The following is a 72,089-nucleotide window of genomic DNA, read 5'->3' as shown; positions in this document are numbered from 1 at the left end:
GATAAAACATCACTGAGACAAAAAATTCCAATAATAAATTCGAAGTTGCACAGTACTGCGACTAAATTCGACGCTTTTACTGCAGTCGTTCTATTCTTCCATTCGCTTATTTTTGTCAGTATTTGAACGATTTCTGGAAGGGTGACTGTGAATTGATGAACGGCATCATTTCTTTGTACCCAGCTTGTCTCACAAAGCTGCACAATTTTTCTACCCAAGAATCGAGCTAAAGCGGTGTTAAGTTTCGGTCTTGAAACTTGGAAAAATGTTGTAACTTCTCTGAATATTTCAGAAATCTTTCCAATCAAAGCAATTTGTTCAGTTTATGTGAAAAATATGGTATCATCTCAGCTTTTGTAGCTTCTTTTTGTATTTACTTTACAGCTCCGCGATCTCGCAACATAACAATACAACCATCAGTGCCTATTGCAACGCATTTCTGAACATCCAGCCCTATATCTTTCATGTCTTTTAAAACTAACAGTCCCGTTAGTGAAATCTTCTCGTAGTTATTTCCTTCAATACTTATATATACATATACTTTATATATACATATATATACTTCAACACTTATATACTTCAATACTTTTACTACTGTGATCAAATTGAAAGGTGAATTTTTAGTTTATACTTCGGGTGTTTTTCGAATCGGTAAATTTTCAATTTTCTTGTAAGTTGGTAGTACTGTTAGTGACATCTATGCTAAATTTCACGGCAAAATATTCATAAGTATTTGAGATATGGGTTGCTTTGTGAGGCTCTAAAAGCCTCTTCGATATTTACTATGTCTGAACTTATTGAACAAAGAAGTGCAATAATGAACCATCTCATACTGCATGGGTTATTTGTGATCATTTCGCCACATTTTCAACTAATATCGTTAAGCAACCACTGCATTCGCCTGATCGCCTTCGTGTAACTTCTGGCTATTCAGCAAATTTACATGACCACTCCGAGGACACCGTTTTGACTCAACTGAGGAAATAGTAAAAGCTGAATGGAAGAAGACTCTCATGGTCATCACGACGGAAGACTTTTCCAAGTGCTATGATGACTGGAAAATTCGTTGGCCTAAGGGCTTAGCAGAGGGAGGGGATTACTTGGATGGAGATGAAATGGACAAAATTGACCTTTCAATTCGTTCACAGTATTATTTCCTTATAAATATTTGTACATACATATGTACATGTGTGGCTCGCATTTGCTTTTGTTAGTATACAGACAAATATGCCAAAGAAAGATTATGTGTGTATATTAGGGTGCTTCAAAAAAAATTTTTGAATTTTTTTTTCAACTCTTACCCCCTCAAATGTTAGTGACTGACAAACAAAAAATCCTCCCTCAAGCCATGCGCTGTAGTTTAACTCTAAGAGGTCGCTATTTTTTTTTAGGTTTCCATAAATTCAGTGGCGCAGCTAGGGGGGGGGTCGAAGGGGACCGTCGCCCCGGGCGCAAAATCTTTGGGGGCGGCAAAACGATCTTCGGTGTTTTTTAAAATTCCAATTCGGGCAAAAATTCCTGCAAATTGTGTCAAAAGTGTACAAGATATAGGGCGAAAATGGGTTCTTTTATGGCTTTTTATAAGATGTCTTGTAAATTTACTATCAATTTCCTCAAAAACCGTTTTGAGAGAATTTTGGAACTTCAGAATTTGCGTGGCCTTCCTAAATTTTATATACTTAATATCGCAGATATTTTATAAAAATTCACTTTTGTTCGAACCACCTCAAGAAACTTGTAGGTAGGGAGATAAAGGGGGGCGGCAGAACATCCTTCGCCCCGGGCGCCCGAAGTTGTAGCTACGCCACTGCATACATTTAACATAGGAATTTTCGTTTTTTCATTCAAACTAAGATTTCACCAACTAATTTTCGTTTCTCAAAAATAACCATCACATATTCATAAAGTTGCCATCACAGCCGAGAAGGTGGAGTAATGGTATGGGGTGCCGTCACGTTTTATGGAACGATTGACTTGGTTTTTATCGATCAGAAGATGAACGGCTCTCGCTTCAAAACATTGTTGGAGTCCGTATTTCCACAATTAAGAGATCTCTTCTGACCAATTCCTTGGATTCTTCAAAAAGACAATGCTCTCATTCATAGCGCCCGGGTAGTAAAGTCGTTTATTTCGAGTCAAAACGTTAACGTCATGACTTGGCCACCATATTCTCCTGATCTTAACATGATTGAAAATGTTTGGGGCTGGCTAACACGGAAGGTATATGAAGGAGGAAAGCAATACGCAGATAAGGAAAAATTATGATCGGATATATGAAGTTATTACTAACAATGGAGGAAGTACTCATTACTGAAATTATTAATGACCAAGAAAAAGGCACCTTTTTTTTCAATAGCTTTAAGAAAATGTTTGAAAAACACAATTTTGTTAAGTTTTAATAAATATTTGAATATTATATTTAAATTATCAATAATTTATCCATGTTTTTGCATTTCAACTTTTTTTCAATCATCATTAAAATAATAAATATTTAAACAATTGTAATGCAAGTAAACGTGCGTCTAACCTATTGACCAGCAGCGTATCTTCTCTCTTCATTCACATTTCTAAACGTGTGTCTGGTTGTCGTGGCATTTCCTTTCAATTAATGGAATCAATGAAATTGAAACATTTATGCTTATTACTTATTGGTGTTTCATATTGTGCATTGTTTCCCCTCACTTTGTGTTTATTCAGCATTATAAGTAAATCTACTAGCAGGCAAGGTCAAAGAGCTTAATATACGAAATGCCCAACATCTGTTGTCACTAGTAATTTGAACATAAATCACTTTGATTGTTTTGATTTTATGCGTTGTAACGTTACGCTCACTTTATTTTGTTTTACGACCTTTATTGCTATTGTGTGTTAGGGCAATAAGTATACTGCTTAAGCGGGGCTGGGTTAGTTTCAGCTGATGAGGTTTACTGTCCTCAATTAATATTAACAACGTTTTTTATAACGACATGAGGTCCCGCTGATATGGACATTTGTTCCGTCAGGAACTATCAAATAGATATCATATCATGGTATGCTTCTCATTTAAGTTCGTTGATGACTTGAATCTTTGCTGGATCTGAAGAATTTTAGTTGCAGCTGCGCCACAAATGCAACATTGGACAATATTCAGATTTTAATGAAGGAAGCGAAGGTTTAGAAAACAGAAGGATCTGCAGGAAATGAATTCGAAAATATGGTTCACTAATCTTTAATAAGAAATATTCTTGGAATTTTCTTGGAGAGAGAGGGCCGAATACATTACAACAAAGTCGATTTGATGATATACCAGAATACAAACTGGACATTGTAGAGAGAAATCAAATAATTAAAATATGTTTGTCTGGTGTGCACCGTGCGGCCACCTTACGTTTGTGACAATTTTTGAAGCTAGGTATGGTTATGCAAATGGGTTTCACCGTTATAATGACATTTTATTTTATAGAACGTCAATGCACTCAACCGTATCAAATGTAGTATGTGTGTGCAAGTGTATGCGTAAACAGATATGCATATATACATACATTCCCAGATGTATACAATAAAAGAGCGCATCTACATACATATGTACCTATACGCTTCACAGCATGTTACGTATACGCCATGGAAGCAGGTAAAATGCTAAAAGTCGTAGCAGTGAGAATTTAGCTGGCGTTTAAATACACTTCTTGGTCGAATATAGTATTCATATGTGTGAGTATGCCAAGGTACAAATATACATAGGCATGCAAATTTTTGTGTGTGTGGCCTGTTTGCCTTCCTATACCTATGTTTTACGCACCTTCATTAACGCCTATGTTTTAGTTTTGCTTATTATTAGCTGTTCTGCACAGACTTGAAGTGGTTGGAGCTACTATGTTGTGTGAGTTTATTTGTTTTACTTCACATTCTGCAATTTGTCGCTCAAACCGACGGCTGCTGTGTGGATTGCGAAATATTTTTATTGTTCTGTGGGCATGCAGATACCGTGGTCTGCTCAGTGAAAACTCTCTTTTGTCTTGATAGCATTTTAAATGTGACTATGACTGTGCCTATGGCTGCTGTGATCTCTTGACTCTTGCTAAGGGTTTAAATATTACTGTTTATGAAATCAGAATTCTTGTTGATGATTTTTGTGAAATTTTTGGTGAAATTAAAATTTTAGGCAAAAATAAATATTAAAATAAATTATGATACTTGTACTTGAATTTATTGGATCAGACTACAGATCAGGTGATATCAAATACAAAGCGAACTCGCTCCAGAATGTGTTTTTTCCAATCATTTATAGAAGAAGTGGATTTACAAAAATCTATGAAAGGTTCAGAACTTAGAGTTTTTTAAACGAATGCAATAATTATCCACTAACCAAGTTCTTTTAAACAAATGTTAACAACAACAATACATCTGTGTTAACGTCTTATATCTTGTTTCCTTCTGCTTCAATAAAACTTCGGGTCCGCCTACAATGTTATTTTCGAAAACAAATTTAAGTATTCGCTCTAAGCGAAGTAAGAAATGTAGTCTGCTAAATGTGTGTTAAAAGATGAAAATTATATTAAGGCTTTACCTTCCCAGATATATTTGTAAGCTTTCTACACCGAATTTTACGCGGCGGGGCTCAAACCATATTATGTGTTTTTTAATGTTTTGAAATCCTCTTTTCTTTAACTGGTTCCGAAAAGAGACTTTCCCTGGTTGTAGGGGTTCTAACAAGACATATCAAATTTTATTACACGAGTTCTATTTATTTGCAAAGGACTTTGACATATATTAGTTCAAGTGCGATCTCCATCTAGAAGATTAACCTATCCTAAGCTAATACTTAAATAATACAGCCAAATATTTGTTTATCTGAGTACAGCTTCTGTATTCATTTTCAATACTATTGCTCGAGCATAGTAACAATTATATATCGTTTGTCAGATAAATGTCTTTTATTGACAAAAGATTTTTCTTTTCCAAATTTTATGATCTCAGAATAAAGTTTCATGTAGGATATGGACGTCTTCAAGCCCAAAAGATTGAGTCGAACCGAACTTGTGAAACCTGTTAGTCCGTCTGTGCTGTCGTTTACCAAAATCCAAATCCAAAAAACACAAACCAACAACAATAACAGTGCAGCTTACAGTGAATTTATTGAGACAAAGGAGTTGGTTCAAGGTACGAATGTCATGTTCACAGTCACGTGCGCGACTCGTTATGCCATTAAGACGTGTGCTATTTCACGTGTAGCTATGATTAGCGTGACCTATTAAAAGCTGTCTTCCGACTGGATCGAAGGTTATTGAAATTCGCGTTTCGCACACCAAATATAATGCAGGTTTGTTGTTTTTATTGTTGTTGTCGGGCAAATCGATTTGTTTTCATTGTGCCTGTGTGTATTGATGGGATGTATGTCCACAAAGGGAACGTATCGAGTTATGTCACTAATGCTTCTCGTTGTTTGTTTTCCTTCAGGCTGTTGTCATTGTTGCTTCTGCTCAGAGACATAGATAATAAATAGCTATGTGCAGTGGCTTTCTGTGACAATATGGTGTTTGAATAATTAACGTGTGAATATGTCTGCATATATATTTTTATACGCTGAACAGTTTGTAACACTCAGAAGAAAGCGTCGGAGACCCTATAAAGTATATATATAAATGATCAGTATGTCGAGCTGAGTCGATTTAGCCATGCCCGTCTATCTGTCTGTCTGTATATATACGAACTAGTCCCTCAGTTTTTAAGATATCGTTTTGACATTTTGCAAACGTCATTTTCTCTTCAAGAAGCTGCTCATTTGTCGGGCGGCCGATATCGGACCATTATAACATATAGCTGCCATACAAACTAAACGATCGTAATCAAGTTCTTGTATGGTAAGCTTTCACATTCGACAATGTAATCTGCGAAGAAACTGTTCAGATCGGCTTACTATAGCATATAGCTGCCATATAAACTGAACGATCGGAAAAAAGTTCTTGTATGGAAAACTTTTGCATTTGATAAGATATATGCACGAAATTTGGTATATATTATTTCTTAAAGCAACAATGTAACCTCCGAAGAAATTGATACGATCGGTTGACTATAACATATAGCTTCCATACAAACTGAACACATAGTTACTAACAGAAATGCATCTGTGAAGGGTATTTAGCTTCGGTGCAACCGAAGTTAACGTTGTTTCTTGTTATTTTATTAAATTTAATAATAGAAATAAACTCTTAAATCAACAAGCAGAAATATTTGGAGTTAAGGAACCTGTCGTTAAACAGGAAGAGATATATACCTCAGCATCTAAAGCTTGATAGTTACTATGCTTACCGTTTGGTGATATCTAGAGTGAGGTTAAGCGTATTGTTTATTTTGAAGTATTTTTATTCAAAAGTAATACATTCTAATATTTTCTTGTATAAATATTTATACATATGTATATACTCAGCTCTGTCATAAGTTCTGTTACAAGTGAAGTCCGTTATAGAAATTAAACTATAAAACAATACTTAATTAAAGCAAATTTACTTAACAATTCGTATTTAGATGAACGCTGTACAAAATCAGCTTTTCCTTTAACACAAGGCCCAGATGATTCGCTAATTATACAATATCAGCACGCACAGTTTCAATTGGTATTGACCACGCTGCTCGAACCAAAGATTTTTTGAGGCTCACAAAATTTCTGTGGGGTAATCAATAGTCCATGTTTCCTAGTTTTAGTCACAAACTACAATCTAACAGCTTAAAGTCTGGACTTCCCGGCAGCCAATCATCAGCACCAATTAAACTAGGAGTATTGCTTTTCAGCTATTGTTGGGTGGTTTTTGAACTGTGTGCTGCAGTAAAAATTTGCTGGAAGATCTAATACCCGTGACAGACATGTAGTTACAATACCATAGTAAAGGTATCATGGTATTCTGTTTACTACGTTGGTGACACACATGGCAATGTAGTAAACTCCAATACTACCTTTGTTTCATAAGGTTGGTACGCAGCTCTCAAGTAATTGCTCAAGAAAAAAAATACATTATCTCTCAAGTAATTTTGGCAGCTGGTTACGCATTGTGAATGATCTACATTAGAAGAGCAAGAGAGAATAAACAAAGAAAACAAACTTTGTGCGTAATATGTATGTGTGTATGTATATGGTAACATAAATATTTTCATTGAGATTTAAGAAATGTTGTTGATGATTGGTAGGTTTTATACAACATTTCAAAATGGAATATACTTCATAATAATGGTTTCAACTAATTTAGGATGAATTTGACGATTACTTCGAATTTCCTTCAAGAAACAATTGTTGATTTGATGTTTCTTCGCAAAACAAGGTTTGCCATATTCACATTTTGCTGAAAAAAGGTATCAAAAATTGGTACTAGATTTCTTGAGAGCTGCGTACTAGCACAAGTAAGTTTGTCGCAGGAAGGTATCTTGACCGTTTCTTAAGCGTTTTTTTATATGAAGTTTTTACGTTTCTTGAGAGCTGCGTACTAAGCTATAGACATTAAATATTTCAAAAAAATTGTAAACATGTTTCACTGTCCCAACTAAATTTTTACTTCTTAGCTCCGTGTTTGGCTTTCTCCATACAATTTGTCGTCCATCAGATCACCAAATGTTAATTTTTGTTTCGTCAGTGAACATTACACTTTCCCAGAAACTTAAAGGTTGATCAACGTGAGCTTTCGCGAATTCAAGCCTTTTTTTCTTATTTACGATAGAGATAAATGGCTTTTTACGTGCTATCCTACCATGTAAATTATTTTTACGAAGAACACTACGAACTGTTTCAGTTGATATTTCTTTATTTATTGTTTTTGACACTTCAACCGTTAATTTGAGAACACTTATCTTTGGGTTTAATTCCACTTTACGTACAATATTTTACGCTCATCAACATCAGTCAAACATTTTTTTCTGCCTCTCCCACCGGAATTTCGCAATGTCCCTTCATATCTCCATTTATTTATAATTTTTTGGACTGCGCAATGAGGTCTACCAATAATTTGACCAATTTGTCTATACCATTTACCTTCACAGCACAATTTTATCACTAATTCCCTTATTTCAATGGTTGTCTCCTTCCTAGTACCAGCCATGGCGAAAAAGCTGCATAAAATACAATAAATTGCGTATCTAACGATAATACAACACAAAAACTTTGAAACGTATTTAACCCTTTGCGATATATCGTACAAATTTTTTCGCTAGTTTATAAATTTTTTTTTGGGGAAGTTGCGCACTGTTTTCGTGAAAAAAAGTCAGCTTATGTGTTTTTGAACTATTCGCTACCTAAGGAAATACAAAATTTTATTTCCTTCATATAAAATGTATAAGGAAAATGAATTCGTCGCAAGCTCCCTTTGGTAAATTTTCATTTTTTTAAAGTACAATCAAAAATCGATTTTTTTTTTAATTTTTGCTGAAAAAGTATGATGAAATTTAAGGCAGATTTGTTAAAGTAATATATATTGTATCATTAAGAAAACATAGTAATTAAAAATTATCCACATAAATAAAATAGATGCTTGTTCAAAAGACGTGGACGATATATCGTACAAAGTTAGGCAATTCAAATGTACAACATATCGCACATAATTTATTTGGTCGATAAATCGCACAAAAGTCACGAACGGTTGTGACTTAGCAGAAAATGCATCGTTATGTTCAACTCAATTTTAAACGCGAATTTTTCTAGGATATATGACAAGCAATCGCTCTTGTTAATGTGAAATTTTACTAATGACACAAATTTTAAATCATTCAGAGATTGGACGCGCAAGTATATGCATAGCACATTTTGTAAAATGAAGCCTTTTACAGAGGAAGAGATTTTGGAAATTTTGGATGAAATCGATCCAAATGTTTCTGATTTGGAGGATGACCATGAAGCATGTGAAGCAAATAATGAAGAGTTGATAGGGGAACTTCATCCAAATGATGAAATAATTATTGATGAGATAATACATAATAGTTCCTCAGTTTTATTAGACAACGTGAGCTTACTGAACGTACAAAATTTTGATGACGTTGTTATTGATGGGGATTTAGAGCTGGAAGAAGACATATTATCTGAGCAAATTTTTGTATTAACCTCAAAAGCAGAAATGAAATGGAGACGAAGGAATTTTAATGGGTCTGGCTTTAATTTTGAACCAGATTTTCAACAAGTATTAAATAATTTGGAGCCCTACCAACACTTTGAACAATTTTTCCCTGACGAACTTTTTGAGAAAACGACATTCTATACAAATTTATACGCTGTCCAAGATAAAGTATCGGGTTTCAAACCAGCTCAAAATTGGGAAATGAAAATGTTAATTGGATTGCAAATAGCCATGGATTGCATGCGGCTTGGTAGGATGACAGCATTTTGGGATCCTACACTGTCGATAGAGCTTTTTAAGAACACAATGTCGTTAAAACGCTTCTGACAGTTACGCCTAAACCTACATTTCAGTGACAATATGTTGATTCCTCCTAATTGCAATGACACATTTTTCAAAAATCGTCCTTTAATTGAAACAATAAGAAAACGCTGCCAAGAGGAACCTGTGGAAGAAGATGTATGTATCGATGAACAAATTATTCCATTTAAAGGAAAATTGTCTTGCAAAATATACCAAAAGGGTAAACCCAATCCCTGAGGTATTAAAAATTACGTCCTGTGTGGAAAGTCAGGTTTTCCATATGAATTCGAGTTATATCAAGGCAAAAATACTAACCTCGACGAGAATTTAGTCCGCACGGTAGGCTTTTCTTCCGCAATAGTTCTTCATTTATGTAAAAGGTTGACTAAATCTGGGCATAATCTGTATTTCGACAATTTTTTCAATTCCTATAACTTACTGTAAATATTATCGCAAAGGAATATAAATGCGGCAGGAACAGTTCGGGTTAACAGATTTGGTCGGACTACATTTGTATCTGATAAAGATCTTCTGAAGCAAGGAAGAGGATCGTCTGACTGTTTGGTAAGCACGGATGGAAAAATTTGCATTGTAAAATGGCGGGATAATAAGCCTATTTACTTAGCCTCTAACTTTGTAGCGATTGGCGAACAAGATGTTGCTAAACGATTTTGTAGAAAGACCAAAGAAACAATAGAAGTGAAAAGACCGAAAATTGTGAAGGAATGTAACGAATCGATGGGTGGGGTCGATTTGCTGGACCAGTTAATAAGTTACTATAGAATTTTTTTGAAATCTTCTAAATGGACACTTCGCATCACTTCGCACTTCATTGATTTCGCATTGGTATGATCTTGGATTTTAAACAAAAAGGATTGCAATAGACATAATATTCCCACAAAGGACATAATGAAGCTGCATGATTTTAGGATGAAAGTTGCAAAAAGGCTTGTTTTATTTGAGCAACTATTCGCAAAAGAGGGCGTCCAATGTCTATAATAAATTCCGACGTTAGACCAAGCAGTAAAGTAAGAAGGTATTGATCAATTTTCATATTTATACTACATTTATGCAATTTAAAAAAATATATTTATTTCTCTCTTTATTTTCAGATATGAAACACGACCGCAAAAAAAGTGTCTGAAGATCGGGTTGACCATTTTCCTGCTCATGACGGCAAAACAAGTCAAACGAGGTGCAAAAACATAGGATGTCGTAGACGTACATATTTTATATGCACAACTGTTTCTTAAATTATCATAAAAGTTTAAACTAATATTCTTACGATATATATATATTTTTTTTCCACAAACTTACACACATCGCTAATAGTATTGTACCTCCCTTAATTTAGTATTCTTTATATAAGTAATTTAATAAATTTTTTAATAAAGTTTATAATAATTTATAAGCCTTTTTAAGTAAAATATTAAAAATATTTTAAGGTTTGCGTTGTTAACTGTGTTTTTATTTCAAAAATATGAATAAATGACATAAGCAGATATAAAAAGATGTTTACTGTACGATATATCGTACAATATTTGGGGGGCTGTAAAACCTATAATGATTATTTTATTTTTAATTTTCTTACAATTTATGACTATTTAGCACCAAAGGGAAACAAAACAAGTTAGTTGATTTTTTCCAGCACTAATATGGAAAATGAAAACAAAGGGTTAAATGCGAGCGTGATCACATAACTGTAAAAAGATAACTAGAGATGCCACATATAAAATGCAAATGTATACACAATTTTGTGACCCAATTTTATCAATACATTTAGTTTTTTGTTTAAGTATTTGGTTAATGTTAAAGAAAAAAGTTATTTCATGTAAAATTATAGTTACTAAGATTTCTATTTCCAAATGTGCATCAAAAAAAAATTCATATCTATCCACTAAATTATCCATAGTAAGTGTGTTTCTTTTACGAACTCCTGTGTATACTCATTTTTGTGAGTAACTGTATATAGTTCTGTGTTATGGAGGAAGTAAGTACAATTATTTAAAATACTCTAAAGTTAATCTGTTTTTATCACAAAAAACAGATTTGGTTAAAGTCTCTCTAAAATCCTCACATAAAATGAAGCATTTTCTGCTTTTCCGGAAGAAAAAGTGTAAAAAATGTTTTGTTTTCCATTTCATTAATTAATTTTTTGAGTCATTTTGACAGAATATTTCTAAGAGCTTTTGTGTAAAAGCGTTTAGCAAAGTTTGGTACCTTTTTTTTTTAGCTGTGTTTAGACAAATACCACAATGAAACATCGTAGTATTGTTACCAGCAAAATACTACATTGCTCATATGGTGACACACATGTGGTATTTGTATCATATATGGTATTGTTACTACATGTCTGTCTCTGTTATAAAACATTCTATTGGTATCCTTTTGCTTAAGTTTTAACGCATTTTTCACAGCATGTAAAGGTGTGCCGTCTTTACAGAGGACTCACTACGAAACTACCTGTATTACAGCAGTTGCCGAGTGACCACCATGGAATAACATTTCTGACCTCTTTGGAAGTTTTCGGGTTGATTTTGTCGTTTTGTATATTAAAAACTTTTTCCACAGTAAAAATTCAAATCAAAGAGTATGTGTGAAAATCTGTATGTCCAATGTGACTACTACTATTGAAAAATTTTTTGTATGGATAAAGCTAAACGTTTGCGACACACTTGCACATGAACCGCCACAGGGAGATTATCGGCTTAGTTTTGTCTTTGTTGTACTATGTATTAGGTTGACAAAAAAGTATTGCGGTATTTTCGCTAGTTGGCGCTGAAAGCGCGTAGTTCTAGTTTTATTCGTCGCATCGGGTCATGCTATACCTTTTTGGAAAGCTCATTTCACGCGCTAACACGTGTTTGATTGATTGTCGTTTCTTTTAATTCGTTCGTGAGTTATAGCGTCGCAAACATGGAGCAAAATAAAGAGAAAATGTGGCATATTTTACAGTACTACTACGATAAAGGCAAAAATGCATCTCAAGCCACCAATAAAATTTGTGCAGTTTTTGGACCCGATAAAGTTTTCATTTCCACCGCACAACGATGGTTTCAACGTTTTCCTTCTGGTGTAGAGGTGGTCGAAGATGCGCCACGCTCCGGAAGGCCTGTCGTCGAAAATTGCGATAAAATCGCTGAATTGGTCGAAAGAGACCGGCAACCGTAGCATCGGTCAAGAGCTGGGCATGAGTCATCAAAAATTCATTTCAATTTCAATAAAAAAAAAAATCAAAAATATCGCAAGACTTTTTTAACAACCCATTATAACTGAGTCAAAATTTCTCAAGTGTACCAACATTTTTTTGACGGTCGAGCTTTTAACGTTGAATAAATGTTTTTCAATTCTCAACAATAAATAAAAAATACAACTTGAACAATTTTTCAAAATTGCAATTATTTTTCAAGTATTGTATTTATTTTCTCAGGATGGATAACATCGATCTTGCTCATTTTTACAACAGCTTTCGTTAATGACTTTCTCTTCCTATTTCAATTTTTTATTGACAGGAAAAACGTTATTTAAAAAAGTTATAAACAATTGTTATAAAAAAATTGAAATAATTTAAACTTCTCAATCGATTTACAATATCGCTTCAATTTAATATTGTTGTACATTTTATAACACGTTATTGACAAAAAGAAAAACATGAAAACTTGCAACGCAACCGAAGTTATATTGTTTTTGCTCCTGCTGTGTAATGCGTGAATAGACTTTTGCAGTTTTTGCCATTTGATATCTTGCTTCCAAAATCTTGTTATGCGTCGTGTGCTCTTCTATTGTGGAATAACTGAACTCGATTTTCTTGAAAAACTTTTTTGCCCATTGATATAAGAGTTTTGGCGAAGTGATGTCCTCATCATGCAAACTGGACCTTAGGCATGCCTTTTTACGGTACCACCAATGCCGTCGCATGCGCTTTTACCATGGGAAGTGGCGAAAAATGCCATTCAGCTTTGACACCAAAGTCTTCTTCGTGCTTTATCAAATTGACCAAATTAAATTTGTTCTTATACTGCGAAGCAGCGCCGTCCGAGAAATACGAAATTTTTTTTATTTTGTCAAAACCAAATTCATTTTTTAAATGAGCTATCAGTTTCGAAATAAAAAAATGCACTGTATTTTCATTGTGAAGTAAATGTTCTGAAATGATGACGTAATTCACATTTTTCAAAACGGAATTTTCCCTGTAGAAAATAACGAAAGGGTGCAACGTCGCTTGAACATTAGCCCAATGTTGAGATTGAATGGCATTTTGTACTTGGCATGTATAATTTTCAGCAAAATCCAAAGTTATTATGAACTCTCCTTCGTTTGCTGTATTTTTTATCTGATCAAAATAAGCACTTTGGGCCTTTGCTAAGAAATCATGTTTCACAACTGCGGGCAAGTCATCTCTAAGAAGTTCCAGAAACTGTTCAGTTGGTAGAGTCTGCAGTATCAATTCGCACCTAAAAAAATTTTAATTTTCAATATTAGTTTTAAAACAGTATTAAATTTCATTAAAAAAAAGATAAATTTGTAACAAACCCATCAGTTTTCGACCATTGCTTGAACTGTATCTGTGATACTTTATTATTTTCAAGTAAGCTTATCAGCTTATCAGAAATGATATTGGGTCCGGGGCGGTTTTTACAATTCAAAAGAGAACAATTTGAATCTGCTGCTTCGCAAAGCATCTCTTGAAAAGCATCACGATATTTAATATCGAAACTGAAACATTTTTTTCTCAATTCTTGGTTGATGGTGACGAATTTCAATCTCATGTTCTCATGTATTTTACACACACACACATTATGAGTTCCTGACTGCCCTGCAAGGATACATTCACGGGGACAATGACGTCCAAACGTTGCTAATGACACTTCGATTTCTGGGTACTTTTCTTGAAATTTTTTGTGCAACTCACTGAGATTGTACAAAAGTAATCTTTTTGTATTTGAGTGCGTTTGCCATTTTTTTACAGATTTGCAGACCTTTTTGCCTGGCATTATTCGGCAATTATCCTCTGATAGAAAAAATTCTTCGATTTTTTCTGAAACGGCAGTATCTAATTTGCGGCCAAGTTTAGGTTTAGGATGAGAACCATATCCACAACTGATATGCAGTTTTTTTGCATTTGATGCCATTCTACGAGAGATACACTCCATTCAGGAGGCACTGTAGTCAGAAGTGCAATTTTTTCATTTCGAGCAAGAGCTCTTTTTAGATCATTAATCCAATTATCCCCAATAGAATTTTCCTCGTTTGGATTATTGTCGCATAGAAAATCTGTGGATCGCCGTTTTTTGAATGGAGGAATTTCGGGATTTTCATAATTTGGATCTTTACGTTCATTATCGTCAACCTCGCAGTCACTTCCTGACGATTCATCGAGTACAACAGTTGAATTTTCTTTTGTTACATTCGTTAATGCGCAGCTTTGTGGCAAATTCCCACTAGAAGCTCTGTTAATTTGTGTTTGACATGATCTGCACATGTACTGCCCTACAAAATTGGAAAATTTCGCATTCCAATTTATACTCACTAAAGCAACATTCTTGATAACACACTTGTGGCCTTTCTTGCCGAGAGGATTGCAACAAGAATTCGCTCTTGGCATGCTGAATCGTACACTCAGTCTCGCTATTACATGCAATTCACTGCCACGAATTATAGCGAATAAATTTAATAGAACACGAGAAAACGTCGCTTCTTCGGTTGCGTTGCAAGTTTTCATGTTTTTCTTTTTGTCAATAACGTGTTATAAAATGTACAACAATATTAAATTGAAGCGATATTGTAAATCGATTGAGAAGTTTAAATTATTTCAATTTGTTTAAAACAATTGTTTATAACTTTTTTAAATAACGTTTTTCCTGTCAATAAAAAATTGAAATAGGAAGAGAAAGTCATTAACGATAGCTGTTGTAAAAGTGAGCAAGATCGATGTTATCCATCCTGAGGAAATAAATACAATACTTGAAAAATAATTGCAATTTTGAAAAATTGTTCAAGTTGTATTTTTTATTTATTGTTGAGAATTGAAAAACGTTTATTCAACGTTAGAAGCTCGACCGTCAAAAAAATGTTGTTACACTTGAGAAATTTTGACTCAACTACAACCAATTTATTTCGAGTTGCAGTCACTTTAAACATATTTTATTATTGTTATGTTGGTTCGTAAATTCTTATGAATTTGATTTAAAATCTCCGAAACCTCCTGTGGATCTTACGTACCTTTAGCCAATGAGCGTTTGGCTTTTCCAAAATCAATATTTAACGAGGACAGATGTTTACTCTCATCTGAAAATGTGGATAACCATTAGCCAGTTGATGAATAGTCATAGTATGTAATTCTGCTTGTGTCAGGCATCCAAACCACCGTCATCAAATCGGACGAAATACGAAATAGAGAAAATACTCCACAAAACCGCACATTTATTTTCAGTTTAGTGAAATGCCTTTTTTTATTTGTGTGTTTAGAATGAATTGTGGCATTTCTGGCGAACTTGTCGAAATTATTAACTGCTGTGGCATTGGTTAAATATGATAACCTTTTTTCTTCAGCAGAAAATTTTGTAAGGAGGCCCATTATTTTTAGAGAGCGGATGAAAATGTGATACAAATAAAATTGTGTTATACAAAAACTTTTGTGACATAAAGGATAGTGGTTGGTATTGGCAGATAATCTAATGTATAATCTCATTTGCAGCAAAAATATGTTTAGCTGAGAAAAATGATAATTGACCAGCCACAGGCAGCTCAGATTAATAGGTTCTCTTTCGACATTTCCTCCTAGGAGTTACAAGCTTATTGACAAACTTAATTTACCCTGTTTGGGATATAAAAATAATGAAAATATATTCAGCAAAACTCACCGGCGCTTTCTCCATTTTCACAAAACTCTTGTTCAAGGACAAATTGTGACGTACGCTGTTCTTCCAACCGGCTTGCGCGGTCCTGAAATACGGAAAGCGCTCTTTAAATGGCAAAGCTTTCTCGTTTGAGCCCTCAGTGGCCATGAACATTAAGGAACTTAAAAATTCAAAAACTGCATATTATAAATTTCTACTTAAAATCTTTCCCGTTCTATAGCTCGAACGGATCGTACGGATCCTTCAATGAGTCATTATCATAAGCTGGAATGGGAGGTGGGCGAACGCATCGAGTTACGTTATTGTTGTAGCTGAGGTGCAATAAGTGGATATATTTCTTTGGAACTATTTGGTTCTAGCGAAGATATGCTTGGTGAGGAGCTGTAGGTAAACAAGTAATTTATTTACAATTATTTGAAAATGCAAACTCACAGAGAGATATGTGATATTTACGTTCACTACATATTGGTTTGCTACTACATGTTTACATGAGGGATGTGATTGGAAGAGATCCTATGGAAGCTTCATATTTCTTCATAATTAAGATTTAAAGATGTAATATTATAACCCTCCTTTGGATCCAAGCATGCATGGCACTGGACCGGCTCGTTTAGCGCTAAGGATTGATTGGTGTCAGCAAATAGTTTCCATTCATGTGAATGCAGGATAGCTATTAAGGCAGAGATTGGTATTGTGTTGCCTATAGCTTTTGAGAATGAATCTAGATCCGTACAATTGAGAGAAAATTGGTCCTGTTTATATTATATCATATCTCGAATGAGAACGGAAAGACAAAAATTGATTTAACTTTTAAAAATAATCGAATTTTTTACTTATCGTTGGTATTTCGAGTAGTTGATCTCTTTAGGAATTTACAAAAATTATTTAAATTTTGGATTTCTCTAGAATTGCTTAAGTGGTGTTTTTAATTATTTATAATTACCATTATAATAAATATAATAGAATAACAAAAAATTATCAAGAGGCTCAATTCAAATTTGAGTATTCTCTTTTTCTAGGAAACTACTAAAAATTCAGCGAAGAGCAGTATGGTGTTCTTTACGATCAAATTGGCATTGCAAATCGGTGAAGTTAAACTAATCACTTCAACAACATAATTTGCTTTTCAAATTAATTAGATTTTTAACGTATCAAAAACGAAAAAACAAAATAAGAATGATAAAACGTAGGCATTTCTAACTAACTGAACATTCGTATTTAAAAGAGAGAAAAACAAGGGGAATCGTTTGATTTACACTTGAAAGAAACCAAGCAAATGGCGACAGCAAAAGTAATTACTGCCGTGCAGTAGAATCGATTAGATAGCAAGTAGAAAACACTTGAAGAAATCTGTGTATATAGTATGTGTTGATACGAGTGTTGATGATGATTCGCAAAGCAAAGGTTAGCGTGCCGAGCTGCCGCACCCCAAAGGTAAAATCGAAGCAGACGCTGTCAGTGAGAATATTAGAGGATATTGGGAGGTGGTAGCCAAATTGTACTAGCTTGCAAACCAAACTGCCCATTAAACCGCCGAAACCTTTAAAAGTCCACTGATGTATCAGCACGTACATATCTGGTTAGGTTATCGGCAATTGCACTGGTAAAATCTTGTGAAAGTATTTACGCACTTTAATGGAATGTTGTGTGGTTTCATTGATTGGAATTTTCAATTCACTCCAAACATGCACGCACAAAATCCATAAGCAATTTCTTTGGAACAAAATATTTGTTTGCGATCCAATATAACAACCAAAGTGAATTACAGTTTCCTTTTGATGATGATATGATTATCTAATGATAAAATAACTTTACTCATTCTCTGATTCGGAAGAATCACCTATCCGCTTTAGGTACTGGTTGAAAAGAAAACTGTTTTATCTCTTTATTTTGAAGATTTCTGTGAACAAAATTTCCGTTGGCGTATTCACAACTGTACAGCTTTGAATGAGAGTGTATCTTTAAATGTGACAAAAGAATTTCCAGTCACAGCCAGCAAAAATTTTAAACTAAGACGGTAATCATGGTCGCGATGTGATAACACAGGGGGTATTCAAGTCTAGAAATGCTATTTAACGGCACTTTTTAAAGTCCAATAAAAAAAAACTAAGAACATTTTTATTATCAAATTTTTTTTATCAGATATTTATTGATATTTTAAGAATACAAAAAAAAAAAATAAAACAAGTAAGGAAGGGCTAAGTTCGGGTGTCACCGAACATTTTATACTCTCGCATATTTTTCAAATACCGTATTTGTGTAAAGTTTTATTCCGTTATCATTATTGGATCCTAATGTATATATTATACAGAGAAGGCATCAGATGGAATTCAAAATAGCGTTATATTGGAAGAAGGCGTGGTTGTGAACCGATTTCACCCATATTTCGTGCATGTCATCAGGGTGTTAAGAAAATACTACTTACCGAATTTCATTGAAATCGGTCTAGTAGTTCCTGAGATATGGTGTTTGGTCCATAATTGGGCGACGCCATGCCCTGTTTCAATTTAAAAAAAAAAAAAGCTGGGTGCAGCTTCCTTCTGCAATTGCTTCCGTAAAATTTAGTGTTTCTGACGTTTTTTGTTAGTCGGTTAACGCACTTTTAGTGATTTTCAACATAACCTTTGTATGGGAGGTGGGCGTGGTTATTATCCGATTTCTTCCATTTTTGAACTGTTAATGGAAATGCCTGGAGGAAACGACTCTATAGAGTTACATTGAGTTGACATAGCTATAGTAATTTCCGAGATATGTACAAACACTGTATATTAAGTTTGTCACGAAGTTTGTAACACCCAGAAGGAATCATCGGAGACCCTATAAAGTATATATATAAATGATCAGTATGTCGAGCTGAGTCGATTTAGCCATGTCCGTCTGTCTGTCTGTCTGTATATATACGAACTAGTCCCTCAGTTTTTAAGATATCATTTTGAAATTTTGCAAACGTCATTTTCTCTTCAAGAAGCTGCTCATTTGTCGGAACGGCCGATATCGAACCACTATAACATATAGCTGTCATACAAACTGAACGATCGGAATCAAATGCTTGTATGGAAAACTTTCACATTTGACAAGATATATTCACGATTATATTATTTCCTAAAGCAACAATGTAATCTCCGAAGAAATTGATCAGATCGGTTGACTATAGCATATAGCTTCGAATAGGCTTTTTGATATGATACACTTGAATTTTGTCGCATGTATTACCGTATCTAAAAGGCTTTCAAGAACAAATGCTTGTCAGACTTTTGATCAAATAGCTTGAAGAAGACCCTTTCGGATTTAGAATATGAACTTGTCTTTACAAATTCCAATGATCACATTGTTACTGCAACCGCCAAACCTTTAGTATAATATTTTATGGCAGATCGGACAGAGATATTTCTCCTTAAAGCTAAAATTCCTGAAAACTCAAAGCTGGCTAAGAAAAATTGTGGAAAGTTATATTTCGGCAAATATCTGTAGACAATAAGTCACAACAGCATACCTATCGTTACTTAGTCTGTTTGGAGCTTCGTTGTCACAGTCGAAGCGGGGTGACAGAACTTTTCTTACTTACATGGGTTCATTCAGTAAGCCAGAAGCTTTCTTCTTTACTGTCCCACTAAACAGCTAAACAGATTTGTCATCGGTTTAATGTCCTTCTTTTACCCGCCAAAAGTTTTTGCAGCTGGAATGGGATGTGCTGCCACAACCTTCACTTTCTTCAGATATCGTATCTTGAAGCTATTATTTGTTTCAGATTTATATTTTACACAATAAAAAATTAACAGAATTACTTAGTGGGCGACTACAATATTATTGATTGCATGAAATGGTTAAGGTCAAGCCTTGCCAAACTTAGAAAGCATTTCCTTAAAAAATCCTCGCTTGTGAATTTCGATATATGTAAATTTATACACCATTTTAAAAAGTATCAGGACAAGTCCTGCTTCATTAAGATGTCTTATTTATTGTTTCAAAGTGCTTTGCTCAGTTTATAAATCAATTGGCTTACAAAAACGTTAGGAGAAGTAAAGGAAGATATAGACTGTTTTTCCTAGAGCTGGTGGAACTATGTATGTTGGTAAAAATATTGAAGTCCTTCTCGATTCAGACAGATTGACCAATATATAAAGTGTTAAATATATAGTGAAGTGAATTTACTTTACATGGGAAGTAGGCGTAGTTATACCATGGTCGGATTTCGCGTTTTTTTCATAACGAAAGGGAGGAATGTTTGGATAATATTACACATTGAATCTACTTACGGTACAACATTAAATTAATTTTTCCCCTTTGTGGCCGCATAAAGGTTCTTAAAATGACGGCGCCTATGCTCTTAGCTTCTAAGCAACGCCTCAACTCCTTTGTTTCCTGACAAATTGTATAGCCGGTTTCTTGTTGTGCTGCGCCTCGTGGTCGTCATTGCAATTGGAATGCTGTCATCACGGATGTTTAACATCATTTTAAGCTTCGATAGGCATGTACGACCTCTACAAAAAAAAAAAAAACAAATAGAGAAACGAAAAGCTTCGTTGCTTATGGATTGACGCTTTTAGTATGGATAGCAATGATTGCCAACGAATTGTGTTGCGTTATTGGAGCAAATAGGTTCCAAACGATAAACATATGTTTTATTAATCTGTATCAAAAATATTGATGTACTAGTTTGCGCAAACCTCTAATCACATACTTTTATTTCATTTTGCTTCTGGTCTAGCTGCTAGCTGTTTCTGTTCCATACTTCAGTATTTTTTGTCGTACGCTGTTAATCTTTCTCACTCAGTAAGTATACTCTTACAAAAACAACTTGTTGCTACAGAGTGTAATAGCTTTGTTCACTTATAGGTTGGTTGTATCACCTAAACCTGATTCAGATAGATAAAGGATTAAATAATTAAAAGTGATCAGGATGTTAAAACGAGTTGAGTTGCAAGCTGTGGGTATTATGATGAAATGGATCATTAAATTATTGACACTGCGGATAGGCGTAATCGGACTATTGCCCGCCCACAGATTTTGTTATTATTATTCGAAAACCTGTAAAGTGTCATAAGTCATAGTATAGGTTTAATTAAATATTTATATTTCGAACTTTTTAACGATTTTTGTTAAATAATCGTCCACCGTGCATCTTTGAAAAACTCAACACTTCGACAGCTGGATATCAAAATACATTACCAGGATGACGCTGAAGCATCGACTCCATTGCCATTCAACATGATTTAAGTTATATTTGTTGTTTTAGCAATTCTACATATTTGTTGTTGTTACCGCGTTTCCGGCCTTTAAATGGCTGTTGGATTGGAAGTTGTTCGGTAGTTGAAAGCACTTTGTCTTGATGACTCTTTTAAATGTGAGCGCAGTGTAGCATCGCATGAAGTTGGAGCGCGTGCGGGTCCTTGATCATGATGCAAATATTAAACACGCAATTTGCCGTACAAACCGGAGGGCGTTTCAACAACACGTACGCAATCACAAACAAACAAATGAAGCGGCGGAGAGAAGAAAGTCAGCGCAGAAGATGTGAGATTGCAATGCCAAATGAAAGACTACTCCACATTCGCAAATGCATATGTGCATTTCGTCCTTTTTTCTATTTCCTGCAGCAACCCTGCTTAAAACAAAGACGATAAATGCGAGAAATCAGCCACAAAACTGTGTGCGTACATTTTCATACGAAATTATACAGACACGGTACGCTGATACAAGCCGAAGCTTATCAAAGCGAGAAATCAGTTTTGAAGCGGTTTTTGACGCGGACTTGCGTGTTGTATAGTGTTTTTGAATATTGGTCTCATATTATTATTACAAAGAATTACCATGAATGTTGTAGGACAATTTTTAAAATACCCGCTTTTAACATTCTCAAAGGAAAACTTATGAATGGAATTCTCAATACATCTGATTTTATTGGATATCCATTCATTAATTAACTATATTTCTTCTGTTAAATAAAATGATATTTGAACTAAATCCTTTGCAGATAAAAGGAACTATTATGAAGAATAAACGTTAGAGAACAGAATACAGTATATAGCAAAGAACGTGCGGTATTCAGCGCCGAATCTCGCACCCACTCTGTGGTACCCGAAATAAATCAATACGACGTCAATAGCCGCGTATCCAAAGACATCATCATTATCATATTAAATATAATTTACGTGCATTTTTTGTCTCTGGAAGTTCCATTCTGCCCATGCGGCCTTTCGTGTTCTTCTGTTGTTGGTCTCATGCTATGCTTTTATGCCATGCATATACTAATAGAAGCAGCATGCCTTTTCAACCCTTTCACAGTTTCTGATGTCGGTGTTTACGTTGAATTTATTTCGTGCAATTTCTACTTTGCTTCGTTAGTATCTGGTATCTATAACAAACAGTCACACAACAGCGCATCGCACAAGACTACACAGTTTAAGACTAAACCCTTCCGTCAATACTGTTCATCCTCCTAAATCTTGGGTAGCCTGTAAGTACTATATATACGAGTACACACCGTCAGCTCAAGGAAAAAAAATTATACTTCACTCCTCAGCAATTTGTGTGCAAGGTGTGTTCCAAAGTAAACAAAACTTCAGAAAAAAACGGAACAAATGGTTTTTTCGGCAAAATCAATTTGTTTTATTCAAGATAGTCTCCTTCTGCTTCAATACAGATTTTTTCGCGGTCCAAAGGCATGTCGAACGAATGTTTTAATTCGTTGGCCGGTATGGCCGCCGGAATGCGGGGCAAGCCTTTTGAATGGCCTCTACGTCTACATAACGTTTTCCTTTCATGGGCAAACGCATTTTCCCGACAAGGGAGAAGTCGCACGGTGCCACTTCAGGTGAACACGGGGAGTGTTTAATGGTTAAAATGTGATTTTTGGTCAACTAATCGGTCACAAGCCTCGAATCAAATGTTGGATTCTGAGCAATTTTTGGTCGCCAGTCAATTTGTGAGGAACAAACCGTGCACACACCTTCGTAAGCCCAAATGTTCGGTCAAAATGCGATAAATCGATATTTTGGAGATGCTCAATTCCATTTCCATGATCACGGATTTTGGTTGGCCCACATGTTGATCGTCGCTTATGTCCACTATGAAAATGTTGAAACCACTTCACTTCCAATAGTTGAAATATCATGAAATTCTCACTGGAAAATCAATAAAGATAGCAGATTCTAACGCACCAGCCGACATACAGATGGCGCCACCAGGGGGTGCTAGATTCAAAAAGTCCTGTTTACTTTGGAAACAACCTGGTATATAAGAATTTTTAGTTGCATGGTATTGCATCGTTATTAATTATCAAGAACCTAAGTAAACTCTATAGAAACTATAGATGAAAAAATTAGCACTGGTTGGAGGAATGGTTTTGAGCTATGTTCCGAACTTTACTACATATATCTTAGGATTCTGGACGTTATTGTTATGATGCAGCTAAATAACTTGGTTTTCGATCAAGAGTTGGGTTTATTGTTGTTATTGTTTACTATAAACAAGCTTTTCGTATATAGCAATGTGACAGGTGATGAACCCTGAGCTTATACGTATGAACCCGAAAGTAATAGTGGTCGAATTAGTGGGTGTTTCAAAATAAGCCGAATACAAAAAAAAGTTTTTCGCACACGAAACACTTGAAAGCAAATGGTTTCCTGTTTTTTTAGAAACACGGAATATGTAGCAACCATACCATTAGAACAATAAAGATTAGTAAATTCGGAGTGGTGTTCAACCATTTGCTTTCCAGTTGTCTTCTAAAAAATCAGGAAAACCAACCACCGAACACAGATCTCTCTTCACCATGATGAATCAACCGCTTTTTTGAGCACTTAAAACATCGACTTGATGAGTACCGTAAGTTCTGACCTGGCATCAAGCGAATTATTTTTGATTCCTTACGAATAAAATAAACAAAGAAATGCGTTTGATGCCTTTAGAACGCATGTTTTGTTGATACCTCAAACAAAGTGTCAAAAATGCTTCAACAATTGGCTGAAACGTATGCGTTAGTGTATAGATCTTTACTAAGAGTGTCTTGAAAAACTATTAAGTGATTTTTGATAATTAAAATTTGTTTTTGTTCTCTAATTCCAAAAACGAATTGAACATTTATGCCTTGAACAGGGTATACTAAGTTCGGCACCCAAAGAACTTCCTCGAAAAGCTGGTCATTTGTCCAAACGGCCGATGCTATTCTATATACCACTATAGCACAAAGCTGCCATACAAACTGAGCGATCATAAGATATTGCTTGTAAGGAAAGATTTTTATTTGGCGAGTTATCTTCACTATTTTGGAATGTTGTTTTGCCCAAGATAACGGTGTAATTCTCGGAGAAATTGTTCAGTGAATCCAGCATATAGGAGCAATAAAAACTGAACAATCACAATTCCTGTATAAAACCATTGTAATTATGAAAGGTATTATAGCTTCGGTGCAACCGAAGTTAAAGTTTAAAGTAACATTATTTTACATTTTTCAGTTTTGATTCAGTTTAGTTGGTTACCGTTTTTCTGCGTGCGTTCCTCACATTAAGGCACACGAAAGTACCCACAAAATAATATAACCTTCTGGTTGTAATATCATAACCAGCGGTCGAACAAATCTACCATCTCTTTCGATTAAGCCCCCTTCCCTAAATGTATGTTAGATATAATCTCGTAGTTTCTTCGTAATAATATAATGTCAACATGACTCTTGCTCCCATGCAATTCTTTGTATGATAAATAAGCTCGATTCCTAAAGCAGTTTCTTGACTTGCAAATGTTGCCAACCCCTTCATGTTCCTTATATATATATTTTTTTAATTTGGGATGTTAATATTAGAAAATTCTATGTACCATTTTTTAATATTGTAGTAGTAGTAGTAGTAATAATAGTTGCGCTTAATCATACGAGGGTTGGTCTTGTTTTCAAAGTACTTTGTTGCTTATCATTAAGTGGAGCATTTAGTCGGACTAATCATGTAATTCAATTAACACACAGCTTGTAGTTTATATTTACTCCAAGATATGGCGCTACTTAGCCGGTAATTAGCGGAGATACGAAGCTCTACAGCACGCTCAAATTAATTTAGGTTTCAAGATGTTTTTCGTTTGGCTACGCGCTGACTATACTCAAAATACACTTGACAATAAATGTTTTTAAGTTTTTTTTATTTAATTTTAATTATTGTTCTTACATATGTGTGTAGTATGAATGTAAAAGTTTGTACGTTTATCTGAAAATGTCATTGCACTCATATTAAATACTTTATAGGGCTCCTTCTAACAGCACAGCTCTAAATGACTTCATTCCTGTCGCTAAATTGTCGTCCTCAAAACTAATGCTCACTAACACATACACTCACAGGCATAGACATATAAATTCTACTGCACATTAGCTATTTATTCATTTCATTTACATGCTTTATGCCCCTGCTGTTGACAGCTTTGGCGGATCTAACTTAAGCAAGTGTACAACCAGGCCACAAAGAAATCAACCAACCACCCGTGCAACATACATATGCTTGCTTAAGTATATCTGCACACACTATACTAATTTTGCCTTGGACTGAGTCCAATGCAGTGACTTTTTGTCTTTCTCCGTTGTTTTCCAACTTTTTATAAGCCACTGAAATATTTCTTGATGCTTCGTTTTATGCCAAAGGTATAGATTTGAAAAGGTATTTTGATCTGCAGGGCAAAACGGCATCTCAGAGTGTATAAAAAAGGAAATTCGTAAGTATAGTGGAACCAGAGTTGTTATATGGTATAGCCTCAGGGAGGAGTCCGTAAATTCGGTTCTGGAGAGTCCAAAGTCATTTGACAAAATTCTCGGAACCAATTAATTTTTTCTGCGTTTTCTGGATTTTCCAAGTTAACTTCTAAGAGTATTGTAATTGGTGCTTTCTTAATCTGATCTCAAAAAATGTATTTTCAATTACATTCAATTCAATGTTGAACTAATCCGCCAATAATACGAATTTTCTCCTGAAAGTAGCTAACATCTAATATATTCATACTTCCCTTTCCTCTCGTGACAGCTGTTTTGTTTTATGTTTTGAAAGATTTTGTAGCTTTTATAAAATTATCCAAAAGATTTAGAAAATTAATTAATCAAAAGTCAAAACATTTTTTGTAGGCACTTTCCGGGATGACCTTCAGCTCTCGCGTCGAATTTGTTTTCATGTCTTCAATTGAGTCGAAGCGTGTTCCCCGAAGTGGATACTTCAGTGTGGAGAATAAGAAAAGGGGGCCTTATCAGGTGAATACGGCGCTTGCACATTCACAATGATGGCTTTTGTGCGATGGTGGGTTATCATGAAAAAGAATCCACGAATTGTTGGCCCACAAACTCGGACGTTTACGACGGATAGCGTCTCGTAAGCGCCTCATAACACCAAGATAATACTCTTTGTTGACGGTTTGACCAGTTGGAATGTATTCATAGTGGACGACACAACGAATCACAATGAGCATTACCTTCTCTTTCGATCGGCTTTGGCGTGACTTTTTCTGCTTCGGCGCGCCTTTGGCCCACAATTCGGACATTTGCTGGTTCGTAAGTGTGTCATATTCGTAGACCCATGTCTCGTCACCAATAGTTATGCGTTTCATGAAGGTGGGATCCAAATTGGCTGTATCCAGCAAGTCTGCAGCTAGCTGCTCTCGATACCTGTTTTAAAGAAGATTCAGTTCTATCGAAACAAGTCTTGCAGCAACGCGTTGAATGCCCAATTTTCATGCATAATCGTTCGTACGCTCTCGTGTGACATCTCCAATTTATGGGCAAGCTCACGTGGCTATTTTCGGCAACAATTTCCTTCACTTTTTCACACTCGTCACACACACTTTTCGGTTACACTCGTTGAAAGCCGTCCAGAACGAGGCATGTTTCCAACGGTTTCCCCACCCTCTTTGAATGCTCTGTACCACTCGTAAGTGCGAGTTTTTGATTCACCAAAAGCCTTCTGCAACATTTTTAATGTATCGGCAAATTCGTTCGCAGCACAAAATTTAACACAAATACGTTCATCAATATTTTCGGTCATTGTAAAATTCGACAAACACTACTGAAGTCGACTGACATAAACAGCTGCTGTAAACACACTGGTTGACAGATCGCGCTAATTTTTGGCATCATAATTAGGGACACTTGTATCAACCTAGAAAAAAAAATTACCTGTCTTCCATATAAGCGGGAGATTTAAATGAAGAATTCCCGATATTTTCTTGATAGGCTGTACATGTATAGTATATATAAATGTTCACGATGACAAGAAAAGTTGAAATCCGGGTGACTCTCTGTCTGTCCGTCCGTCCGTGCAAGCTTTAACTTGAGTAAAACTAAAATATCTCGATAAAACTTGATACGCGTTTTCCTTACTAAAAAATGTACGAGTTCGGAGGTGGGTGTAACGGACCACTACCACGCCCACAAACCGAAAACTTATAAAGTGCCATAACTAAGCACTAAATTAATATATAAAACTGTTATTGAGCACAGAGGATCGCAGTAGCAAGGATCATCTGTGGATACCTCCGGGTTGGCCATACCAACTAGGCTTTGTGGAAACCGGTGTGAAAATTGGGTTGATCGGCGTGGCACCTCCCACCTTTTAGTGAAATCACATATCGCGACCCGACCAATCGACTTCGATTGAATTTCGTACGTGTTTTTCTTCTAATATTCCTGTATACCATAACAATACGAAAATGGTCAAAACTACAATCACTTTCACTTACCAGTGTACTATGTAAACTTTATTGGTTCACTGTATGTGTGGTACCTTAATGAAACCCAGGGAACATTTATTGATATGTGGCATGATAATAGTTAATAGACAAAATCGGGGCGATACTTCTCCAACACCTATATACTACATATGTACATATATGATTTTCGTTTTTCCAAGAAACCGTATGCCGAATATGTTGGTCAGTGTATGAGTTATATATAGTAGATGTATATATAAAATTACTTGAATTCCGATCCTCTGGTTGACATTTGACACCTTAAGGATTTCCCTGGCTTTGACTCCTGCAAGTTACAAGAATATAGAATATTCGATTGCACTCGAACTTAACCCATTCCGACATATTTTTATTTACAATTATGCATATTTTCTCTGTTTTATGCGTTTTCCTGAAAATTAGTTTTCGACTTTTTACTCTTGCCCATATTTTCTAAAGCATATCGTAATCTCTTTGTTTGAAATTTGTTAAGTACGATAACTATTTGTATGTATTATATGTATGTGTTAGTACAAACGTTTCATTCTGAAAAGTTGGTATACATATGTATGTACATATGAAACATATCGTCACCTGAAATGCAAAATAACGTACCATCAAAAAATTCGAAATTGAGTGTCTTATTGATTACGCTTCACGACTTCAAATTGCATACATAATATTACATATGTTCAACATTTTCAAGATCTGGCACTGAGATATAAACCAGTTTTAACCAATATTAAAACTTTTTTTCACTAATGTTCCATTTTATTTCGTGTTTTATTCACGCCATTGTAAATTTCCGAAAATGTTGTTACGTAATTTTGCATTTCAGGTGACGATATGAAGAGAAGTTTACATCAAATAGTTAAAAAAAAATCTTTTAATCATGAAATCAAATCTATTTAAGTGTGTTCACAGTGTTCTTTTAGAAATTAAAAAGTTTAAACCCACTCATAATATAATCGGAAATACCTTACCTCAAAAAGATAACTATCCATAAAATATTGAAAGAAGAATAGGTGGTCCTTGTGAAATGCTAAGTTCGACTGTAACCGAACAATTTATACTCGCAATAATAGATGGTCTCTCAATTTTATAAAAATCACACAGACAATATACTATACATAATATACAAAGAGGGATCCAAAGTAAACAGGACTTAAAAAAAAACGGATCAAATGGTTTTTTCGGCAAAATCAATTTATTTTATTCAAAATAGTCTCCTTCTGCTTCAATACAGCTTTTTGCGCGGTCCAAAAGCATATCGAACGAGTGTTTTAGCTCGTTGGCCGATATGGCCACCAGTATGCCGGTGCAAGCTTTTTGAATGGCCTCAACGTCTGCATAACGCTTTCCTTTCATAGGCAACTACATTTTTCCGAAAAGGAAGAAATCGCACGGTGCCATATCAGGAGAATACGGGGAGGAAATAATCGGTCACAAGACGCCGCATTATCGTGTAACAAACGCCAACTTTCATTTTCGCCATATTCGGGCCGAACACGTCGAACACGTCGAACACGTCGCACCAAACGCTTTAAAACTCCAAGCACCAACAACACCGCATTAACGTTTTGGCCGTGTGTGGAAGAAATTCTTTGAGGGCAATACCCTTGGAATCATAAAAACAAATCAGCATTGTCTTCACTTTTGACTTCTCCATGACCGATGTTTCGGGTTTCGGCTCGTCCGGTGCCATCCATTCAGCACTCTGGCGTTTCGTTTCGGGATCATATAGTAAGGGAAGTTTTTGTCCTTTTTCACCTCTTTAATGATGTCCTCTGAATGTTGGATTCTGAGCAATTTTTGGTCGTCAGTCAATTTGTGCGGAAGAAATCGTGCACACACCTTTCGTTAGCCCAAATGTTCGGGCAAAATGCGATAAGTCGATGTTTTGGAGATGTTCAATTCCATTTCCATGAATTTCAATGATGATTTCGGCTGATGTTTGGTGAATTCACGCACAGTTTCGATGGAATTTCTGGTCGTCACGGATTTTGATTTTCCCACATGTTGATCGTCATTAATATCCTCTCGACCGCTTTGAAAACGTTAAAACCACTCGTGCACTCTGCTACGGGATAGGAAATCATCGCCTTAAACTTGTTTCAGCAATTGAAACGTTTCGGTAAAAGGCAGGCAGGTTATGAGTTATACGAAAACTTGTTTTATGAAGATCGTTTTATAGGTACACTATTTAACCATGTTTTTAAGGCTAAATCTGCTCCGAAACCATTGAATCGCAAGACAGAAAAAGGGAAGAAACTTTAGCTATTGGTCGTTGCAGTCGTATAGTATATCTCCAATGCTACCAATCACATTGTGTCATACCATAAAGTGTTGGTAAGTTGAACTTTCAAGCTTAACCAAAAAAAATTAAATTTGAGGAACTTGAAAAAAAGTCGCAGCTGTTCAAAACTTTGTGAAAATAATGAAAAAATTCGCTATGTTTTGAAATTTTTGTATAAAAAAAGGAGAATGCCACACAAGCCACCAACGAAATTTGTGAAGTTTAGGAAGACGATGCTGTATCAGTTCGTATAACACAACAATGGTTTGCTCGCTTCCGTTCCGGAAATTTCGAAATTTCGATTTACACTGCTGGAATAATGGCCGTAACGGAAAAATAGCGACTTTGAAGATCATATGTTATATGGATTTAAGCGCTCACACACCACCCTATCCTAATTGCTTCAGCAGTTTTTCAAGCTACTCTATGGCTCGCTTGCCGGCGTCAAGCAAGAAATTATTTTTATACTCTCGCAACAATGTTGCTAACGAGAGTATTATAGTTTTGTTCACATAACGGTTGTTTGTAAGTCCTAAAACTAAAAGAGTCAGATATAGGGTTATATATACCAAAGTGATCAGGGCGACGAGTAGAGTTGAAATCCGGATGTCTGTCTGTCCGTCCGTCTGTCTGTGTCGTCCGTCTGTCCGTCCGTCCGTGCAAGCTGTAACTTGAGTAAAAATTGAGATATCATGATGAAACTTTGGTACACGTATTCCTTGGCTCCATAAGAAGGTTAAGTTCGAAGATGGGCAAAATCGCCCACTGCCACGCCCACAAAATGGCGGAAACCGAAAACCTATAAAGTGTCATAACTAAGCCATAAATAAAGATATTGAAGTGAAATTTGGCACAAAGGATCGCATTAGGAGAGGGGCATATTTGGACCCAATTGTTTTGAAAATGTGGCGGTCCGCCCCCTACTAAGTTTTTGTACATATCTCGGAAACTACTATAGCTATGTCAACCAAACTCTACAGAGTCGTTTCCTTCAGGTATTTCCATATACAGTTCAAAAATGGAAGAAATCGGATAATAACCACGCCCACCTCCCATACAAAGGTTATGTTGAAAATCACTAAAAGTGCGTGTTAACCGACTAACAAAAAACGTCAGAAACACTAAATTTTACGGAAGAAGAGGCAGAAGGAAGCTGCATCCAGGCTTTTTTGCAAAAATTGAAATAGCGTGGCGCCGCCCACTTATGGACCAAGAACCATATCTCAGGAACTACTAGACCGATTTCAATCGAAATTCGGTATATAATGTTTTCTTAACACCCTGATGACATGTACGAAATATGGGTGAAATCGGTTCACAACCACGCCTTCTTCCAATATAAAGCTATTTTGAATTCCATCTGATGCCTTCTCTGTATAATATAATACGAGTATAAACATTAGGGAACCAATGATGATAGCGGAATAAAAACTTTACAAAAAAATACGGTATTTGAAAAATATTTAAATGACGAATAATGAAATCTCGATTATCACTTTATCATGCGAGAGTATAAAATGTTCGGTGACACCCGAACTTAGCCCTTCCTTACTTGTTTAATCTTAAACTTAACTTCGCTAAACATAAAAGGTAATGACAAAAAATTTAGAAGCGAAATGGTTTCGCATAATTATTTGGCATGCGTAACTCGTTTGGATCCAAATACTTTTGAATCACTTTCCACATTGCTTGAAGTGGCTTAAATAATGGAGAAAATCCCACCATTATTTAAGCCACTTTGGCACCCTTTTCGTTATCCTTTTTCACGGTTTGTTCTTTTTAACCTTTAGTTACTTGGAAAAATACATCTTTGTAATTACAGTAAATGTATAGAAATATAGTGATGACAAATAAAGAAAGTACGATGATTATATTTCGTTTCAGGTCATTATGTTTCAGGAAACTTCGAAAGTGGGGCTTCATCAAATTTCTTATTTATACCAGAAATGCATACATCAGAAAAGGATCAGTCATCGGTCCTGATGAAGCGATTAATAGATACGAACCTGACTGGAATATGGTAGAAAGCAAACACAGCAGTTTTTGTGCGTTCGGTGTGCCCGGGTGAATCACTGTAGTGCAAGAGTAAACCCTAAGAGAATTCGATCATAGTGAAGGGAAGCAGACAGGAGAAAGTGGCCAAATATTGAAACTTTAAATATAATTTTCATTGTACGTTATTTACTGGTTTCCAATATTAAATGAGATCTTCTAATATTTGGAAACAATCTCCATGGAGTATTTCTTCCAGTTCCTTATTTTCAAACCTTTTTGAACACCTATGAGGTACCTCGGCTTCCAAGTCAAACGTATTGCAAACCATTTTTTGCATGTTCGTACAGCTAGAGAATGTACACCATAAACTCGCACCAAAATTAACTTGGTTTTCATCTGAGGGTTTTTTCATGCTTAATGTACCAAAATCTTTATTTTCGGTGTGTACGGTGATGGTAATAGACTACTGTAGAATTATTCAAGTTTTAAGAAGCTTTCAGCTAACGGAACTCATAAAGGCTTACTTATGTCAGCAATGTATTTGTATTATGAAGCTTTCCATAGAGTTTTTTGTTGTTGGTGGATAACAAGGATTGAGCTAGAGCGAAGAGTGAAAAAGTATGTTAAAACTAAAGTAAGCTCTAACATCTATCACAGTAAGATGATGAAGTAGCCTGTTACCGCTTGCCGGTAATTTTCAAGTCTTTTGAAGATGTCGGTGGTCGGAAATTGTTACCAGCAAAAAAATAAGCTTCAGTAGTTTCTGAAGTTAAAATTACAAATTAACGTAAATAGTTTCATGGTAATCCTCTGAGGAGATGGCATACAAAGGATGTTTTTATATTTCGGGATTAGAGAAGAAAAACAAATATTAATCGCCGAAAATAGCTTTATTGTTTTTCAAAATATTCTCCGTTAAGATCTATACACTGATTGAGGTATCTCGAAAAATGTTGCCCTGTTAGTTTACTTTTTACGTATGGAAGTAAAATAATCTCATTTGGTGGCAAGTCCAGACTACAAGGTATATGACTCATCAAAGCAATGTTTTCAGTGCTTAAAAGTCCGTCGATTTTTGTATTGTCTAGGCAAAGGGTGGTCGTCTTAAGCTACGCAAGGGAGCTTTATCGCCAAAAAAAAAATTAAGTTCATGGATGCCCAGTTGCTGAGTTAACGCACGTCTAAAGTTTTAAAAAATAATCCTGCGAAAATGTTTGCGATTTAATTTGGCCAACATGAATATTTCAAGTTACTGTACACAACACTACTAGCGGTCGTATGTCAAAACGTTTTGAGTATGTATAACAACAAACTTAAATTGATAGTAGCAGACTGTAAGTAGTAGACGTAGGAGGTTCCTGTTACAATTAAGAACTCAATTAAGAAACTTAGAGAGATTTTGGTAGAGATGCCTAAAGACCTATTTTTCAAAGTGCCCCGCAAAGAAATATGCCTTCTTTAATCACTCTAAAGATTATGTATCCTACCTGATAAGTTTTAAACTTATGTGAAGAACAGTTACATAATTTAATGACCGTCGATGTTGAATCGAGAATTCATATTATCGTACGAGGATTGTATTTTTCCCAGTTGAACTATACGGCTCACTTATCCAACCAGATCATTCTCCACATAATTCTTGGTGTATCCTAACACTAATGAAATGATGTTTACTTATTTAAATAGTTTTGAAGTATCTCGATGAGTTGACAGCTCTTGTGAAAATATAAGTCTCCCTTCCAGTTATTTTCCATTTAATTCCATTCCATTCTATTTAACCCATTAAGGGTTGATCAAATCGCTCATTTAATAATATATGCTCGTATTTTTCAAAGTGTCAGCTGTTGGATAAAGTAATGCTCTGCAACACTTTGGAAATTTCCATATTTAGATCTGACCCCTTATATAGGTTTCTAAAAGTGGTAGGGGCATATTTTAAATGGAATTAACGATTTCATCTGCGACCACTACTTCGCTTAGCTTGTTTGCTTGTTTTTTTTTTTTTGCTAAGTTGAAGAGTATCCCCAATTTCCGACCTGCGCTGCAACAATTGCTCAATGCGATTAAGCATAGTAACAAGTTGGCGTGGGCCGGCGATTGTGTCGAAAGTGGAAGCAGCGGTAGAAGCTTAACTAGAACCGTGGGCATTACCTTCATCTTGTTCAAGGTTGCATTTTATGCGATATTTATTATTCCCCTATTTTGAAAGTTTATAAATGCTTGTGAAGGAGTACACCAAACCGTACTTTTTTCGGAATGAAATGATGACTCATGTAGTGCGTGCGGATTGCTGCCTGATCGATAACGCTTATTTTGCTTATTGACGAAGCCATTCAGCCAGAAATAAATGATTTGGGTCTTCCTAAATTGATGCGCTAGCGACAGCGATATTCTCGACATTACGGGCACTTCTTTGCCTCAATGGCATGAGAACATTTTGTACTATGCTTGTGGATTCAATTTTTTCCACTAGACGCTTAATTGTTGATCTGACAGGACGATTCTGAGGACCAACAATTGGACGTAGAGCTCTAAAAATTGAGGCCACTGACTGAGGCCATTTCGGTAGTAAATTTTAAAAATTTTGACTCGTTGTTGAATGATGAAATACGAATAATAAACATTAGAAAAGAAGAAATCTCTAAAGAGCGCGAAAAAGTATGGCGTCGTTTGCTGACTCTCTCGGTCTACTTTTATAGCGTCTATATTGAAAAACTCTATATTTTACAATAGAATGTAATGCTTTGTTTCTGCGCCTGAAGGTATGCTTACAGAGAATAAGAAGCAGCAAAAAGCGGTAAGCATGGTAGTAAAGGATATCAATTTCGATGCAGTTTTGACGAGACGTGCAGGATTGTATTCTCGCTGTGGCATGTTTAAATTACGAAAATACTAAACCATGTCAAAGAGTTTAAATGTGCGAGAAAAAGTGTACAATTTCGAATGCGAAAATATTTCTTTTGACGACGGCCATTAAGTGAAATCAACGTAATGTTTATTTCACTTGTATTGTTGTTGTAATTGTTTTTTTTTTCTTTATTGTTGTAGCCTGTAGAAGGTTGAGCACAACGTGCTCACTTTCACTGGCTATTATTATTTACATAATAAGCGCCTATGTACTTAAGTGTTCAAGTCTTATTGTAACAGAGAGTAATAACACGAGAGCGGTAGAAGCACTTGTTGTTATTGTAACGTTAGCTGTATATCGTTATGTTATATACTTTCATAAACCCCTGCTAGAGTTATGAACTGCCGAGCACTGAATAATACGCGGTTGTACGGACGAGCATCAGCTGTTGCTCGCGACCGGCAAGGCGGAAAATATTGGTCGCATAAGCTCACTAATATCGGGTGATTTTTTAAGAGCTTGATAACTTTTTTTTAAAAAAAAACGCATAAAATTTGCAAAATCTCATCGGTTGTACGCTGGTGGAATCATTGGACCGTATTTTTTCAAAGATGCTGTTGGACGCAACGTTACGGTGAATGGCGATCGCTATCGTTCGATGCTAACAAACTTTTTGTTGCCAAAAATGGAAGAACTGAACTTGGTTGACATGTGGTTTCAACAAGATGGCGCTACATGCCACACAGCTCGCGATTCTATGGCCATTTTGAGGGAAAACTTCGGAGAACAATTCATCTCAAGAAATGGACCCGTAAGTTGGCCACCAAGATCATGCGATTTAACGCCTTTAGACTATTTTTTGTGGGGCTACGTCAAGTCTAAAGTCTACAGAAATAAGCCAGCAACTATTCCAGCTTTGGAAGACAACATTTCCGAAGAAATTCGGGCTATTCCGGCCGAAATGCTCGAAAAAGTTGCCCAAAATTGGACTTTCCGAATGGACCACCTAAGACGCAGCCGCGGTCAACATTTAAATGAAATTATCTTCAAAAAGTAAATGTCATGAACCAATCTAACGTTTCAAATAAAGAACCGATGAGATTTTGCAAATTTTACGCGTTTTTTTTTTAAAAAAAAGTTATCAAGCTCTTAAAAAATCACCCGATACATACATAGGCATATTTACTTGTTGCTTAATGTTTATTGTACGAAATTTACTTGTTTTGCCGGCAAAACATACTTTCGCGAAAACCTTGCCGATGGCTGTAACAGATACCCGGAAAAAGTTTGCGCGTAACAGACTTATAAATATTAAAGCTATTGCTTTGGGGATAGCTCTGTCAGCGGGGGTGCGGTAGGTGAAAATGATCACAGATCCTCACGGTTTATGTATGAGATTAGGTTTCAAGTCACGATAAATAGGGTGGATAGCGCAAAATCTCCGGACGGATCAAAAATGTGTAGTAAAATAGGTGTCGGGATCTATAGCCCGATCTCAGGCGACCCATCGAAGTGTCGGAATACTTCTGCATCTTCAGACGAAAGAGACAGAAGCTTTTGCGGTTAAGCAAGCTACTGAGATGGCTAACAATGCAGGAAGCGATATAAAGAACGTCAATATATACGTCGACAGCCGGTTTTTTGCTCGGCCGCGAAAGGGTGCCAGGACGATTGTTCGCCTAATTACCGGTCACAAAGTACTATCGTCACATGTAAGTCTGCATAAGTAACAAAGATGTATACAGAAAAAGCAAGAAAGTATGCATGAAAGAGACACTGTAACACCTCCTTTGCTTCTGTCCAGTCTTTTCTAACACTCGTCTTAAATACGTAAAAGCTTCGCAGTTCAATAGACTAGATAAAGTATCAAAAGTAGATGTCAAGTCCTCCACATATTCAAAAACTACGTCATGAAAGGAAAAGGTTAGATAAGTCCATTTCAGCTTTGATTGGTTATGAATTGAATTGCGTAGTAGAAACTAAAGTTTTTTAGCTATACCCAGAACGTTTTGAAAAGGTTTAAAAAGCTCAGAATTACTGAGTAGCTTTATTATTTTTGGAAAAATGGCAACTGCATCCAAACCATGACGTACTTATTTACTACAATAATATACATGCAGTATATAGGAGAGAAGTATATAAAAGTGTTTCTACGTATAATGTAAATGCATGTACATTCTCTCTCACGAGGCTTCCTTATCACTCGTTCCTGCTCTTTGTATAAATAAGCTAGAGACGTGTACATAATCCCTCACGAAGCATTCTTGTCACTCAGTCCTGTTCTCCGCATTGCGCTCGCTCTCAACATTTTACTCGGTCTCAATTTACTATCAGCTGTCTCTAAATATCTTTTGCGTATTTTTGTTATCCTTCTCTCCCCAAGCTAGCTATCCTAGTAGAAATTCACCATTGTCACTCTCGAAGAGAACCTTTTTGTTAATGTTGTTATGTGCATCACATGGCTTTAGCTTGGTACCAACGCTGGACCACTGCATCATTTAGTCGTCGTCGCGCTGTCAACACAACTGGCACATCGAAGGAATTACAACAGAAATTTTTGATGAAAACAACGCCTACTACAGTGGTGTGTGTGGTGTCTATAGTGTATTTCTGTGTCCTTTAGTGTTTGTGTGTATGTATATACAGAATTTACATATAAATTACTGCAATTACGTGGAATTTTTAGAATTGTTTTTATTAAGTTGTGACAATTATTAAAAATAAATAACAAAAACCACCTTTAGTGAAAGTGTATTGTTAGTAAATAAATCTATAAAAAATATATACATATGTAATAATATAAACAAAAATATAAAAGATGTAAATGTTAGTGCTGCAACTAAAAATGATTTTTTTTGATAAATGAAAAGGAAATTAAAAACAAGTAAGGAAGGGCTAACGTCGGGTGTCACCGAACATTTTATACTCTCGCATGATAAAGTGATAATCGAGATTTCATTATCCGTCATTTACATACATATTTTACAAATACCGTATTTGTGTAAAGTTTTATTCCGCTATCATCATTGGTTCCTAATGTATATATTATGCAGAGAAGGCATCAGATGGAATTCAAAATGGCGTTATTTTGGAAGGAGGCGTGGTTGTGAACCGATTTCACACATATTTCGTACATGTCATCAGGGTGTTAAGAAAATATTATATACCGAATTTCATTGAGATCGGTCAAGTACTTCCTGAGATATAGTTTTTGGTCCATAAGTGGGCGACGCCATGCCCATTTTCAATTTTTAAACAAAGCCTGGGTGCAGCTTCCTTCTGCCATTTCTGCCATTTCTTCCGTAAAATTTAGTGTTTCTGACGTTTTTTGTTAGTCCGTTAACGCACTTTTAGTGATTTTCAACATAACCTTTGTATGGGAGGTGGGTGGGGTTATTATCCGATTTCTTCCATTTTTGAACTGTATATAGAAATGCCTGAAGAAAACGATTCTATAGAGTTTGGTTGACATAGCTATAGTAGTTTCCGAGATATGTACAAAAAACTTAGTAGGGGGCGGGGCCACTCCCACTTTTCCAAAAATACGTCCAAATATGCCCCTCTCTAATGCGATCCTTTGTGCCAAATTTCACTTTAATATCTTTATTTATGGCTTAGCTATGACACTTTATAGGTTTTCGGTTTTCGCCATTTTCTGGCCGTGGCAGTGGGCCGATTTTGCCCATCTTCGAACTTAACCTTTTTATGGAGCCAAGAAATACGTGTACCAAGTTTCATCATGATATCTCAATTTTTACTCAAGTTACAGCTTGCACGGACAGACGGACGGACAGACGGACGGACGGACAGACAGACATCCGGATTTCAGCTCTACTCGTCACCCTGATCACTTTCTCCTTAGCACCTTTGTTGCGAGAGTATAATAACATTTTTGGCTTTCTTGGCTGTCAGGAAAGTTGCTGGAGTAGGTCGACAGCCGGTGAGCTAAAGAGGTGCTAATTGCTTTTAACATATTCCGCTTTTGCTGCGACATTTTCCAGTGACAGCAAATGTTAGTGAAATTTCAACAACAACAAACGGATCAAAAATACAACAAATATAGCAAAAGCAAATACACACACGCGCATTTAATGTGTTGGCAAAATGGCAGTCGGTGAGACAAGCTCTCGCCTTCGATAACTATACCCCGAACAGGGTATATTAAGTTTGTAACACCCCGAAGGAAGCGTCGGAGACCCTATAAAGTATATATATAAAGTATCAGTAACTAGTCCCTCAGTTTTTAAGATATCGTTTTGAAATTTTGCAAACGTCATTTTCTCTTCAAGAAGCTGCTCATTTGTCGGAACTGCCGATATGGGCTCACTATAGCATATAGGTGCTATACAAACTGAATGATCGGAATCAAATGCTGGTATGAAAAACTTTTGCATATGACAAAATGTATTCACGAAATTTAGTATAAATTATTTTCTAAGGCAACAATATAATCTCCGAAAAAATTGTTCAGATCGGATTGCTATAGCATATACTAGCTTCCATGCAAACTGAACACATAGTTACTAAAAGAAATGCAGCTGTGAAGGGTATATAATCTTCGGTGCAGCCGAAGTTAACGTTTTTTCTTGTTTTTTGTCAATTAAGTGCTCTAGCAATCACGTTCTTAAGTAATGGCTTCGAAACTAGTGTTTGTGCAGAGTAGCGCGGAAACGGAGGTGAATCGGAAACAGAGTTTTTGAGACTTTCGAAAAAAGTAAATAGCAAAATAGGTCGAAAGTAAACTGCTAATTGCAGGTGCTTGTATGTGTGTGTTACCTATTACTTGCGCTTGTGTATTTGTGAATTTAAACGCGCAAAGTTAATTGGCGGCAAATGTTGATGCTGACGTTGACATCAACGCAGTCATAACTCGGTCAGTTGGTCGGGGCCGTGATGTCACATGCTACGCATAATTAATGACAAAAACAAATGTAGCAAACAAGCTAGCGCATGCACATATGTATATAAATAGAGAAACTAAAAGCGTGTGCGCTCCCACTTGTGTACATACAATATTGTTATTCGCCTAATGACCGGCGTCACGTCACGTGACTGGTAGAAAAGTAAAGCAGCAGTTGGCTTTGAGTCTGCATTTCCCGCTGAGCGTGCAACTATATTATTATTTACACTGGTCAACAAATTTGTAATTGTTTTTTGTCACATGAAAATTTATATCAAATTTTGAATATACTAGGGCCACCAAATAATAATATATCAATGAAAAAAAATGTACACATGTTTTCTTGTGACATCATAACATATATTTTCGTAAAAAGTACAAAAATCAGCCACACTTACAGAATTATTTCCTAATATCTAATAGATACTTATGATTTTCTTGAATATTTGTCTCCAACAATAGTCTGCTAGCATTCGTGGACTTCATTTCCCTTGATAACGCTTCTCCATTAAGGAAATGTTTTGATGAAATCTTTCACCTTGTTCGTCACTCACAGCACCTAAATTTGCCGGAAAGAAATCCAGATGAGAGTCCAGCATATGTATTTTCAAGGACATATTACACCCAAAGCTATCATTTAAGGCTCATAAGTTAATTTATTAAATCTTTGTAATTTTCCACTTTATGGTTACCTAGAAAATTTTGAACAACATTCACAAAACTTTTCCAGGCGAGTTTTTCCTGATCATTCAGTTTTTCTTCAAAGCTCTTATCCTTCATTAATTGCCGTATTCCCTCTTTGATTTTCGCCTCGCTGAGTTTAGGGAATTTCTCTTTTACATATAAAAATCTATCTCCATCTTTAGGCATAGCTTTTACAAAATTTTTTATCAGGCCAAGCTTTATGTGCAATGATGGTAAAAGTATGTCATCAGAGTTCACTAGAGGATCATTTTTAACATTTTTATGTCCTGGAGTTAGTGATTCACGCTTGGACCACACTTTCTTTGTATAGTGACTTTTTCTGTCTCTACTGTCCCATTCACAAATAAAACAGCAAAATTTCGTATAACTAAGCTGTAGTCCAAGTAAAAGTGCAATGATTTTAAAATCACCACAAATTTTCCAAGCGTGTTTACTATATTCTTTCATATTAGAACCATGAGCAATCGGCACTGAAGGAAGTTTGTTTTCGTTATGCAGTAACACTGCTTTCAAACTAGTTTTTGAAGAGTCAATAAACAGTCGCCAGTGACTTGAATCATATTCGAAATTTAATAAATTCATCACAACAGGAAAGTTATTACAATAGACTAGATCACCTCCTTCATAAAAATAAGGTTTTATTTCATCGTCACGACGTCGAAAATAAGAAAGCTTTGTACCACGAGAAAATAAATTCCAGTCGTTTAATTTAGACCTCAAAAGCTCAGCCTGTTTTTTAGACAGATTTAAATCATGTTGTGTCAATAATTGCGGTTCTTTTGATGTTGACAGTTCATAACTTGAGTCGCTATCTTCAGATACCTTATTATGCTGACTGAGAACAAATTCCGGACTAGAACTCTCACTTTTTGATCGATTTGGAGGCATCGGCACAGGCAGTTCGGCACTATGTAGGATGGGTCTCTTGGCGGAAGACAAGTTTGGATACTGGATAGTGTGTTTGGATTTGGTAGTAATACCTTTTGTTTAAGTAAAAAAAAAATAACAATCACTTACATGCTCCTTTGGTTCCGTCCAAATCATTGGTATAGCAAATGACAGATGTCTAGGTTCTTGTTTAGCCCAATCACGTTACACAACATTTATGTGGAACCCAGGAGTTGTCTTGATTCCTCACGGGAAAACCAAAATAGTCTAAATAGCACTGTTCAATTAGTATATGAGGTCAGAAATGAATATGTAGCTGTCACAAGAAAACTGGATGTGATAGAAACAAAACTGTTATATATTTTTAATGAGGGTACACCAACATAAATAAAAATCATAACAAAGTTCATGTGACAAAAACAATGTTTACCAGTGTCATTATTATGCTGTGAGCACTGACATACAGACATATGTATGGTATGTTTACTTGCTCTAGCTTTTGTTGTTATTCAATTGGTATTTGTTTTGCTGTTTAAATTGCGATTACCTAACGCTTGAGTGATTGTTTTAAATCGATTCTAAAATTGTCGGTGTATACTTGTATATGTATGTACCTACAATTAATTAAGCAATATAAAAATGTGAAAATTTGTCAATTAACATGTCCTGGGAGAAATGCGAAATTTATGTTATAAATTATTGACACACAGTACAAATGTGGAGCAATTAAGTCGAATCGACATATTTTTTAAAACATCAAATACAAGAACTGGATAAAGTGTAGTGACATACTTAGTTTGCCACATAGTAGGTAATTTAACTAAATTAAAAAAAGAATAACTAAAGTATTAGAAATAAATTTAAAATCAAATTAATTGAGTTAAAAGTAAACTCGAAAACGTCGAAATATAACTGAATAAAATGAAATAAAACTTAATGTTTGTTTGTTCATTCGTTTCAAGCTCGCGTTGAAATCTGATTTGCTTGAATATAAAAGTTTGTAAAATTGCAAAAAACTTTAATGACAGTGTCATGTTGTTATTTCATTTTTCGGACTTATGAGGGCTGCCTTTCATTTTTTATTATTAGGGAACAAAAAAAATTTAAAAATCGTTTTCTTGTTTATCAAAATATTCTTTACTAGGATCTATACTCTGATTGAAGTATCTCCAAAATATGAGGTCTTAAGGGATTACATAGGTTTCCTCGAGAAAAATAAACAACAATTTTTCAACAATTTTTTCTCATATAAAAATGAAATATTTTATTAGAATTTTTTATTGTTACAAACACATACTAAATATTAACAAAAAATTCTGACATTTTTGAAAAAATATATTTTAAGCTCGGTCATTGCGATGACAATTCCGGTGAACCCTCGGAAAAATGATGCGTCCGCGTTGGCAGGATAACTCTTTATACAAAGTGAAAAAATACGTGTTTTAGTTAAAACCTTGACTTATAACTTGGACGAAGGAAAGAAATTGAAGATAGGAAAATTGAATTTTTGGCAGACGATAAAATGAACTTTTCAGTGAAAATTTCGCGATATTTTTGTTTTTTTAAATAGTTATAATCGAAAAAAAGCCAAATTGTCAAAGGCCTGTGTAAAACTTCCTGAAGATCGATTGAACAGTTCTCGACAAATCTTGCCAACCGACTTCAAGTGCACATGTTCTCAAGGCCTTATCTCCGACAATACAATAAGACGATAATTAAAATTTGATTTTTGGAAACCTTTAAACCCATTTAACCCCTTGACACACTTGTGTCAAAAATCGTTGATCGCTTAGTGTATTTTTAACGTACGGGATTAAAAAGAAATCATTCGATGCCAAGTCTGTAAGCTGGATCAGTTGTGAAATCAGTGTTTTGAATTGCTTCGGTCCGTGTGAGAACTCGCAATGTCGTGGTGAAGAGTGATCCGTCTTCAGCGACTCGATTTACTGATTTCTTGAAAGACAACTGCCAAACTAATGGTAAGAGGTTTTTTGAACGACAGACAAATTGTTTGGGATACACGGTGAACAAATGTTTTACAGTCAAATGTTCGGTCAATTTTGAATGTTTGCTGGTCCTACTAATGGCTATAATTGTCTCAATTTCACGATAGGTCTCACGACGAACTTGCAATATCAGTTTAAGCACAGCTTCAATAGATTCCTGAACAAACACTGTTTTAAACGACCTTCAGGAAATTCATCCTGAAGTGATCTACGACTCCGATTGAATTAATCATACCATCAATAAATACTGCTCCTTGATAGAGCTTCATCGCCAAAAAATATAAAAAGTTCATCAAAGTTTTAATTCACATCGAAAGTTGTAAAAAATAATCGCACGGAAATATTCGCCATTTAATTCCATTTTTTGGCCGAGATGAATATTTTAAAAAGATATCCTCGGCGAGCTTTGTCAACCTTTGAAAATCGTGTTCAGTGAACACAATTATTTAGTGTGAATTATTTATTCATTTAAAAAAATCACCACTAATGTTGGTGCAGAAATTCTACAAATAAATTTTTTTTGGCGAATAATGCTTTTTATGACTAGCTCCATCAATGCATAGAAACTGCGGTTAGAACTCAATGAGCACTATGAATTTGTTAATCTGCGCCCTTATAACAAACGTAACAAACAGTGTATTTTACCAAATATACATAGAATCAAAATATCCGAAATGTGTATAAATAACACCGGTCAACAAAAAAAATATTTTTTTTTGGGCTTCTGTTCTCATGCTTTGATTCTGATTCTAGACATTGAAAAACACTTAAATATTAATCTTTAGTTCTTTAAGTTTGCTTTTGGCTGATCTATATCGATAAGTATATTTGGGGTTTAAAACGAGAGAGCTCATATGAGCATAACAGAAATACAAAAAATTTGCACTTTTAGACAGTAATTTCTTGTTATTTTACATTTATATATTATTGTTTATCACACATCTTGAATAAAAACAACTCTTGTATCTAAAAAAAAGTTTTCTAATTATAATCTATAGTGAAATTGTAGAAAAATTATAAAAATCAGTCATTACTGCTTAAAAATCGAAAAATTGCTCTAATTTCTACGTAAGCAAACTTTAACCGGAAAAAAAAAAAATCCCTTATTTTTGTCATAGGAGAAACTAAAATTTAACATTTAGATGTCAGACCCAAAAACCGTGTTGACCTGTGTAATTTGTGGTTTCCTAGAATTTTAACCCTTAAAACTCCGCATATAATAATTGAACAAACGTATCAAATTCGAAAATTCCACACATAAATCTCAATTGAATAAAGCCATTGTAACATGTGATTACTTAAATCAGATCTTCGATTAACGGTAATAATCTGCGAATAATGTGTGGCACGTGATTTGAAGGCAAAAGCGAGAAATTTGCGAAATAAAGGCGATGCTTCACATAAGAAAGTGTTTGCTCCAGAGAGATATTACAAGGGTTAGTAGTAATAAAATGTCAAAGGAGCCGTAGTAAAAGATATAACTAATTATACGTACTATATTAGAGCATAGAAAATACTTAATAGAACATCAGCGCATACTTTGTTATATATATATGAAAGTGTACATATGTTTATTAAATTGACTGTATGCAACCACACCAAATAAATGGTTTCGTATTCGTAAATATGTAAGTATATAGGGTTTCACTGCAACAATTTAAATAATAGGTTGTCAAAAAAGTCTTGCGGAATTTTCGCTAGTGGGCGCTGGCGTAGTTCAAGTTTTATCGGGTCATGCTATACCTTTTTGGAAAGCTCATTTCACGCGCTAACACGTGTTTGGTTGATGGTCGTTTCTTTTAAGTCGTTCGTGAGTTATAGCGTCGCAAACATGGAGCAAAATAACGAGAAAATACGACATATTTTACAGTACTACTACGATAAAGGCAAAAATGCATCTCAAGCCGCCAATAAAATTTGTGCAGTTTTTGGACCCGATACAGTTTCCATTTCCACCGCACAACGATGGTTTCAACGTTTTCGTTCTGGTGTAGAGGTGGTCGAAGATGCGCCACGCTCCGGAAGGCCTGTCGTCGAAAATTGCGATAAAATCGCTGAATTGATCGAAAGAGACCGGCATACGAGCAGCCGTAGCATCGGTCAAGAGCTGGGCATGAGTCATCAAAAATTAATTTCAATTTCAATAAAAATAAAAAAAATGTGGAAGGATGTGGATGTGGAATATTGGTATTGTCTTGGGAATGGCTACATGGAAATATCTGTTTATTTGATTGATTTATAAACAATAAAGTTGATTTATTGCAATGAATTTTCGTATGAAAAATGATTGTTAAACATTTGATTGACAATACTACTATAATAATGAATACAAGTGCCTTGCTCTTGACATTTCCTGCGGGTTTTTCAATCTGTCTAACGACCAGACTATGACCAGCTATAGCTAATTTAAATCGTGGCCCGCCCCCTAATAAATTTAATCTAGCCCAAACATTATGATAAATTCTAACGACAGTGTGAAAATGGATGAAATCGTAAGATAACTCCGTTCGCTTCCCATAGAACTGTTCTGTTCAAAACTACTAAAAGCACAAAAAATCTATAACTAAATACGGCAGAGACATCTAACTTTACCTGCGAGATGGTATGAGAGCGCTTTATGGGATCCGCTGTGAAAATTAGACCATGATTGTGGCACCGCTCTCTTTTTGGTGAAATGGCGCAAAAGTCAGAAGATGATCAGAAGATGCTATAAAATTTGCATTTGACCTCTAATGTCAGTTCTGTTTTGACATTTGTGTAGTAAACACATGCGAAATACTCGTAAATAAACAATTGAACGCTACACTGCGTGCCACAACCGATATGCTGAAGGAAGCAGGATCGCCTGATTTGATCGCTCCAGACTTCTTTTTGTGGAGCTTTTTTAAGTCGCGGGTTTATGTCAACAAACCTCAGACTCTTGCAGCTCTTAAAGACAATATCCGTCAAGAATGTGAGGACCTATCGCCGGAAGTTCTGGCCAAAGTGATGGAAAATGGCATAAAAAGGGCTCAAATGACAATCAACTGTGGCGGCGGCCATTTACATGACATCATATTCTCGACTTAATGTAAAAAAATTTAAAAGACCAAATAAAAATAATCCACAAGCAGAATCAAAGTTTTTCATTTTCTAAAAAAATTTCAGTCAAAAAACATCGGAAGGTAATTTTTGCGCCACCTGTTATAATGACTTTCTTTTTTTTTTTATCAAGTCGGTCGGAGTATGAGTTATATACAGTATATGTACAAATAAAATTGCTGTGATTCCTCTGGTTACGGTTTGCACTTAAGATATTTCCCTGGCTTTGATTTCTGCAGGTTGCAAGAGTATCAAATATTCGGTTGCAGCCGACCTTAGCCCTCTTCCTTACTTGTTTTAAAATATTAATATTTCTCAGACATGTTATACGAACGAGTGTATATTTTTCAGTTTTGCTTTTTTTAAGTAAATTGATAAACATAATGTCTGATAAATGAGTTCATAATAAACTTATGAGTCATAAGCATCGAAGTTGGGCTTGTAATACAATATACAATCCAAGATAGAGAAAGCCAAAAGGTCTACATTTAAGATTCTTCTTGCTTTAACTAAGGAGTTTGTTAGATGCGTGATTTTCAAGTAAAAATAAAAGATATATAATTTAATGATATGGGGAATAATAACTTTAATATAACCACACGGGTTTCCAATTATCTTTTAAAAAATATTTCGGGTTAGTAATCGCAGCTGACTCGAATAATTTCTAGTCGAGAGGTTCAATTTTCGACCACTTTTTTGCAGCAAGTGAGGAATATTCTCTTCTTTGATGTCAGTGGTTTCAGACTTATCTTAAATTGCAAGATCTTACAGGTCACGCTAGAGACTCACGTCACGATATAACCAAATCGTTCGCCAAAAATGTAATTTAATAATTAGATTGTTCATTGCATGTACAGCATATAGCGCCGTATTATGGAACAAAAGGCTATTCACATCGAAATCTTTTAATATATATAAAAATTCTGTAATCTATAGCGTTTCTCATTAACTATAATATTAAGGTCTGCTTCATTTTTAAGAAATATCAACCCAAGACTTTCTCTGTCTATAGAGAAGTCTCATCAAAATATGATTTTCTAAGTATGTAACAGTGCCTCAACAATGGCCTGTGGATTGTTATCAATCAAAATTTTACAATTCTGTTAATTAACGTACAAATTTAAATAAAAGTAAGGCTTATCGTTCAACAAAAATTTCTTATGAAAATCGAAGTCGGTGATTAACTCCCTTCAGTCCCATTCAGTAAGTAAACTGAGTACAGGTAAAGTTACAGCTGTCAAAACGACCAACTCTGAAAAAGTATTGCCTCATTGAAAAACACACATACTACTGTGGCAAAAAATAGTAAGACTTTTTAATTTAAAATCCATTCGTCAAAATGTTTTGTTATATTATTTTATTTTACTCAACAAAGAAGTACCATTCAATTTTGGAGGGGAATCAAATTTCTGGTGCCAAAACGTTCAGAACGTTAGAGAAGGCTGATATTCTTTGTGGCGAGAAAATGTTTTTGTTTGTTTGATGAACAACACATCAATAAAGTAAAGGAATTAGTGCTTGAGAATCGATGATAAACAGTCAGAGATGTTACTGGCATCGCTGGAATATCGGAAGCATCATTGAAGACCATTTTGACGGATCCTTTGGGCCCAAGGAAAGTAAAAGTACGATTGGTTCCAAAATCACTAAATTGTTTCGAAAAACAGCGTCACTTTAAGGGCTTTGAAACAATGATTTATTACTGGCGATTAGTCTTGGATCTATGCTTACGACCCAGAAACAGAGGATCAATCGGCCGAAACCGTAATGTTGACAGTTCGATTATCGAGTTGTGGTCTGTCCGAATCCGTTCCGACCGCCCAAACTTTCAACAAGGAATACTATTTGAGTGTTTTGCGTCATTTGCGGGAAGTGTTGTGTAAAAAGAGTCCAAAAACTCTTGGTATTTTGTACCACAATACTGCACCGTCGGATACTGCATTGATTCTTCGTGAGTTTTCGCCAAATTTTCAAGTAATATCGTAAGGAATACTTGTAACATAGCAGTGATAGTTCGATCTTTGTGATGCACCCAAATACAATAGATACAGGTTATAATTCAAAATGTCGTGAATGATTACGAGTAATTACGTATTTTTCTATCTGTTATGTCTCTTAGATATGTGAAAAGAAAATATTACGTGGTATCATGGTCATATTACTGAAATATTATTTATGCCATTACAGGGTAGTCTTATTTTCTTGGCCACATGCAAATGCAGAACTGGATTGTGATATTGGTAATTGAATTGTTGACACCATGCTGTTGGATATATTACACAGGTGATATATGCAAATGGGTTCGTAGGAGATTTACAGGGTTTCATGCATGCCCATATGCATGTGCGTGTACGGACACAGTGCTTATATGCGTATAAATGTGTGCATTTCATGTGATTTTGGTGAAAAATGCCTTTGTATGTATCTGCGTTCAGCTCAGTAGCCGTTTACATGCAAAAACGCGCTTAAAAGCTGAAAAGAAAGTACTACTGTGCCCAAAAACATTTGAATTTAAACTGCGCGCGTCGAAGTATTTGGAGAATTATTTTTTTTAGGTTGGTAGTACTGTCAGTCACATTTATGTCAAATTTCATGTCAAAATATTGATTAGTGTTTGATATACGTGTCATTTTGTGAACTGCTAAAAGTGAGTTTTTCGTTTTTTGCGATGTCGAAATTTGTTGAGCAAAGAATTTGCAATAAATTTTGTTTACGGAACCAATTTTCTGCTGCGGATACGTTGAGGATGGAGCAGAAAGCCTTTGGTAATGAGGCTATGTCCAAAAAAAATGTTTACCAGTGGTATAGTGAGTTCCAAGCCGGCCGTGAACGTGTCGAAGACGAAGAGCGTCCAGGGCGACCATCAACCTCAGCCGACGAAGCTCACGTTCAACAAATCAAAGATTTGGTGTTAAAAAACCATCGATTAACAATTAGATACCTTGCTGATGAAGTTGGCATATCGAAAGGCTCAGCCAATACCATTTTGAAGGATGTTTTGGGCGCGTCAAATCTCGACTGGTACCGAAAACATTGAATTTTTTGGAAAAAAGGCGTCGCGTTGAAGTGTGTGAAACGATGCTTTCTGACTACCAGGGTGTCATGAAACGCATTATAACTGGCGATGAGACTTGGATCTATGCTTACGACCCGAATATCGTGCCAAAAGAGAGCCGAGACCAAAAAAATCGCGCCAAAGTCGCTCAAAAATCAAGGTCATGTTGACTGTTTTCTTCGATTTTTGGTGTTGTTGTGCATTATAAATTCCTTCCAACCAGTCAAACAGTCAACAAGAATATTATTTAAACGTTATGCGTCGTTTGCGTAACGCTATCCGCCTAAAAAGGCAGGAATTGTGAAAAGCCAATTCTTGGTTTTTACACCACGATAATGCACCATCCCATACTGCCATCGTAATTCGTGATCATTTCGCCAAAAACTCAACCCATATCGTTCCGCAACCACCGTATTCACCTGATCTGGCGCCGTGCGACTTCTGGCTGTTCATCAAGCTCAAAAGACCGCTCCGGGGACACCGTTTTTATACGTTAGAGGAGATTCAAGCCGCAGCGAAGACGGAACTGAAGGCCATCCCGGAAAGTGACTACAACCAGTGTTTTGAAGATTGAAAAATCCGTTGGCATAAGTGCATTGCATCGGGAGGGGATTACTTTGAAAGAGATGAAATTGATTTGGAAGAATAAATAAAAATTTTTTAAAATAAATACAATTCACCTTATTTTTTGGGCACAGTATACCTTGCCCCTGCCTACATTGGTGCTTGAAAGCTTTTCAGTTCCATATACGGATATTTGTTGTTAGGAGACCTGCTGTGCCAGGATTTGTGGGTAGCGTGGCTGTTAGGCAATTTTAAAGTGTGGCGACGCCTTTTATATTTTTTTGTTGTAAGGGATGTGTTTTTTTATATTGTTGTGTATTTGTGTTCCGTTTGCTGAGGTTTGTTGATATTTTTTGCTTTCACACACAATGACACAGAGAAGAAGTGAGTTGATTATTGTAGTTGTGTGAATGCGTGTTCATAAAAGTGTGTTTGAGCTGAAATAACGATATATGTATGTATGTACTCGCATGCGGCCAATTCGGTTATAAAAAGTACGCCTTTTATGGTTTATTTGGCACATTAATTTCATAGTATCTTTCGTTTTTACCTTTTTACTTCTAAACTCGCCCACACATACATACTTGCATGCCTGGAACCCTATGGTCCCAGAAACGGTTTCGAGCAATCGTTTTTAAAAGTTTCTTCGTCAGCTTTTGAGATATCGATACGAATTTTAATATTGATGTGCATTTTGATATATTATTGAGCATTTGTCTAAATCGGCCATATCAACCAACTGTAACTTACATCTCCCATACAACCGATTATTCAAGAAAATTTCAGATCAATATCTCACAAACTGATGCACTAGCTCGCGTTTACAACAAACAAACAAATGAACAGCGATGGGAAAATGGAAAGCGAACATGATTATTTTGACGCTGTTTATCACGGTGATCCTTTATGAATATTTTTATGGACTCCGACGTTTCCTTTGGGGTGCAACAAATTTATGCCAATATGCCAAGTGGATGCTCTGTCACGACTTCCTTGACAAGAACAAATTCGATGAACCAATTTTCACTATAGGTACTAAGGTCTAGATATTCGGTACCTAGGGGCTCAAACAGTTTTGTTTGATTTGGACAATTTTTGGTCTTAAGGCGGCATATTCTAAAGACATTATTCGTGCAACGTTCTATTCCATATATTAACTGCTTCTTGATTTGTATATAGGAAAGTGAAATTTTCAAATTAAATTTACAATTTTGTTTAATGGGAAGTAGGTGTGGCAGTTGATGAGAGTTTAGCCATGCGCAGAAGTTTACGCAAGTGTGGAAAGTCCTCTGAGCGTCATTCACTTTGGAGTGGTCAGAAACGATCCTTTACATAACGCTTTAGCACCTCACGCATTCCGGTCTTAGACCAAGTGTAGTAGGGGTAGTCAAAAAACATTCATTTGAAGGAGAGCCAAAGTGAGATGGCGAAATAGCCCTCCCTACGGTTGTGCACTGGGCTTGAAAAGAAGAAAACAGCCTCGAACAGTGACGACTATGTAAACGTATTAGGGATTACGATTTAAGAGCATGTCAAGCTGGTTGATGTCCTTGTAACAGTGTTAGATTTGTGGTGGGGGAGAGACCCCGTCAAAGCGAAGTTCTTCAACATATCCCCCCACACCGACGGAAGAGAAGGAGCCTGTAACCAAAAATTAATTCTATGAGCGCTTGGAGCGCACTTATGGGAGCTTCCTCCGCCGCGATGTCAAAATCGAGCTTGGCGAATTTAACGCCAGGGTGGTCAAAGAAAGTGTCTTTGGCACAACGATCGGTTAATTCAGCCTCCACGATGAAATATCTCCCAAGTGTGTTGAGGCTGTTCGACAACATTGGAACCCGAAATATGGTTATCTATGTTACCAAGTTTCCGCATAGAAAAATTCATAATGCAGCCAAGATACGCACCCGCCTCTGTGTAGCAAACAACGCAAGTCAATAAACACAATGTGCGACGTCGAGAAGTTGCAATCATAACAGATACCCGAACGGGTTTCTACTCGATTTGCACTCCTGTTTACTAAGACCACTCTTCAGCAACTCGGTATAAGGGAACTGTGGGACGCATTTCAAACTCCTAACGTACAGCTTCAAACAAAACCATTGGTTTTCGGAAAAGGCAAACGAACAGCTGGTACGATGAGCAGTGCCGTGTCGCAGCGGAGAAAAAACAGGCTGCTTACCTCGTAACGTTACGATCGACCACAACACTTGCGGGATGGGATAGATACCGAGAGTTGAAGAGGGAAGCGAGACGCATTTGCAGACAAACAAGAGAGCTTGAGAAGCTGGCCGACAGAGGTAATGCTCGGAAATTCTACGAAAAGATGCTGCTACTAACAGTATTTTTCACTTTTCACCCTCGTCCTGCTGTATGGTGCAGAGGGATGAACAATGACAACATCTGTTGAGCTGGCGTTACATGTTTTCGTAAGGCAGATTTTGCGGAAGATTCATGATCCTTAGCTCCTTGGCAACGGCGAGTACCGCAGTCGTTGAAACGTTGAGGTGTACAAGATATATGACGACATTGCATAGGTCATGTCGTCCGTATGTATGAAAACACTCCAGCTCTGAAATTATTCGACACAGTATCCGCCGGGGAAGCAGAGGAGCAGAAAGATCTCCACTTCGTTTTAAATACCAGGGTGAGAATGAGCTGCAAACAAATATCAATTTTTTTGTTTCATATGATCCGGTAACGAGTTATAATGTTGACCGTTAAGTCACTTTTTTTCAAGGCACTTCTGGAGATTCACCGTCACAGGCTTATTTAATGCAATTTTTTTCTAATATACTTTAAGTATTATAATATATAATATGTCATTAAATTTAATAAAATTATATTATTCATGTCGCCGCAAAAAAAAACACAAATATATACTTTTTTTTGCCTTTAAAACCTTACCCCCCTTAAGTCATTCAATTGTTTTTGGGGAATAATAATTCAAGCTTCTTGAGTTTTGTGAAATTTTCTAATAAACTCGAGAGATTCTCACATTTGCCCTTATACACGAATTTTATTTAAAATGTTCTGCGATAACATACCTTCCACATGATAATGACAAAAGCACATAAATGTGTTTTGCAATCCTAATACACATGTGACACTTATGCACGGTTTTACAACCCTTACATTATTTAGCTTTTAATGCATTAATAAAGACGTGACAAATTATAACAGGTATCATATGCATTTTGCATTAGGAAAGAAGTTTACTGTCGCTTGAGTGAATTAGAGGAGAGATCTGTCGTGTACCTTTAGTTCAGAAGAATCTTTCATCGCAATGTAAATCTTTGTCGCAATCAAGCTTTTTGATATATTTACATATGTTTGTATGTGTGTTTGGAGTGTAATTATGCAGGTGTGTCTGTATTTGGTTGTATAAATTTTTAGCTCATCTAAAATGGCGGTTCGCTATCCAAAACTCCTTATACATATTTAATGAAACTCGACCTTTTTGACATAACACTGAAATATTTACTTTTCTCTCTGCAATTTCTCATCTTTATTTGCAGTCTTTAGGCGTCCGTTTAACTAATAAATCGTGTCTTCCGTGGATCCACCAAAAGTTGTTAATTTGCTATTGAAAAATACATCGCTTCTTTATTGCCTCACTTATTTAGGTATGTCTTCCGATCCGATGGATGAAAAGCGAGCGATTGGGAAAATGAGTAAACAGCGAAAACCTTCATTCGATTACGCAGCAACCAAACGTTGGAGTAAATCGCCTCGCCAGCTGCCACTCGCCAGCACAAGAACGACTGATATTATCGTGTTATTCGTGATAGCCTTTCTGGCCGTCATGGCTACAACCAGTACAGGTGAGTGGAATGAAAGCAAATATATTTATTTATGTTTATATGTGCATTTTAAGCCATAAGTAGACCTATGCTTACATCCATACATACATACAGAACATATTGTACACGTGTACGAATGTGAAACATAGCAGGAATGCAATTAACATTGAAGTTCATAATTGAAATTTATGTATTTGTGGTTGCATCAGCACACAATTTGGTATTTAACTTGTGGTATGCAGCTACGTAAACAAACATTAAGGCGCTTCCAAATCGGGAAACTTACTATACTTAAGTTTTCCCTGCAAATGCTTTTGGAAAGTAAATAGCAACTGTCAAAAGTGGGGTTTATTTGAAACCAATGATTTCAATATCATCTTGGAGAAGATTGTACCTTCTTTATTTAGCTCTGCAGCTCGTATTATTTTCTATAACACAATATTAAAGAAGTTAAAGAAGGGAGTCTCCTTGTCTGAAACCTCGTTGGGTAGCCAATGGCTCAGAGAAGTCCTTCCCGATCCTGACGAAGCTTTTGGAATTACTTAACGTCAGATTACACAGCCGTATTATTCCATGCTGTCAAAGTCGACTTTAAATCGGCAAAGAGGTGGTGTGTGTCGATCTTTCTTTCACGGGTACTTTCCAAGATTTATCGATAGTAGATTTTCCAGGTCTAAAGCCAATCTGATAAGAAAACTTAAATTCCAAACATCGGGCATGCTGTCATCCGACCATATCTTACAAAGCAGCTGATGCCGACACTTTGTCAGTTCTTCGCTGCCGTATTTGACTACATCGACCGGTAATCCATAGGCCGCTGTCGCTTTGTTGTTCTTCAGGCATGTAATTGTTAGTCGGACATAAAAATAGGCGGGCAATAGCACATCTATTCAATCCTCATAGATGGTAAAATAAACATCGACTCCAACCATTATTTTAGAGATGGGGCTTATGGGTCTAAAAGCGCTATCGTGAGTTCTTCTGTCTGGTTTTGATAGAAACACCACTTTGACTCTTTGAACCATATATTTCTTTATGTTCTGCAGCATTATGAGAGTAATCCCAACTAGACCCTCCAATTTAAATGGTAAGAAGCTTCTAATAGCGTATTCTATTTTCTTGTTGTTGACTATGAGACCAGACTGCTTTACTGTGTTTGCAGATTTTTCTTGTTGAACACCAATTGCCGAGGATTGCTGTCTACCAGAGAAATACGTGTTCATTAAAACCTCAAGTGACTCTCCAGCAGAGGAGAGTAAGCAATGCCCTTTGTCTTTTGAAAAGCAATATTCTTTGAACAGCATCTTGCTCAGCCTAGCTGACCTTAATTTCTCGCGAATGTTGAAGTGTATATAGGAGTGATCTGACATATGTAGATGGCTTCTCGGAGACCCTCCAGTAACCAACTATCAAGCTATCTGTCTTCGTTGATCCTCTGATGAGATTTTGGACTTCCTCCCACCCTGAAAGTCTATCGGAACTTGCGAAAATGGATGTAGGTTTATCGAACCTAATACATATATTTAGTATTTATTGTAAAAGAAACTCACATTTGCTGTTCGTACTGGAGCTTGTCCATAAGGTGTGTCTTGGGTTTGCGTCTATCCTAATGTGATGTCTTTTCCTTTATTGACATGCATTATTTTCTTGAGTTTGTCAGGTGGCATGTCCCCTGCGATGTACTGAGAACCTTGGGTGGTACCCTCTGTTATTACTGCTGTACCTACTGGTGTACTTTGGCTGATACATCGTTTCCTGACTAGCAAGAATGTTGTCCTTAACGGATTTCGTTATAGGTATTATATACATACATGTGTAATATCTGCCGAACGTCTAATGTTTGTATTAATTATCTTCAAAGTACATTTGTGAATGAAATCCCAAGATTTGCAAGGCGTATACAGACTTCTGTTTATACAGGGTATATTAAGTTTTTTTGTACAGTGCATATTAAGTATTTCACCAAGTTTATAACAATGCAGAAGAAAACTTCGGAGCCCCTATAAAAAATGCCAAAGCTAATGCAAAGCTGTTAGCTGGGTTAGAATTGATTGTTGTTGGCAATTTAATCTTTTTCTGAATGTCTAAATTAATGTAGGTTAGTAGGCCTAAGCTTTACCTTTTTAAAAATTTTCGTAGAAGAGCCTAATGAATTTTTACACGACAACTGGGCCATCTATAAACTAAGTCATTGAACATTAAATTGGTAGTATGCTTCGATGTCTTTCTTTTCTACACCTTAAACTTAATTTATTTGCAATTGTAATTTTTATAAGCGAATCCTAATATACAATAAGTATACTATAGACAATTCAAAAGAAGAAATCTAAAAACTACTAAATTAAAAGAAGACCTACATTAGTTTGCACATACAAATACGAAGGTCGCTACGGTATAGCAACTAAAATCATTGGATAATCGATCTTATTTCATTAATGCACATTTTTGTAGGCTGAGTGTAATACCACATGTTTTTTACTTAAAATATTGTATTTTAACCCCAGTTCAGATCTACAGTTTTTTATGTGCGTAAAGTTTATTTCATATTAAGAGGAAAATTTAAGTTTTTTTATAGGACATGTTAGTTAATAGCTTAATTTACAAAACAGCCATTAGATAATACAAAGACCTTGCATCATGTTAATCAATTGTCCGTAAATATGCACCTAGGCCTTTAGGCTATTGTGAAATCACCGGTATTAAAATCCATTACTTTATAATGTCCTCGCTTAACCGTCTTCTGCCCACTCTTCTCTGGAAGGGAAGGGCGCATAGGTTTGTAAAAATATTTGCTAAACCATATCCGAGGTTGTCGACTGCTGATAAATATCACAGTTTCAGAACGAAAGCTGCTAAGATTTTAGTTGAGGGTAGTTTGAGGAGCAACCTCAGTACAACAGTTTTCATGTAAAAAGTCGTATTATGGTTAGGGGTACAAAAGGGATACATCAAGATTTCATGCGACCCATACCCTGAAATATCCCAGTATAGGACGGAGCTTACGGATACTTGGCGCCATTCTTAAGAAGACGTAGCGGGGCCTATGCGCGTACCTACTTCCCCCAGCACTGGTCGTCCATGTTATGAGCCAGAACAACAACATTATTAAAGGATCAAAGGCGTCCGGATCTCCTGGGAAAACCCGTAGGGAATAGTTGTCCCGTGAACAGTCAGTATAAACACTGCAGCTTAGCTTGGTCTAAGGACAAAGGCTGGCACTAACTGTGGAGGTAAAGCCAAGCTTCAGGAAGACAACAATACCAATGGTGGTTTAATTACCAGGCTTTACACTTTTGAAACATTAATTATTATTGTTATGATACATAGGGGTTAACTTTTAATTATTGTAATTATAAACATGATTTAAATAAATGCTTACAAACTCAAATATATTTGTTTTTATATTTTTCTTAAAACTAAGATTACTATTTTGTAAAATGGTCTATGAAAAAAAATTATTAAATTTTTTACATAAATAAATTTTCTAAATGACAATGTCAATGCTGATGGCGATGATATTGATATAATGGAGATTTAAAACGAATATTCAAATATCATGTAATCAGCCAATTCTCGGCGCTCACTCAGCTCAGCTCACGGGTGGCGAATTTTTCTAAAACTGAGCGTGGCTATATGATGCTTATGTTGGTTAGTGCGAAAAGTTTTTTTGTATTTCGTCAATAGATGTTGCAGTCATATATCTCCAGTGCTAACAATCACAGGGTGCCATATCATATAGTGTTGGAAAGCTGAGATTCGGGGAAGTTAAAAAAGGTGTTCAAAAATGAGTGAAAATAATGAAGAAATTCGCTAAGTTTTAAAATTTTTGTATAAAAAAGGGAAGTATGCTACGAAAGTCACCAATGAAACTTTTGAAGTTTACGGAGATGATGCTGTATCATTTTGTGTAGCACAACAATATTTCACTCGCTTCCGTTCTGGAAATTTCGATGTGAAAGATTCACCCCGCTCTGGTCGACCTATCGTTGAAAAGGTCGATGAAATAATGGAAAAGACTAAGAAACTTAAAATTCATCATCAAACGGCTTTGAACCATTTAAAAAAGGCTGGCTACAAAAAGAAGCTCGATGTTAGGGTACCACATAAATTGTCCGTGAAAAATTGAATGAACCTAGTTAACATCTGCGATTCTTTGTTGAAACGAAATGAAATCGAACCGTTTCTGAAGCGAATGGTAACAGGAGACGAAAAGTGGATGAAATACGATAACAATGTGCAATAAAGATCATGGTCCAAGCGTGATGCAACTCAACAAATGGTCGCAAAGCCAGATTTGACGCCTCCAAAGGTTATACTGAGTGTTTGGTGGGACTCGGCACTGGGAGCGCTTGATTGGGAAGTTTTGATGCAATGCAGAACTCCCTTAATGGAGTAAAGTTGGTTTCAAAAGAAGCCTGTGAAAATTACTTGTAGCAGTTTTTGCCGAGAAACCAGAAAAGTTTTGAACTGATGGAATAAAGTCTCTGGCGGAAAAATGGCAAAAAGTGGTCGAATAAAATAATACATATGTATTTGGTTCATTAAAGTTCATTATATATAAAAAAAATAAGTTGAAATTTGATAAGAAATACGAAAAGACTTTTTCGACTACCCAATGTTTGTCCGTGCGTGTTCATATACAAAGGCAATAAGCAAACAAATTTTTAAGCCCATCTGAACAACAAATGTTATGCTGAAACCAAAACTGGAAGAGAAATGCTCTGTGCCCAAAAAGGTGACATTGTATTTATTTTGAAAATTCTTTATTTATTCTTCTTTCTTCTGTGGTCACTTTCCGGGATGGCCTTCAGTTCCGTCTTCGCTGCGGCTTGAATCTCCTCTATCGTATAAAAACGGTGTCCTCGGATCGGTCAGATCAGGTGAATACGGTGGTTGCGGAACGATATGGATTGAGTTTTTGGCGAAATGATCACGAATTACGAGGGCAGTATGGGATGGTGCATTATCGTGGAGTAAAAACCAAGAATTGTCTTTCCACAATTCCGGCCTTTTTAGGCGGATAGCATTACGCAAACGACGCATAACGTTCAAATAATATTCCTTGTTGACTGTTTGACCGGTTGGAAGGAATTCATAATGCACAACACCACGATAATCGAAGAAAACAGTCAACGTGACCTTGATTTTTGAGCGAATTTGGCTCGATCTTTTGGTCTCGGCTCTCTTTTGGCACGATATTCGCTCGATTGATCGGTTGTTTCGGGGTCGTAAGCATAGATCCAAGTCTCATCTCCGGTTATAGTGCGTTTCATGATATCCTGGTAGTCGGAAAGCATCGTTTCACACACTTCAACGCGACGCCTTTTTTCCAAAAAACTCAATGTTTTCGGTACCAGTCGAGATTTGACGCGCTTGAGGCCCAAAACATTCTTCAAAATGGTATTGGCTGAGCCTTTCGATATGCCAACTTCATCAGCAAGGTCTCTAATTGTTAATCGACGGTTTTTCAATACCAAATCTTTGATTTGTTGAACGTGAGCTTCGTCGATTGAGGTTGATGGTCGCCCAGGACGCTCTTCGTCTTCGACACGTTCACGGCCGGCTTGGAACTCACTATACCACTTGTAAACATTTTTTTTAGACATAGCCTTATCAGCAAAGGCTTGCTGCACCATCCTCAACGTATCCGCAGCAGAAAATTGATTCCGTAAACAAAATTGAATGCAAATTCTTTGCTCAACAAATTTCGACATCGCAAAAAACGAAAAACTCATTTTTAGCAGCTCACAAAACGACACTAATGAATATTTTGACATGAAATTTGACATAAATGTGACTGACAGTACTACCAAATCCAAATCCTTCGACACGCGCAGTTTAAATTCAAATGTCACCTTATTTTTTGGGCACAGAATGTTAGAGCGGATCAATTTTCTTTTCTAAAAAATTTAATAATTTAATAACTACATATATGTTTTGCCTACTGGTGAGCCTAAATACACAGTACCTATTCTATTGAATTGAAGTGTTAAAGAATGTGCAAGCTGATGCTGGACTGATTTGCGAGGTTTTGTATAAGGATTCGTCAGACAAGAATCTTCAGAATCGACGTCAGTTTCGAACTATATATGGATTACGGTTTTGAATCCTCTTGTTATTAGCCTGATAGATGTACACTCCAAACATATCGGCACGTAAAAGTTTCTTACAACAGTATTACTACTTTCCTAGTACTAACTACATACATCAGTATCAATCAAGTAAAACCACAAACACATAACTGAATCTGTGAGTGTCACCTACATCTAATCTTCCACACAAGCACATTATTGCCTCCTTGGTATCAACATAGACTCAAACTCAACGGGCTGTGCAACTTTGCCGTTACCGTCAGCACTGTCACATTCAACACTCACGCTGTATTTTCCTTGCCTTTTTGTTCCTGATTCTCTGACGAAATAGTGTCATCATCAGCAACATCGTCTTCATCAGCAGTATCATTGTTGATGTCAATGTAATCTCCAAACCCCTTTGCTTGAAACAAATTAGGTAAGAAGCAGGGGACAAAGGAGTCTAAAATTATAGTATTGGTGCAGTGGGACAACTCAGGAAGTCAGCTGAGCAGAGCGTTTACCGTTTCATATGCCTTTGCAATTTCCACAGTAGTAATTATATCTTCTTGGTTTTATTTATTTTATATATATATTTTATATATATATTTTCGCCTCCATCTCTACAAAACCAATAGCAAAGACGTGTGAGTTATTTGACTTTTTTGTTTCCCGACTTATGTTGGCATGCAGAGAAGGGTAGCGATAAAGTTATATGTTTCCGTTTGACGTTTGTTGTTATGCTCATGTAACATATTAGTTAGGGTAGAATCATTTTATTAATATGTTTCAACCAAAAGCTATTCATTTAAACTCAAGAGTAATGCTAAGAAGCATTTCGACGACTGTCAACGTCAACTGATTCCTAGCTTCTCAAACTTCCTGAACGTACTATATATAACTTGTGGTAGAATGTTCAAGAAATTAAAAGTGCGATATATAAAATGTTTTACAACGGTATCAACATCGGGTTGGATCGGTCAGAAACTACAAAAACTTTCGTTTAAAGGGAAAGAAGACTGATCAAGTGCGGTTTCACTACATCATATTTAGATACGACGATCAATAAGATTGTAGCAATAAGTCATATATCTGAATAAGATTCCATACAATTTATAGATTAAAAGCATCGAAGCTCCTTGGTTGAGTATACGTTTTAAAGAGCGGCATGTCAAAGGAATTTATAGCAGTCATGGAAGAAGCTTAATATATATGCATGTATATGAAGTCCAAACGGTTTATCTGTTAATATAATGATTCGCCAAAATCCTGGATAAATTCTCTCATACTCTACGGTTATAGAGGGCAAATCCTTCAAAACCATTACTTTCAAGTTCGAAAAATATGATAAATAATATCGATACTCACATTTACAAATACAGAAAATTTTCTTAAATTATGTTCAAAACAAAGATTTTTTACTGAATTATTTTGAAGTTACATAAATATATATTGGTAGTCGAAAGTCTTTTCTTATTTCTAAACAAACTTGAACTTATTATACTCTCGCAACAAAGTTGCTAAGGAGAGTATTATAGTTTTGTTCACATAACGGTTGTTTGTAAGTCCTAAAACTAAAAGAGTCAGATATAGGGTTATATATACCAAAGTGATCAGGGTGACGAGTAGAGTTGAAATCCGGGTGTCTGTCTGTCCGTGCAAGCTGTAACTTGAGTAAAAATTAAGATATCATGATGAAACTTGGTACACGTATTTCTTGGCTCCATAAGAAGATTAAAATCGTCCCACTTCACCGCCCACAAAATGGCGAAAACCGAAAACCTATAAAGTGTCATAACTAAGCCATAAATAAAGATATTAAAGTGAAATTTGACACAAAAAATCGCATTAGGGAGGGGCATATGTGGACGTAAGTTTTTTGGTTAAGTGGGAGTGGTCCCGCCCCCTACTAAGTTTTTTGTACATATCTTGGAAACTACTATAGCTATGTCAACCAAACATTATAGAGTCGTTTCTTTCAGGCATTTCCATATATGTACAGTTCAAAAATGGAAGAAATCGGATAATAACCACGCCCACCTCCCAAACAAAGTTTATGTTGAAAATCACTAAAAGTGCGTTAACCGACTAATAAAAAACGTCAGAAACACTAAATTTTACGGAAGAAATGGCAGAAGGAAGCTGCACCCAGGCTTCTTTTAAAAATTGAAAATGGGCGTGGCTCCGCCCACTTATGGACCAAAAACCATATCTCGGGAACTACTAATCTAATTAATTTTACAGCAAAATAAAAAAAATATGTAAATGACGGATAATGAAATCTCGATTATCACTTTATCACGCGAGAGTATAAAATGTTCGGTGACACCCGAACTTAGCCCTTCCTTACTTGTTTTTTTTATATTTATAATTAACTTTAGTGAACCAAATATGTACTATTTTGGTCGCCTACTTTTTGACATTTTTCCGCTAGACATATTATTAAATCAGTGTAAAACTTTTCTGGTTTCCCGACGAAAAACTGCGATAAGTAATAAGGGAATTCTGCATTGAACGAAACAAATGATAGGTCGATGGTGCAAAGTCAAGACTATATACTGGATACAAAAACTTCCCAGCCAAGCTCTCCCAGTTTTGGCCTAGCCTGATAGGAGATGAATCCGTTTCTGTTGATCATAGCCCTTCGAGCCGTCAATCCTGGCTTTGCAATCAGTTGTTGAGCTTCACCGCGCTTGGAGCATGATCTTGTTTTCACATTCTTGTCGTATTTGATCCACGTTTCGTCTTCTGTTACCATTCGCTTCAGAAACGGTTCGATTTTATTTCGTTTCAACAAATAATCGCAGATGTTAATTCGGCCCATTAAATTTTTCACGGACAATTCATGTGGTACCCAAGCATCGAGCTTCTTTTTGTAGCCAGCCTTTTTTAAATGGTTTAAACCCGTTTGATGTTGAATGTTAAGTTCCTTAGCAATGTCGTATCTGCATATGTGACGGTCTTGGTCAATCTTTTCCATAATTTCATCGACCTTTTCAACGATAGGTCGACCAGAGCGAGGTACATGTTTCACATCGAAATTTCCAGAACGGAAGGGAGCGAACCATTGTTGTGCTACACGTACTAATATAGCATCGTCTTCGTAAACTTCACAAATTTCACAGGTGGCTTATGTGGCATTTTTTCCTTTTTTATACAAAAATTTCAAAATAAAGCGAATTTCTTCATTATATTCATTCATTTTTGAATAGCTGTAACTTTTATTCCACATCCCTGAATTAAATTTTTTTGACTAAATGAATCGTGAAATCTGACCTTTCCGACACTATATGACATGACACAATGTGATTGGCACCATTGGAGATATACGACTGCAACGACATCTATTGACAAAATACGAAAAGACGTTTTCGACTACTCAAATGTATGTACATAGGTATATGAATTCCAAGCCATTTAACTGTTAACATAATGGTTCGCCCAATTCTAGAATCAATTCATTCATGCTATACGTTTATGTTGGGCAATTCTTGCACGTTAATATACCCTTATTTTCAAGTTCGATTAGGTAAATGATAAATAATATCGATACACACATTTAAAATTACTGGACAGTTTCCTAATTATTATGATGTAAATAAAGATTTTTATACTAAATTATACTTACATACTTAACAGATTAAATATATTACAAATAATGTTGAGGTTCGGCCCGAAATGCCGATATTTCAACTAAAGTTAACTTGATCTTAAGATTTATTTTAGGTAATAAATACATAATGTTCCGTAAATATTCTACTCTTGAAATCTGAAGAACGTTATCTTTCAAGTTCTTACTCTGAGCGGACAAGATTACTTCTTTTTTTATTGGTAATATGTACACTGTCGGATTTTTTAAAGTAAAGCGTTTCTAACAACAACTTCTTTCAAATTGGTATGCTGAATTGATTGAAATTTTACTTCGTAAAGATACTTCGAATTTTCAATTATAGAACTTGCTAGAATCTCTTAGATGAAAAATGAGAACAAGAAGATTAACAGCCAAGCCCAACACCACCTTAAATGAAAAATAATTGTGATTGTTTATTCAGATTATGGTCTAGAGTGATTGCCAGTCATATTCAGGAATTTTAAGATAAACATTTGGATTAACGTTTTAGGTGCTTAAATTCAGAAGAAAATAATTTACTTCGCAGACATCAATCGCGATTTGCATTGAAAGAGATGAACATGAATTGTTTCGTAGCCAACCCCTTCAAGTCGAGTTCAGCTGATTATAAATGCAGTAATGTTGGAATTCGCTCGAGTTTTGCACCACCTTATATAGTATTCCTTTACAACACATGCGATACCTTATATGGTCTCTGTGAAACATCCTGCATGTGTTGCAAGTAGCACTGTTGCAGAACGTCGAAGCTTTATTAAGTTTGTTCCCTGAAATTTCCTGTTTGCTCGTGCGACTTTTAGGCCGTTAGCATAAGCGGAGTTGGAGTTAAAAATGTAAGGGTGTAATTATTTGAATGTGTCTGTGACTAGACCTGCAACGTGCACGGGAATTGCAGAACGATTTGTAAAAGATGCACTTGAACGCATTGCGGTTTACTGTTAGCCTGTTTCTCCAACAAATGTGGGCGATGAATCTTTATAACGGGTGTTTTTTCAGGCGTTTGGTTTTCAATTATGTGATACTTTTTCGTAGGTGGTCTTTTCGACAGCTCATTTTTCTATTGCTATTTAAAAATGAACAGACTTATTTCGGAACAATGATTGGAAATTGTGAACATTTTTTACCAAAATGATATTTCGGTTATCGTACTACGCCCAATATTAAGACGACATAATTGAACAGCGGAATCGTTATTCTGAGCTACTATGAATCGGTTTCACACCATGTTTATAGTAGTGCTCTCTAGCACCGAAGACGCTACTGTTGTTGCGGAGCAAAAAACCAACCCGAATGAGTCCGCGCGCAATATCAAGACCATTTTATGGAACATTTTATTTATTTTGAAAATTTAATTGCAAATCCTTATCTTTATAATATAGCTAGCTCTCGGCCATAACATTTAATTATATGCATTTTATTTCTTCTTGAAAAAACACATCTCTAAAAAAGACACTCTTTATCAATTTGTTGCCACCAACCCCCGTCATCTCATAACATTGCCGCTAACAAACACTTATCCAGACATTTTTCCAATCTAACAAACAAGTAAGCAAAGCAACGACGTTGTGGAGGAAAGACAAACCCTTGCCAATTCCGAGAACTGTTTGCTCGGGCTTCTAAAAGGTCTTTCTGGAACAAAAGCGGCAACGGCAGCGCCTACATGTCTGTTAATACTATAAAGAACTCGGCAAAAGTGTTCTGCTGGTAAGATAGATTTTCCAAAGAGCTAAGACAAACTGTCTGAGACATTGTGCGCGGCACTGCTGCTAATACTTGAAAGCCAAGCGACAGTAAAACAAAGTATATAAAAGGGTTTTAGGAAGCGATGGGGGTAAGAAAATGTGGAAATAGAAGAAATATTTGCGAAAAAAAAGATAAATATCTAGGTGGCTTGGGCATGATTGCAGTCTGGTTTCTAAGTATTGCTGCAGCTGTCCGGCTTGAAGTGCTTCTCGGTTATCTACTGTTAGCATCAGCAATCATCGCATTTAACGATCATTTTTAGGACACAGAAATAAAATCTTTGAATACTAATAGTTTTATCTTATTGCCATCTCATAACTGTATATGCACATATAAACAATGTGACAAATGAATATGTAACCTGGTGCTTCATATTTATTTATTCCTTCTTCGTTATATTTATTTTTTGTTTTTGTTCTTTCAGATGCTTCCAACTACTTTGACATCCAAGGACCTAATTTCTCGCATGAACCGCCATCGTGCATTGAATTCACCAACAATGCTGGCAGCATTGCCGATTGCATAGCGCATGATAATCCACCGGTGAATGTCGAATGGCTAGACAAGGACAATAATCCCATCACCTTGATATCAAAGGTAAGATTTATTCTGTCTAAGACAGCGGTTATAATTAGGCGTGCAAAAGTTCCGTGCAATTTCCGTTATAACAGCTTTCTTTATATACATTGAATAAAATAAATATCGCGGGTGGATCGAAGTTAAGAGGGAGGGTAGGATGTTAAATCTTCTATTGGGAACTCTCCAATCTAGGTGTTCTGCAATTGTAGGTGTTCTGAGTGGAAAACATCCAGTAGCTTTACACGCGGTACTGCTAAATATTTTATCGTACGCTCTTTATCAGAGCTCCCACTCCAGGAAGGCGAAGTGGAAACTTGTAGTTACTTTCTCCTCTTTTGCTTTTGTCAAACTAAAATTGAAATATCTCAGTAGACACACCTTTTGCTGGTCGTTTGGACTGATATTAACGCTTTAAAAAATGTGTGATAAGATCAAGACACTTCGTCGATCTATGAAGATAACACGATCCGTTTTTTGTAGCTTATGAGTAGCACAAAGGACGAACATCAAGTGAGATTCATTATTTAAGATTAATCCTACGATCTCATCTAACCTAACCGCGGCGACTTCCTAACTTCAGCACCATGAAATAAAAAAAAGGTCTATGAAACGGACTGACTTAACACTGGAAAGTGTAAATCCAATATCTTGAACATATTTTAATGACTGAAGACTGAATAATAATTCTTTAGAAAAAATTTACGCAAACCGCAAGGCACAATCAGGTTTCACGAGGCAACTAGTGTTATAAGCTGTTGAATAAAAGATATGTTGTTTTATTATATGGTCGATTAAATCGATTAAATCGTTTTATGTCGATCTTGGATATTTGTGTCAACATTAACCTAACCAAATATTTGTAGAGATCTGTTTGCATCTCAAACTTATTCTCAGCTGAAAATGTGACTTTTGAGCCGAATTCTCGACATTTGCGGGAAATTTTGCTTTTTTTTTAATTCCAAGAAAAGTGCGGCTGAGGACCCGTCCACGCTCTACTGAGGCTGACACATACATAGATAATGCTATTACTCGACTAGTACCATCTATATGATTTCTATTAGGTATTAAAAAATATAGAATTTTTGTAAAGCAACTTGTGTTAGTTTACAAAAAAATGGATAATAAAATTAAGTATTGCTTTTTGAGGGAATAAGGGAAAATACTTTTGGACCGTTTGTATGCAATAAAGCCTTAAATTTACAAAAAAAACGGCGGAAGCAAAATTGTAGACCTAACATATGTAGTTTAAAGGTATCTGTTACTTTGACTTTCCAGGTATTGTTTTTTTCAAAGACTTTATTTAGACAGAAGATCCATCGACCAGTTTGTTTTATTAGGCTAGGCAAAGTTTCAGAAATACATATACTATTCGTAAAGCGCTTAGTCTGAAAGTAATAATAGCTTTAGTTATTTTAAATTCTCTTCTATGAATCTTGGTCATCAACAGCCTACTGAAAAAATCGTGGCTGCAAGGTTATTGCCTATACAGTCGATGTATGTATTACTTATGGTGAAAGGAAGGCTATCGTAACTAATTTGAGGGCTGAAAGTTTCCTCGCTATTATCCATTAGCGATTCTAATCTTGATCTCTCCAGCTGATTCACATTGTAATAAAAGTATTATGGGTGTCAAGCCATATTTTACACTCTAACGATCAAATGAGAATGGATCGGGGCTCTCTTCATCTCTTGTGTACAACTACTTGATAGTTGGACTTCACGGAAACTTGATCAGCACAGGGCAACCATAGGATCAGGCGCAATTGTAAGATTCCTATGGCTCAAGATCGATCTTCCTATTTGTGAGGTTCTAGCTGGTAATTGTCCTAGCGGCATACATTCTGCAAGGTCTTACCTGACGCGATCTGCACAAGTTCTACGCAGCGAGGTAAAAACATTTCAACACTTTCTTCTTGATTGTTCCGCGTTCGCGTGATCAAGGGCATAATCACTTGGAAACACACTATCAGATATCCTAATGAACTAATTAGAATTGAAGTTTAACGTCTGAGCAAATGTTTTATTGGCCATCAGATCTCTGCTGACTTGTAAATCGGAGATCTGTTTTTATGGCTTCCCAAATGGTTACATATAGTAGTCCAAGTGCAATCTCTGGATTACCAAACGAACCTTACCTTAGTTATATATACAAATATATATATTTATTTATGATTCCGGTCACACGTAAGAATTCTAGCGATCTCAAGCAATCTTGGGAAACAAAGCCAAACTACAAGAATAGTAACTACTTTTTCATTTATCGAAGCAACTTTAAATGTCTTGCATACAAAATCGGCATTCTTCAATTGAATTTATAAAAATAACAATAACTTAGAAATAAGTAAGTATGTACGCATAACAGTGGAAGGAATGCATTTTGCTAACAAAAACTTTATTGCTGTTGTTAACTTAAATCCTGTGCACCTTTTAATGCAAAAAAATTATAACGAAATTTAAAAACTTCGAACAAAGTCTCTGGCAGGCGCAAGCACTAACACTAAACCGGATACATGAGTCGCAGCCCAAACAATGCATGGTATTTACTCTACACGTACAAAAAGCGAAACAACTGCAACCAACATAAAAATTCAAATACAAAGCAGTAGCAACAGAATGACAATAAAAGCAACAATAACTAACGGTCAACATGAAGGAAGCGCGGGGAGTTGAGTCGCGCGGCCAGAGTCAGTTTCGAACAAATTCAATCAATACCACTTGAACCAAACTTCAGCCACAGGCGACTCGTCAGAGTTATTTCGAAGTTGCACGGAAGGTACGGACTGTTGATTGGCGGGTGGAATCGAGCGAGTGTCGTTAAATATAACAGTGAGACAGGCTGGCGTAGTCGGCAAGTAGACAAATACTGCGAAATGGATGTTGTTGGTCAGGAAGATTAACGGACGGTCAGACAATGCAGCTATTTCGCATTTTATTTCGCACAACAACTACTCTAGAAACGTCGAGTACGACAGCTGCTGTTTTTGCTACTGTAGTAGGAGCAACAATGTGGCATTGACAATGCGCTCAGCAGTGTCGAGTCTTGGGTGTCGTCGGCTATGCGGGAGTCCTTGAAACTACCCCCTAAAAGTGGGTATGTGTGCGTGCGTATATTTTAATCTTCTGATTGTCTTTGTTCTCTTACTGGGATCCATCTCACCCCTTTGACGCACTTATCATTATGATAAGTCATGGATTTCCAAATATCCGTACTTTCGGTGGTAATTGTTTTGAAGTACCGTAACAACGCTCTCTCTACCGCTTGCAAAATACGTTATTACGCCCCTTTATCAATTTTAGGATTAAAAGTTTTGCCTTATTATCAATTTCCATTACACAAAATCAAGTGTTTGATGCCTTGTCTTTTCAAAAACGAATGTAAGTGCAAAGCGACGATACGATTAAAAGCAACATCAGGATAGCATAAGGTTGCATTTTAAAAGTAGTAGATCATGGTGTTGCCACAGTACTCCCCTCCTAGTGAGTCGTTGGAGGTGTGATGAAAGCTGGCTTCAAGCGGTCAACAGAAACTTTGGTTTTGCCTTCGTTAACCTCAACTATGAAATATTTCGGTGTGCGCTGGACGACCTTGTATGGACCTCGGTACGGTGGTGACAACGATGGTTTAACAGAATCATCTCGAATGAAGACGTGCTCGCATGTCTTGAGGCCACTGTGAACAAATGGTGTCTTTGTAGTGTGCCAGGCTGTATCTACAGGGCGAATATCCTGCATAATGCGCCGTAACTCTCGCACGGTTTCTGATTCGTTGGCTGGTCCACGCTGCTCGATGAAGAAGTCCGAAGGAAGTCGTAGCGGTGTACCATACACCAGCTCTGCGGGCGTACAGCCAATGTCGACTTTGAAGGCAGAGCGAAGACCTAGCAGGATAAGCGGCAGATATGTTGTCCATTGGTCTACCTTGTGGCAGAGTATGGCAGATTTAAGTGTTCGATGCCATCATTCTACAAGTCCGTTACCTTGTGGGTGGTACGGAGTTGTCCTCAAGTGCGACACGCCGAGCCATTGGAGTAGCTGCTGAAACAGGGCGCTTTCAAATTGTCGGCCGAGGTCCGACGTAATATCCGAAGGCACTCCAAAGCGTGCGATCCAGCCGTTTAACAAAGCCTTAGCCACGATCGGTGCTGTCATGTTCGGAACAGGGAATGCCTCTGGCCATCGGGTAAAGCGGTCGATCACAGTTAGGCAGTACCTGTTGCCCTCCGACAGTGGAAACGGTCCAACGATGTCGATGTGCAAGTGTCCAAAACGTTGGTTGGGCATGCTTCGACGTTGCAGAATACTCGAATTGTGTCGGATGACCTTGTTTCGCTGACATAGTAAGCAAGTTTTTGCATAAGCCCTGCTGTCACGTTGAATTCCTGGCCACACGAATCGCTCCACCATCAGCCTGACGGTGGCTCGTGTGCCAGGGTGTGATAGGTTGTGCGTAGATTGCAGAAACACTTGACGAAATTTCGATGTTACAAAGGGACGAAATCGACCTGTAGACACATCACAAACCACTTTCTTGATGCTGAAAGGTAATGGAAAACTTTTAAGTTTCAGTGAATGATGAACTTTACCGGATAAGTATGACTGCAATTCGTTATCTTTTTGTTGATCATCCGCAAGTGCATCGTAATTGATAGTAGCAGCCGTGATTGACTGTATCCGCGAAAGTAAATCGGCTGCGACATTCTCTTCCCCTTTAACATGCCGAATATCAGTTGTGATTTGAGAAATGAAGTCCAACTGTCTGACTTGGCGATCTGATGCTTTGTGTAACTGCTGACGAAACGCGAAAGTAAGCGGCTTGTGGTCGGTATACACATGGCAGAGTCGACCTTCCACCATGTAACGAAAGTAGCGCATAGCCAAGTAGAGTGCGGTGAGTTCGCGATCGTAGGTACTGTAGCGTGTTTCTGCTAGAGAGAATTTGCGCGAAAAAAAATCCCAGAGGTTGGAGGTGCCCGTTGACTACTTGATTTAAAACTGCCCCAGCTGCGAAGTCGGATGCGTCTATCCAAAGCGACAGCTCTGCGTTGGGTAGAGGGTGTGCTAGAACAGCGCAGTTCGCAAGTTGGTTTTTGCAGGCCTCAAAATGGCGTACGGTGTCTTCTGTCCAAATGAGGTTGCGATTATCGTTTTTCTTGTTGCCGGGCACCATCGCAAAAAGAGAGCTTTGATGCTGTAACGCATTGGGCAAAAATCTGCGGTAGAAGTTAAGTGTGGCGAGAAAGCGTTTAAGCTCCTTTGCTACAGTAGGTAGCTTAAAGTGTGTTATCGCTTCGACGCGGCTGCGGAGCGGGCTTATACCATCCTTGGTGATCGAATTACCACGGAACTTCAATTCCGTAACGCCATTCGGAGATGTTCCTGGTGCTCTTCAGTTGATTTGGATGCGATAGAAACGTCGTCTAAATACGTAAATGCGAAGTCCAATCCTCTAAACACCTCATTGATTAGTAGCTGAAAGGTTAGTGCGGCGTTCCGCAAACCGGAGGTCATATGGGTAAATTCAAATAACCCGAAGGGTGTCGTAATTGCTGTTTTACAGATGTCATCAGGGTGTATTGGCACCTGGTGGAAGGCTTATTGCAGATCAATTTTAGAAAAGATTGTCTTGCCTGCTAAACCGTTGAGAAATCTTGCAGAAATGGTAGCGGATAGCAGTCTGGAATGGTGATAGCGTTTAATGCCCTATAGTCGCCGCAGGATCTCCATGATCCGTCAGCTTTCCGAACGAGGTGGAGCGGGCTCGCCCAGCTGCCTTTTGAAGGGCGACAAATGTCGAGGTTGATTAGTAATTCGAACTCGGCGCGTGCAGCGGCGAGCTTCTCCGGTGATAGACGTCGTGGCCTGGCAGAAACAGGTTGACCGGTGGTAGTGATTTGATGAACTATGGAAGCGTTTGTTCGACTGCCTGGCGCTGGTGGACACGTGAGTTCTAAAAATTCCTTCAGAATACCTGAGAATTTTTGCGAAGCGTTGATTGTTGAGATTTT

The 72,089-nt window shown here is 36.4% G+C and overlaps 1 protein-coding gene across 1 annotated transcript; it reads left to right on the top strand.

Annotated features, from left to right (window-relative positions):
* Positions 1-37,588: 37,588 nt before the first annotated feature.
* On the top strand, positions 37,589-69,387 carry LOC120768764 (Down syndrome cell adhesion molecule-like protein Dscam2). The gene is made up of 4 exons (XM_040095531.1): positions 37,589-37,645; positions 53,887-54,084; positions 65,930-66,102; positions 69,382-69,387. Exons 2-4 carry the CDS (start codon positions 53,889-53,891, stop codon positions 69,385-69,387), a joined length of 375 nt encoding a protein of 124 aa, XP_039951465.1. The 5' UTR covers positions 37,589-37,645; positions 53,887-53,888.
* The last annotated feature ends 2,702 nt before the right edge of the window (positions 69,388-72,089 follow it).

Source organism: Bactrocera tryoni, chromosome 2 (assembly GCF_016617805.1).
Source record: "Bactrocera tryoni isolate S06 chromosome 2, CSIRO_BtryS06_freeze2, whole genome shotgun sequence".
Classification (NCBI taxonomy): domain Eukaryota; kingdom Metazoa; phylum Arthropoda; class Insecta; order Diptera; family Tephritidae; genus Bactrocera; species Bactrocera tryoni.
The sequence above is the reverse complement of the archived record's forward strand: the minus strand, read 5'-3'. Positions and strand labels throughout refer to the sequence as shown.

What these genes read in the sequence shown, in the direction of transcription:
- LOC120768764 (XM_040095531.1), top strand. Translation starts at nt 53,889, where the DNA reads ATGTCTTCCGATCCGATGGATGAAAAGCGAGCGATTGGGAAAATGAGT. An exon ending in CATGGCTACAACCAGTACAG is followed by an intron (nt 54,085 to 65,929) that starts GTGAGTGGAATG and finishes TTGTTCTTTCAG; the next exon opens with ATGCTTCCAACTACTTTGAC.